The sequence below is a fragment of the Mercurialis annua genome, linkage group LG8 (genome assembly GCF_937616625.2).
Source record: "Mercurialis annua linkage group LG8, ddMerAnnu1.2, whole genome shotgun sequence".
Classification (NCBI taxonomy): Eukaryota; Viridiplantae; Streptophyta; class Magnoliopsida; order Malpighiales; family Euphorbiaceae; genus Mercurialis; species Mercurialis annua.
Genome location: NC_065577.1, coordinates 35,255,049 through 35,327,137, shown reverse-complemented (window position 1 = coordinate 35,327,137; position 72,089 = coordinate 35,255,049). Strand labels below are relative to the sequence as shown.

The 72,089-nt window shown below is 30.2% G+C and overlaps 2 protein-coding genes and 3 long non-coding RNA genes across 5 annotated transcripts; 3 read left to right on the top strand and 2 right to left on the bottom strand.

The window, feature by feature from the left end:
• Nucleotides 1–17,106: 17,106 nt before the first annotated feature.
• Nucleotides 17,107–19,700, top strand: LOC126659508 (uncharacterized). Its single transcript, XR_007634990.2, has 4 exons — nucleotides 17,107–17,293; nucleotides 17,399–17,485; nucleotides 18,350–18,434; nucleotides 19,298–19,700. It is a non-coding gene; the product is annotated as an uncharacterized LOC126659508 (long non-coding RNA).
• Nucleotides 19,701–30,753: 11,053 nt separating this feature from the next.
• LOC126659509 (uncharacterized) lies at nucleotides 30,754–33,353 on the top strand. The gene is made up of 4 exons (XR_007634991.2): nucleotides 30,754–30,946; nucleotides 31,052–31,138; nucleotides 32,003–32,087; nucleotides 32,951–33,353. It is a non-coding gene; the product is annotated as an uncharacterized LOC126659509 (long non-coding RNA).
• A 6,397-nt stretch (nucleotides 33,354–39,750) lies between these two features.
• On the top strand, nucleotides 39,751–40,570 carry LOC126662277 (amino acid transporter AVT6A-like). Its single transcript, XM_050356202.2, has 3 exons — nucleotides 39,751–40,112; nucleotides 40,215–40,367; nucleotides 40,484–40,570. Exons 1-3 carry the CDS (start codon nucleotides 40,085–40,087, stop codon nucleotides 40,561–40,563), a joined length of 261 nt encoding a protein of 86 aa, XP_050212159.1. The 5' UTR covers nucleotides 39,751–40,084; the 3' UTR covers nucleotides 40,564–40,570.
• Nucleotides 40,571–42,322: 1,752 nt separating this feature from the next.
• On the bottom strand, nucleotides 42,323–43,960 carry LOC126662335 (uncharacterized). Its single transcript, XR_007635743.1, has 3 exons — nucleotides 43,657–43,960; nucleotides 42,817–42,923; nucleotides 42,323–42,695 (listed from the first exon to the last, which is right to left on the bottom strand). It is a non-coding gene; the product is annotated as an uncharacterized LOC126662335 (long non-coding RNA).
• A 4,559-nt stretch (nucleotides 43,961–48,519) lies between these two features.
• On the bottom strand, nucleotides 48,520–57,222 carry LOC126659490 (protein ENHANCED DISEASE RESISTANCE 2-like). The gene is made up of 21 exons (XM_050352781.2): nucleotides 56,774–57,222; nucleotides 55,376–55,450; nucleotides 55,240–55,293; nucleotides 55,100–55,165; nucleotides 54,848–54,909; nucleotides 54,061–54,191; nucleotides 53,742–53,788; nucleotides 53,557–53,657; nucleotides 53,224–53,319; nucleotides 53,074–53,138; nucleotides 52,913–52,984; nucleotides 52,497–52,643; nucleotides 51,790–52,091; nucleotides 51,635–51,698; nucleotides 50,746–50,921; nucleotides 50,379–50,480; nucleotides 50,175–50,225; nucleotides 49,934–50,077; nucleotides 49,147–49,242; nucleotides 48,940–49,041; nucleotides 48,520–48,779 (listed from the first exon to the last, which is right to left on the bottom strand). The coding sequence occupies exons 1-21, from the start codon at nucleotides 56,924–56,926 to the stop codon at nucleotides 48,693–48,695; spliced, it is 2,193 nt and encodes a 730-aa protein (XP_050208738.1). The 5' UTR covers nucleotides 56,927–57,222; the 3' UTR covers nucleotides 48,520–48,692.
• Between the last annotated feature and the right edge of the window lie 14,867 nt (nucleotides 57,223–72,089).

Here is a 72,089-nt window from a genome sequence, read left to right as displayed (position 1 = left end):
AGAAATTCATAAAATTATCTATATCCAAAATGTGATTTGAAATATTTATTTTTTTATGAATAAGATTTTTTTTAGCTTTTTTATTTGTTAATCGAGCATAATTGATATAAAATATAAAATCATATCATTAATTTTTTTTATCTAGAATAATATATTTATCAATTTTATTATAATTATGAATAAATTAATTTATTTCGCGAAAAACATACATATTTCGCAATATGAGAACACCCTTAAACTTTGTAAACTAATTACATCTCAATAACCAAAACATTTTTTTCCTCCAACCCAAATTAATAAATAAGATGCATCATAAATAAATTAAATTAGTAGTATAAGTAAATTTACCCTTTTAGATTAATTTTATGTGGCCCAAGTACAATGCCATGTTACTACAATACTACTACATAATTTTGGTAATTGATGATTGGAAATTTATTTCTTCCCTTCAAAGAGAAGTGGGAAAAAGAGGTGTAGCTATGCCCATCAAATCTTCTTTATAGCTATCAAAAAATGTGGCTAGGATAAGTATGAACAAAATAAGTTAAGTAGTCACTATTTAAAGTAAGTAAAAACTATAGCTTAATTAATTTTTTCCAATCAAGTCCTCAATATATAAAAGGCTTAATCACCAAAAAAAACTCCACTTTTTAACCCCTTTTCAAATGCACCCTGACGTTACAATTTTGTCAGTTGCACCCTAATTCACACCTTTAGTTTTCAATTCCACCCTCAAGTACTAAATTGATCTCTTTTTCATTTGAAAAAAGTTAAAATAAGTCATATATTTTTAACTTTTTATGTGAAAAAGAGTTCAAACGAGTACTTTATAAGGGTTTTTATGAATTATTTCTGAGTGAAAAAAGTCTAATTTGATTTTGAGGGTGGAATTGAAACCCAAAGGTGCGAATTAGAGTGCAATTGACAAAATTGCAACGTCAGAGTGCAACTGAAAAGGGCTAAAAGGTGAGGGTTTTTTTGGTGATTAAGCCAATATAAAATAATACACTCAACAATGTAAGAAGTCTACACAAGATATTTATATAACATAAATTTGAAAAAAGAAGAAGTAAAAATCTCAAAATATTGAACTCTTTTTCTTAATAATTTACATAGATGCCACAATAAAGACACTATAAATCTATCAAAGTTCAAATTGGCACCGACGAACTACAAAGAACTAGTAATACAAGTAACGTTGACACTCAATTGTCTTTTTCTGGCATTTTCTTATGTAAAAATATATTTTCTTATTTATATTTTAAATGGTATTAAAATAAAATAAAAAGGAAAAAAAGCGAAGAAACAATTTTCCTTTATTTTAGTAGAGTTATATATATATATATATATTCAAAATTCATACATATTTTTAACAAATAAAAAAATTCATGTTTTTATATTATCCTTATTCAAAATCCGCTAATGAATTAGTATTTATTGTAATCGAATAAAATATATAAATATATAAGAACTAGTAACTATATATAACAAAGATATAATAAAAACTAAAAAAATTATTATAAAAATTTATAATATGAATTATGTTTTTTTAAATTCAGAGATAATGAAAAGTAGAGAATTCTATGAAATGGAAAATATATAATTTTTTGATGAAATAGACGAGAGGAATAGAAAACAATTGATGATAATGAGCGATAATCATCGGAGATGGCTCACCCACTGTAAATTTTGCCCCTAATTACATAATTTGTGTTGAATAAAAATAAAAAAAAATTATTTATTTGATAATATTACATTTTGTATTAATATATAAAATATTCAAAATAAGTATTATTCATCCTTCAATGATTGATGAAAAAAATACAAAATTAATAAAATAGAATTGCAATTGCAACCTGTACCCTTTATGAACCGTACATGCCCTATTGATCACATAAAATAGTAACATCTTGGCTTAATTACTTAAAAACCCTCACCTTTAATCTTTATTTCGTTTATACCCTGACCTGGGAAAACTGTCACATATACCCTTGACGTTGTTATTATGTTTCGCCTCTACCCCTGAGGTATTAAATTGACCTCTTTTCATTTGCAAAAGGGTTTAAAATAATCCTTCATTTTTTACATATATTCTAATTACACGTCAATGTTATTAATTATACAAAAACACCTTCTTCTTTAAAAAATTCAACTAATAATAATAATTTAATTTATATTAATTATTAATAATTTTTTAAAAATAAAAAACCGTAAAAAAATTTACATAAAACAAATAAAATATTCAAACTAATTAATTTCAACCTAATACCGTACTTTAATTTTGAAATCTATTTAATTTTTTTTTAAAAAAAATATTAAAAAAGAATTGCTCCTCCTCCATGGGAGGAGGAGCTTTTCTTCCTTCCATGGAGGAAGGAGCAGCTGCTCCTTCCTTCCATGGACGGAGGAGCAGCGAGCTCCTTCCTTCCATGGAAGGAGCTCGCTGCTCCTTTGCTCCTTCCTCCATGGATGGAGGAGTTCATGGAGGAAGGAACTTAGTTCCGTAAAAATAAAAAAAATAAAAAAAATAATATTAGCGGTTTTTAAATAAGAGTACAGTTATAAGTAGGATTTAATAAAAATATTTTATTTTATTTAATTATTTTATTTAAATTAAAAAAATTAATTTATTTTAGAATTTATTTGAACGTTTTTAAAGATGAAGTATCTGTTTGTATATTTTTTAATAGGAAAAAAGTATAAAATAACCCTTAAATTTAATTGTTTTTAATAAATCATCTTTTTTTTGAAATTTGGGGTAGAGGTGAAACATAATGACAACGTCAAGGGTATATATGACAGTTTTTCTAGGTCAGGGTATAAACGAAATAAAGATTAAAGGTGAGGGTTTTTTAAGTAATTAAGCCTAACATCTTTGAATAAGAAATGTATATGTCTCAAAATTGCACCATCAATCTTGTCCTTGTCGAAAATGTGTATATTTATCAATTTCAATTATAAATTTAATATCTATCACAATCTTAATAATATGAAAAAAAATTCTATAAATGTGTCGGTATGGCAATTTTATTATTTTAAAATTTACGAAAAAATTGTGGCTAAGTAGATACATGATACAAATGTATACTAGCACATGGGATTGTGCCCTCATGGGACAAGCATGCATTTATTGAAAATTGTAAGAATGATGTATCAAAAGAAAATTATAGTATAAGTTTTGTATAATTAATGTTTTTGAGGTTTATTAATTAATTGTGTTTAACGAAATTTAAATCATGATTGTGATTTTTGTTTCTTTGGTTAACAACAAATCCCTTTAGGCATGGATACTAGAACGCTTTGACTAATAAGTATATATCAAGAATTTTGAATATTGTGTGTAACGAAAATTTTGATTTTAATTATATGAAAAACAAAATAAAAACTATATAAGTCAAAAAAAAATAGATTAACTGATCATTCTAAAATTATATATCAAATGAAGTGTCTGATTCCTTAATTATGATTCTCTTTATATATATATTCTCTTTATATTTTACGCTCTTTGTAGATGTCCAGTAGTTACGAGATACACGACAAAAATAATAATTTATTTCAGGTATTTTCGATACGTACATAAATTTATTATTAAATAATTAAATATATTACATGAATGTCCATTTTTAAAAAATATTTTGAAGATTTTTATAAGGTAAGACTTGTAAATTATGGAAATATTAATATAAAGTATACATAGATCACTTGATTTTTTTAGGATTGGCTAATTGAATTGATTTTACACTTAATTGTTAAAAAAGTTACTCCACTTTATTGTATAAATATATAGTTGGACATTCATTGTCATAAAAATTTATTTTCTAATCTTGGTGCTAACATGTTGGGTGTCAAGTCCACATGGGGGTTTGATGCACGAAAGGATAGCACAACCTTCCTTAAAAATATTGTTACGACTAAATTACCCTCACTTAAATACGTCCTGGCATAGTAATTTCTTGGTTTTAGAAAAAATTAATAAAATTATTAATCAAAAGTTAATTGATCAGCAACTATGTATATTTAACATTTTTAAAGACATTATTTTATTAAGAGTTAATTGCAAATTAACTCACGAACTTTAACGTGATTTGCAATTATAATATAAATTTTAAAATTTGGCAATATCAGATACCAACTTTCATTTTTTGGCAAATTAAAACATCGGTCAGTTTGCAATACAAATCTGTTGAGTTGGAAGCCGATATTCACACGTAGGCTGATACGTTAGAAAATAAACGGTTTTTTCGATTTGCCAAAAAGTAAAAATTGATGCATACTTTTGCCAAATTTTTAAAGTTAATATTGTAATTGCAAATTACGCTAAAGTTCGTGATTTAATCTGCAACGTCTAAAATTATGTGGCAATATTGAAATACATTATGTTAGTATACATGACAATTCTGGCTTCCAACTCAATGAAAATGTTCCGGAAAAATATCGGTGTATTCATTTTGCCAAAATTTCAAAATTCGTTGATGACCAATTTACCCTTAAAAATATCGTTATGACCAATTTACCCTCACATAAATACGTCCTAGCATAGTAATTTTTTCTTTTTAGAAAAAAAATAAAAATTTATTAATTAAAAATTAACTAATCAGCAACTATATAATTTGACATTTTTAAGACATTATTTTATTAAACTAAATAAATTATAAGACCCCATAAATACATATTACGCTAAATTATAAACTATTATATAAATTTACTTATCAGCATTTTAAAAAAAGGCTTAATCACCAAAAAGTACCAAATCTATATGTTTTGTGTCAGTTATATCCAAGCTTTAAAAATCACTAGATTTAGCCAAATCTTATATGTTCCATTTTGTTTTCAGCCATTTTTGAATCGAACCGATTTTTTTGACATCATGTCGTCCATATCACTGCCAACTAAGCAATTGGCTGACATGACAACTGATATATTTAAATTAGGTTTGACTATAACTGACACAAGAGATATAGGTTTGGTATTTTTAAGTGAATAAACCCAATTTTAAAATCAAACCAATTTTTTAATTCAATAATTAGTAAATTAATTATATCATTTATAAACTTCATGTATATTTAAAAATAATTAATATTTTCTATTCAATACTAAATAAAATTAATCTAATATTTTACTAAATCTAATAAATTTATTTTATTATATATTATAATGAATATGTAATTAATTTGATTAATATTTAAAATTAAAGGATAGTTTTTAGCCATTTTAAATTTAAAAATAATGAATTGATGTATTACTTAAAAATTAATGTTAAATTAAGTTTGGTGAAAGTGTTTAATGTTCATGATGATTCCGAGCTAGATTTATTATTTTTAATGTTGTTGAGATCTTGTTATGACTGAGTCTAGGTAATTAAAAAGTGGTTATGTATAAATTAAGGTAAATTTTTGGCTATATAGAGTAAAATGACATATGCGCCAATGATTTTATAAACATCGTGATATATATATTGATTACGCCACAATGAGCTTCACTTTATAGAGAAAAAAATTAAACTTGTCCTTTAAATAATTATTTTTCCATTTATGTGTGTAGTTGAATTATGAACACTGTCGTATGTTTGTTGTGTATATTAATCGCAGGTTGTTCTTCGTAATACGAACAATTGGGTCTCAAACGGCAGCGGTGTCGACGGACCGGCGATTCAAATTTTAAAAACATAAATTTTATGATGAATATGATATTGTTTGTCTTAAATAAAATTTAAATTAATTATATATCCATCAAATTTTATAAAATAAATTTATTAGAATCAACTAAATTTAGTAAAAAAATTAGATTAATTTTAATTAGCGTTAAATAAAAAATATTATTTTATTAAATATGTATGAATTTTATTATAATAAAATTAATTTATTATTTATTAGGTTTAAAAATTAGTTTGATTTTAAAATTAGCACTAATCACCAAAAAATACCAAACTTGTGCATTTTGTGTCAGTTATAGCCAAACCTAATTTAAACATATCAACTGTCATGCCAGCCAATTGCTTAGTTGGCAGTGACGTAGACGACGGGGGTCAAAAAAAACTAGTTCGATTCAAAAATGGATAAAAAAGAAACATAACATATAAGGTTTGACTAAATATGGTGATTTATAAAGGTTTGGCTATAACTGACACAAGACATATATGTTTGGTATTTTTTGGTGATTAAGCCTTTAAAAAAAAGGGATAATGTTATAAAAATTCACCAATTGTACACGTTTTTTCAATTTAATAACTTTTTTTGAAATTTCTCATAAAAATACATCAATTTTCACTTTTTTTCCAAATTCATACACGGTACTGACGTGGCACAAATTAATTGGTGCAATTTGTTAATGTGTAAGTCATTTTTAACCAGTGAATGAGTGACACGTCAGTACTGTGTATGAATATTAAAAAATATAAAAGATGGTGTATTTTTATGAGAAGTTTTAAAAAACGTGATTAAATTGAGAAAACGTGTAAAGTTTGTGAATTTTTATGATGTTAACCTTAAAAATATTTACACATCTTTTCCAAAATAGTTTTGTACTACTATATAATACCCCAAAATATTTAATTAGCAAATTGGACCACGTGTCTAGTTTTGAGTCGCCAGAGTGGCGATATAGGAAAGATTTTAGAGAAATTAAAATAAATAAGTTTTAGTAGGTCGGTTTCGGAGAAAGATTATAACAAAGAATTTAATATTATAAATTTCAATTCTAAAATAGGAATTGGAAATAAAAGGAAAAATGTCAAGAAAAGCCCAAAATAAAGTACAGGGACCAAAGTGGTAATTTAGCCACTATGACTCAAAAATTGAAATTTTAGATTTTGACGGGAAGGCATTAATATCGAGTTTCGTATTATTTATTGGATATAAATAATACGGATAAGTTACGATTAAAGAATCAACTGATTTAGTTATGGACTAAATCGAACAAAAGAAAAGTTTCAAGGAAAGTTTGTAACAAATGAAGAGAATGATGACTTGAGTGGGATTTTAACCATGATATATATAATTTTCATTACGAATGATAGAATCAGAGAGAAGGAAGAGAGTCCAGAGAGTTCCATTTAACAGATCACGATCGTTTCGCCGCTGTTTTTCCGTCCGACGTCCGATTCAAGCGATTCAAGCGACGATCTCTTCAGAATCGAAAGCCCCATCGATCCCAAGCTTTGTTTTGAGGTAAAGCTTTATGAATTTTGTTGAAACTTCGAAGTCAAGGACTTTTTTGATGAAATAAATGTAATAACGTTTAATTCGATAGTTTGAGATCGTTTTAGCGTTTTAATACAAAGGAAGATATGGGTTTTGTGCGTTAGATCGTATTAAGCATGTCGGGATGTACGGAGAGCCCCGAAAATTGAATTCCGGGGGTTGCACATCGGTGTGCGGACGCACACCACAGTGTGCGGACGCACACTACACTGTGCGGACGCACAGTGGTCCGGAGGACCAAAATGGGCTTTTAGCCCTAGATGACCGGGATTTCGATATTATGATATTAGACCCTAAAAATGATTAAGGACTCCGATAATTCAAAAAGTAAAGTTTTAGCTTGACGTTTTCGATAATTAAAGATAACGAAAAACGTTAAGAAGTTATACGATTCTCGAATACGAGGAACGATATTCGATAAGTCGTAAGCACGACTAAAGATTATCAAATGCATGGATAACATTAAGAATGAAACTAAACTCTAGAGTTTGAAAGTATTAGACGTGTAACAACACGAGATTAATATCTAACTATTAAACGTTAATTAATATGTATCAGACGTACGAGCGGGCAGTGAGGGCACTGGAGGTGGACTAGTACAAGCATACCACCACATCGACTTCATTATAGAGTGGATAGCGGTCACTGTGAGTTGCACTTTACATTCGTGTATTATATATTAAAGTTATTTAATATTATATTTTATATATACGTGTATCGTTTATATGCATCGCATTTCATATGATTTGATTAAATGTTATATGTTCCTATCGAGTTTATATACGAGGAACTAGTATGCGATCCAAAGAAACTAGCAACCTATTGGGTGTCAATAGGCTGTGTGATCACCAGTATCGAGTCAGTCTAGTGTGTTTGCATATGATTAATGTTTTGATATACATGTACGATATGATATGAAATGACATGATATGAATATGAATTTTGAAGTTGGATAATGAATTCGATACGAGTGAGCACTCGGCTACGGTGTAGTCTGGAGTCCCCATATCTTGTGAGTTGGACTCACACTTTGTGACTAAGAGATAAGTCGCGATCGACGAGGTAGAGTGTGAACACTACCGTGTCGGACTATCTGGATCAGTATAATTTGATTATTCGAAAGTTGTGTCGCATGCTAGGATATTAGTTTTGAACGGATCAAATACCTGTTTATATATATTATTTTATATTATTGTTTTCTTGAAATGCGATGCTATGTTTTTATAATAATGTCATTAGTAAATTGCAAACTCACTCAGTATTTATCCAAATACTGACCCTTCACCTTTGATGTATTTCAGGTGCTTATTGTGTGGACTTAGCTAAAAGCCAGTTTTGAAGTCCAGAAGTCAGCTGTGTATGTTTAGTTTTCTGACTTCTGTGGGTGCTGCAGTAGTAGTCCAGCGTCGACAAAGTATTAGCCTAGACCAGGGGTGAGAAAAAACCGAACCAAACCATTAATCTGATCCAAACCAACCCGCAATTAATTTTGGTTTGGTTAAATTTGTTAAAATAGATTGGTTTGGTTTCAAATTATAAAAAAGTATGGTTTTTAGTTTTGGTTTGGTTTCAACTAGTGGTTAACCGAACCGACCGAAAAACCGAAGTTTATAATAATATTATTTTTATTAATATTTATATATGTATAAATAAATATAAAATTTATTTATTGAAATATTTATGTATAAATATAATATGTGTGTATAGATACATATATGAAAATAAAATATATAAACTAATACACGCATATAAGTAAAAATTATTATGTATAATTTTAATTTTTACGTATAATTATATATAATATTTATCTAAATTTATATTAACCAAACCGAACCCGAACTGAAACCGATACTAAAGTTTGGTTAACCGAACCGAAATTTTACGTAAATATTTAGCGTGGTTTGGTTTTTATATTTTTCCTTAAAATATGGTTTGGTTTTAGAGTTTACTAAACCAAACCGAACCATGCTCACCCCTAGCCTAGACAGCAGTACATTTTGATTGTACATATTACTTGCTGTCTTGTTTATATTTTGTAAGTTACGTGCTTTATACGTTATTCACGACGCCAGATGTCGGTAAAATGTTTGATATGCTACCTGGTGTATATAGTACCGCGAGGCCAGTTCAAACAGGGTACGGTAACTAGAGCCCGCGAGGTTTTAAACAGTTAGTGTAAATATTCGGTTACATGTTATATATATATATGTTTATTTTCTTCCGTTGTTTAATGTTACTTGTTTATTATTTGTGAAAAATTAATAGTGGTTTGAGGCTTGCTACGGGTTCCAGAGCTACCACTCCCGTTCTCTAGCGCCGGTTGCGACTCAATATTTTGGGGCGTGACATACTAAACTAATATTATGACAACATAAAAAAAATATTGTGAAGGAATCATTCCGACTTTCAAATAAAAAAATTAGATTATTTGTTATTATTATAATAATATCATCTTTGATCACACAACTGATACAGTTACCAGCTCTGCCTTTACTAGTTAAGTTGGAAAAAGAGTCATTCATACTTTTGCAATTCGCTTCAGGGTCAAATAAGCCTCTAATTTTCAAATAGATTTAGATATGCCCTTAACATTTTAAAAAATGAACAATTAAGATTTTGATGTATAAATGAGATGTTGGGAGTCTAGTTGTTAAAATCGATGGGCTAATTGTTCACTTTTTAAGATGTTGGGGAATATTTGGATCTTTCCGAATGTTGAGGGCTGACTTGATCGTAAAATCAACCTTAAGGGCATAAATAATTTTTATAAAAAAAGGGCATAAATAATCCTTTTCCTAGTTAAGTTACACTGTTTTTGTGTTATCAATCAATCAATTATCTCTTACATTAATGCCATAAACATTAACTAAAAATTAAAAAAAAAGCTTGTTAAAGCTATGAAGTATGAAAGAACATTCCTTTTTATTTTTCAGTTGATTTCAAGCGGTCTGAAAAAACTTTTCTTCATTTTATAGATGGATGGGAGATGCTTTTCAAAAGACGTTCACCCCTTACCACCGATAGGTAGTTTTAGCTACAAATACTGGGTGAGAAAGGAAAAACATTTTTTCTTATTTTTTCGTTGGTGGTCTGTTCATAGATTCCAAACCCTCCTCCCTCTCCTTAATTAAAAAAAGTTATATATATATAGATATACGGTCTAGGCATATCACTTACGAGAAAGAACCCAAAGTCAGTAAAATAATTAACTAAACAAATGTAAGTAGTTCGTTAGTACTTCCTCCGACGCTTCTCATTTATTCTTCTTCATTTCATTATAATTATTGTGTTTCGTTCATAGGTCTCAAGCCCTTTCAATCCTTTCTTTCATGGTCAATCTTTCGAACCAACGTTCGTGGTAAGCGCTCATTCTCTAAGCGTTTCTCAGTGCTATTCTCTTATAAATCTAATGATAGCAGATTCGGTCGAACATACCGACTTGCTCAGTTAAGAATAGGAGAATAGCTACACAGGTCGATGGAATGGAGCTCGATCAGAGGAAGAGAAACTGCGACCATTGTAAGATGGTGACTTTAATTGTCGTATTGATCCAACTTGCTTGCAAAACTCGACATACTTACTTAAAAGGATGAAAAATAAAATATTTTAAAATTAGATTACATTATATTTAATTAGAATAAAACAATATATTAGAAAAACTATAAATCTTAACTGAAATCGGTAGAGAGACAAATTTTATTCAAACTAAAAGCTAAAAAAATTTACATACGAGAAATGTTTTTTACCTAAATTTTTATACGAATCCATCGATAACTAAGGTAATTATAAAGACTAACGAATAATTTAAACGATCACAAACAATAAATAAAAATGAGTTGAAAATTCATTTGCAATAAATCATAAAATGACTTGAATGACAATTATAATATTTTAATGAAAGTCTAGTTGGTGATTATAATCAAAATGAAAATTTTAATTACCCAAATCTAAATTTATTTTTAGAAAGATTAAAATAATTCAAATTCAAAAGGACTAATCTGGTTTTTTTAATTATTAAAGTTTACTTTTTCAAATATCGAATCATTTTTTAAAGGGTTAATTACATATAAAATCATCACCTTTACACGAATTTTCAAAAATAACACGACCTTTAAAACGTGTCAATTCAGGGCATCACCTTTCATTTCTTTTCAAAAACAACATGACACGTTTTTAGATAAAATTTTGCTGACTTGGACACCCGATGAGAGTGCCACGTGTCATGCCACATCAGCAAAAATGCCATTAAAAATGTGTTCATGTTATTTTTGAAAAGAAATGAAAAGTGGTGCCCTGAATTGCCACGTTTTAAAGGCCGTGTTATTTTTGTAATTTTGTGTAAAGGTTGTGATTTTATATGTAATTAACCCTTTTTTAAATCCAAACCTTTATATATACTTCTTATCAATTACGACCAAAACTTTTAATTTTTTCAATTATGTCCAATTTAAAAACTTTTTTTGCAATTGTAATTAAAATTTTAAGTTTTATTTTTTTAAATCCAAACCTTTGCATCAATTACAACCAAGTTTTAAAAAATTGTCTAACTTCTAAAAAGAATTAGTATTAACTTTTGGTCGCAATTGATATAAACTGAAAGTTTTGGATTTAAAAAATAAATTTAAAATTTTAGCTATAATTGCAAAAGAAGTTTTCAAATTGGACATGATTGTAAAAATTAAAAAATTTAGTCGTAATTGATTAAATAAAACACAAAGGTTTAAATTTCAAAAATGGTTAGACCTTTTCAAATTCATATCTTTTTACATTTTTATTGTAAAAAGTGCATCAGGCGTTCTGGACGAATGTCAATTATAAAATAACACTTTTAAGTCTTCAACGTCAGATTAATTTTCACTCTGAGTCGAACAGTTTTTTACGAGAAGCATAACTCCAATCTCAATTTTAAATAACTGCACAGATAAATATGAGTCTGAACCTGCTATTTCACTTAAACCAGAAAAACCACCTTATAAACCTATTATCGTCTTGTGAATCATTTTATTCCATATTTTGAATCTAGCAATAGAATCGACTTCAAATAAAATTTTAGTTATTGTTATTAAAATAAGACCATATTAATTTATTTTTAAATGGTTGTCCAAAAGATATTAATTTTAAAAGATTTTAGTCGAAACAAAATTTGATTTGTGATAATATATGTGATAAACGACCAATAAATATTATATTAATTTTATTGATTAAAATATTATAAATTATTGTAATATCTGTGAATTGGTTATTATCAAGAATAGAATTTATATATTTTTTTTCGATTCGAGCTGATCTTCAATCAGTTGTGATTTTTTGGAGTCTGGATTTAACCTTCATTTATGCATGAGTTATTACAAATTTACCACTATTTTAAAAGTACCTTTATTTTTAAAAAATTTAATTTATGGGCGGGGTAAAGTCTACCCTAACCTAAGTCTTATTATTTCATGTATCACATGACGAATAAATAATTTATAATATAATGTGATAAATTAGGTTCATGTAATAATTTTGTTTTTTAAATTTGGGCATCAATATTTCTTTAAGAATAGGCAGCTGATATCCAACTCTATAATAGCATGCGACACAACATATAAAATAAATTAACTGTAATCCAACTACTCTATATAAAGTTCACTATAAAATTATTTTATTTTACAGTTATTATCAAATTATTCTACATAAGGTTTACTATTTATAGCTGTATAGGGATTAATTTGTATTTTTTTGATTTTATAAATTACTCGTTTAATTCAGTAACATTAATTTATACAATTATATTTTATAATAAAATAGTAAATTCAAATGTTACAATTTTGTACTTTATTGTTATATTTTTTATATACGACTTATAAATAAAAATTTAAAAACAAAATTAAAGGGAACCATTCCGAGACTAGTTGGCTAGAGGAAGAGTACAATTACCGCCTCAAATTGAAACGGTTACAACGGTAAAATCACTAAATAATGGAACGGTCAATGACGTGGCAATACCCGGCGAGATAAGCGGAGGGCAGAGTGTGGGCTGTGGGGTCCACTAAGGAGAGGCACATGCAACGTGCGTGCATACAACTGAAGGGGCATGTTCCCGTGGGACCCATTCTTTTGTTTGCACGTTGAAAAGAGTTTACGATAGAACGTGGTAGAATACTATTTATTCTAAAATAAAATTCTACCGTGTTACTGTGGATCCCACACACTGAATCATAACCTGCTCTAATCCAGCTGTGGTAGTGTATTAGTAGTGTTAATTGAATACTTAATCAACTGTTAACTACTCTTATGCTCACTGTCACGTGACAGTGGGTTGGGATTTGTGCCTAAAGGTTGTGTTTTCGAGTATGACTAATGATTGAGTGCCACGTTGTCATTGCTGACTTCTGAGCAACGCAAGTATCTTTGATGGAATTAATTATTACTAAAAGTTTATTAGTTTATCACAAGACTAATCAAATGCTTTCATAATTTATAACCAAAATATATACTTCGTGGATTATGAATTGATATAAAAAATCTATATTTATTATTATTTTATATTAATTTAATTTTTAATATGTTTAATATAATAAATTATGATTTATTGATAAAATATTTAAAAAGATTAAAAATTATTTATGATTCAAGACAAGAAATAAAACTATTTAAAAATTTACTTTTACATTGGTCTAAATATTCAAAAATATTTACATAATGGTGGGAGTAATAAAGTAGGTTAAAAATTGGGAAAATGTATCTTCAGGTCTTTGTACAATTATAATTTTTAAAATTAAATCTCTTTATTAGAATTTGTATAAATTGATTTCTTGCACTTTCAACTTTACGTCCCGAAAAATATTAATGAAATCAAATCATACAAAAATAATGAATGAAAATTTCTTTTCAATAAAATAAAATATAAAGATTTTATTCAAGTCGCACTGACAACGCATACAGTACATGCACATCATTTTCGTGACGGAGTTCTAATAATTAAAAATGTAGAAATATAATGTTAATAAATAAAAGTGTGGAATCCAATTAAAACATTGCAAAAATACAAGGATTCAAACGTATCTTTTTCCGCAATAATTAAGTGGGAAATATTAAGGTACAACACAAGACAGTGGGCAACAACATGCAAAATCGTACAAATTAGAAAAACAGAGTGGGGACAAATGAGATCTTAGGGTGTGGGAAGTGGGGCCAACATGGGGAAGCGTAGCACCAAAGATCGTAGTTGTTCAAAAATCAACCCGATTTAAATAATTAAATCAAATCGATAAATTCTAATCATCTTCAATTTGTTGATATTATATAATAAAAAAATATACGAATTTTAGTCGGTAAAGAATTTTAAAAATTTCAGCTAAATTGTCAATTCAAAGTTTTAAACTATTCTTAAAATTTTAATTCGCATCAATTTATATAAAATAAAATTAAAATAATTTGTTTCGGTTTGGTTTAGTAAAAACCGATAGTACATACCCTGCCAAAAGGACTATTATGATCGGAAGCAAAATAAGCAATCTAGTGAGAATTCTGTCGTCAAAAGCTTAACAAAAAGCAAAGTGAAGACCGTGATCTATTCATTAATTTTTGATTGGTATAAATCGGACGGTGATCACAGCTCGCAAGCAACCGTGTGATACCGTCAAATTCCGCGGTTTAGCATAATGGCATACACGTATTCTACGCTAACATTTTGTGCAAAAGTAAATGGCACAATTGCTTATTTTGTTGGTACTACTTCTAAAAAAAGAGCTGTCTACCTTTTTATAAATTGTTATTATCAGTTCAAGTGCTGATAAATTTGGATTTTATTAATAATTTTTTGAGATTTAAATTTATAAATAAAATATATTTTGAAAAGTTTATTTTTTTTGGTAATTCGGTCAGCTTGATTTTGATAAATTAATTAGTATATGTTCTCAAAATAATCAAATAGACTAAGATTTGTACATATAAAGGAATAATTTATAATGATTTACGTATTTAGATTATATTTACTAATTTATACAAATATTTTATAATTTATAATTTATTCATGACTTTTTTAATTATTTAGATGTTTCTCTCTTGCTTACATATTAACATTATCAAAAAATTAAATTTTAAAAAAATAAACTAATTTAGTCCATCAATTTATTTGTAGTATAAATTAATTTAAAATTAAAAAACTATATTATACAATTAGAGGCGAATATAAAAATTAATTCAAGTATACTATATTATAAAAACTATAAAAAATATACTCCCTCCGTCCCGTTTAAGAAGGGACATATCTCAATTTTTTTGTCCCACATAAAAAGGCCAAATCATGGTTTTTGTGCCATTTTACAAGGAATTCTCTCTTATACCCTCATTTTCTCTTTCTATAATTAAAGCTAATACTCTACACACAAACTACAAGACAATAATTAATAGGGGTAAAATAAGAAAAATCAAGAGTAATTATTATTTTCTTAATTTATGTATAAAAGGGATATGTCCCTTCTTAAGTGGGACGGAGGGAGTATTATACAATATTCCTTCTCATTGATGAAAAGGCACGATGAAAAAAATTTCATTTAGTCTTTCAATTATTATTAAAAATTTGTTTATATTTTAGAGATTAATTTTATTAAAATTTAAAGTAAATAAATATTGAATTTTTTTATTAAAAAAGTTTAAATATTATAAATATCATTAGTTATATACTTTTATAAAATAAAAATGAATTTTAATAAAACACATATACATTTTTGAAAATATTAAAAAGTCGCTCTCTAAATAAAATTTATAGCTCTGAAACTGTATATAATAACAATAATTTTTGGTAATTAAGTCTTTAGATTTGATTATCGGAACTTGTAAACATGTTCTTATACAATCTAAAAATTATTTGACTTAATTAGACAATCTTCTTTTTAATAAATTGATTAAATTATTAAATATGAGTTAGTTAGTTTTGATGCGTAAATTTAAGAATTGGCGTGATCGGAAACAGACCTAAAAAGAACATATGGTGGACAATTATTCACCTTATAATTTTGAATTTTTTAATAAATATTTAACATATAATTGAATAATATGATTTTGCCACCTTAAAATTTATAGTATTCCCTCTTAAATTAAACATTTTGCTAATTTTATGCACCTTATAAATTGTTTGTACAGTCTTATCTATCTTACAAAAATTTTATGGGACTCCGACCGGATATGACCATTTTGCTCAAAACTTATATTTTCAAGTGTCATGATTATGGGTGTCGAAATGGGCTGACGGATCGTGTTTGTGTCGTGTCGATCCACTTTGTTAACATGATTAGTGTAATACCCCGTACGTCTGGCGTTGCCAAAGTAGGCAACGTGCCCGATTCAAAATAAGTAAAGCGGCCAGAAAGAAAATAAACAGAAGAATTAAATAAGGACAGATGCGAGTAGGTCGATATTGATATTTTAACAAGAAAATTTCAATATCAATAATTCCATAAAGGGAATGGAATTAGACTTTAAAAGAAAAATATGAAAGAGTGGATAAAGTGCACTTAGACTCGAAAATTGGAAAATAAGGATTTAATTCCCGGAAAATGGAAATTTAATAGATTATTGATGGATATTAATACTTATAATATAATATCGAATAATTGGATATCGATATTTGTTAAAGCAAAATTTGAAAGGAAAAAGTGAGAAAAAGTGCATTTTAGCTCAAATTGGAATTTGAGCGTTTTTAGCCAAAACTTGCAAAAATAAATTATCGGATATGGAATTATGAGGTATTAAGGTGATATTATTTATGTGGATATAAATAATACATTACTTATCGAGTCTAAGTAATTAAGCGATCGACGAGCTAATTTGGACGAAAGAAAAGTTACAAATCAAAGTTTAAGGAGGTGGCAATGTTATGGACCAAATGAGAACTTTACCATAATTATATAAGGCCAATAATTTTATTTTCAAATCATAATCTCAGATATCAAATTTCAGCTCTCAACTCCATCATCTTCTTCCTTAAGGTTTTAAGGCACAAAAATTTCAAAACACCATAACTCCCTCATCTTAGCTCGGTTTTGGTTGATTCTCGCGGCCACGGAACGAGGGAGAGATCCTCTACTGTTATAGCTCATCAATTTAAGGTAAAAATCTCAATTTTGGATTAGGGTTTTCGGTTTATGAGGCTGTTTTCGAGTTATGCTTTTAAAGAATGGAGTTTTGATGTCAAGATCTTTAAAACCTTGTAGATTCTTCGTTTGATATCGGAATTAAGCGATTCTTGCGGCAACGGAAAGAGGAAACCAATAGCTACTGACCTGGACTAATATATCAAGGTAAAGAGCTCAGTTTAATTTAAGGGTTTTGGAACTTTATTTCGGTTTTGGTAAGAAAAATGGTGATGATTGATTTAAATGCTAAAATTGGTATTCAAGAGATAAATTGGTGAGTTGTGATAGGTTGTTTGTGAGTTGTGAGAGTTGTGTATGTGTTAGCGTTCGGTAGCAAGAAGAAGGGGCTGAACCGCTTTCCACGAAACTAGAACGTGTTTGATTTGAGTTTAAACGTAACACTACGAAGCTAAAATCAATGTTAACGTAAAATGAGTTTGAAACTAATCATTAGATTAAGGATCATAAGTGTTCATAGTTATTTTTGAGGGCTGAATTATAATGATATAAGAAAATGATTTCGTTAAGTTCTTAGTATCGACATGTTATGGCTGCGAAATAAGTTTACGTAAACTAGTTTTACGTTTTGCAGAAAATTGTTCTGCAAAACAGCCATATTGAGAGGAATATATCTCGAGCTATATAGCTCCAAATTAAGTTCCGTTTATTGGTACGGAAACTTAAGGATGTCGTCTATAAATGTCTAAGTTTAAGATTTTACTAGTTTGGCCTCGAAATGGCTCAAATAATTCAGAACATTATGTTGCGTATAGCAGCTCTGAAATTTGGACAGCCCCAAGTTATTAACTTTAGAGCTAAATTCCGACACCTTCGGGTACTTATCTCAGTCCGAGACCTAAATGAAAGTTGTAGGCGACGTTCTGAACATTAAGAATGTCAACTTTATTTAGTGGTCGGACTGTTTTAAGTAAACGGTTTCAATAGCCGAAGTTGGCTAGAAACCTAGTTTTGGATTAATTAATTATAGATAGATTGTAATTAATTCGAGTTATTATCGAAATTGTGTAGACTTGACGAGACGACTACCAATGGAACCCGAAACTTACGGAACGCGAGATTGCTAGGTATTATCGAAGATTATGGATAGCAAGCGGTGAGTATATTTTACTCACTCTTATTATCATATTAAAAACTATTTTATATATACTATATATATTATTATTATTATTAAATGCATCGCATAAATTATATAGCTTGATTTTATTGGGTTGTTCTTATTGGATTGATTTATATTTGAATTGTTTGTTTATGGAGTGAACTACATTGTATTGGTTTGACTTGTTTGATATATGAATTGTATTACTTTGCTTATGACTTGTTGATTATTTGCCAATGTGAGTTTGTATATGATCCGAAGAAACGAGCTACCTATTGGGCGTCAATAGGCCGTGTGATCACCGGAGTTTATGAAAGTCTAGATATTCGTACATAGATACGTTTGATATGAGCTCATTAAATGTTGATCAAATTTATAATTATGAAATGGAATATGTTTGGGTATCGGAAAGGAGGATTATAATTTTGGCAGATACGAGGTAACTCGGTCGAACTATCTCGGGACCCGTATCTGGTGGGTAACTCGGTCGAACTATCTCGGGACCCACAACTTGGGATTAAGTAGTGGCATGATGTAACTCGGTTGAATTATCTCGGGACTATGCCACGTGGTAGCGGGTAACTCGGTCGAACTATCTCGGGACCCGGCCACTCGGACGATATGATTCGAATATGATACAGATTAGGAGAGGTTAAGGAGTTTAAGATTAAGGTTTCGATCGGATCAAATACTTGTCTTAAGTGAATTGTTTGCAATCGTTGTGATTGTATATGTTGGTATTGTTTGAAAATGTGATTGTATATATATATTAAAAAAAAATGTTTTAAATGCGATGCTTATTTTGATAATATGGTAAGTAAAGTATAACTCACTCAGCTTAATAGCTGACCCCCAAATAGTGTGTTTTTCAGGTACCTAGATTCTAGACGTAGCTAGAAGTTCGTCTTTAACCGGAAGTTCCTTTGGCTATGTACAGTCCCGACTTCCGTAGATGCTGCAGTAGTATGATGTCTGACCAGTGTCGTGGCCTATTACAGCAGTGAAATTTTATATGGTTTGTAATTAATGTCTGTTGTGTACATGAGGCTAGCTACAATAGTTATCACGGAGGTAAATTCCCGTGATGTAATTTCGACATAGTGGTTTATGTCGGGCTAATACGTTCATGATACAGAAACGTTAAGTCTGAGCACGTTGTATGGCTTTACCACTGTATATAAATGTATCTTTGTTTAAATGCTGCATTTGTAAAGTCATTGTATGATTGTTTAATTGCGAAAAAGTTTTAGTGAATTTCAGGCTTGCTACGGGTTTCGGAACTACAATTCCCATTCCCTAGCGCCGGTCGCGGCCCTCAATTTTGGGTCGTGACAAAGTTGGTATCAGAGCAGTTGGTCCAGTTACCACTGCCAGTCTTTGAAAAGTGTCTGTTTGACCCTAAGTACCTAGGAACTACTGCAGCGTATAGAGTCGAGCCTTATTGACTATATGTGTTTGATTGAATTTGTTTAATGTTATAAGCTGTCTATTGCCGAGTAGAACGCGTGTGCGTGAGATTGCTTAAGTGTTTAAGTGAATGTGATATGCTTAGATAGTTAGTCAAGCTTTAAGTTAGATAGTGCATATCATATAGTAAATTATTGGATATTGTGGAAAGTGGTTTGGATAGTATCACATGATTAAGTATTATTCTTGTTCAGTATATCTGAGCAAAATGAAGCTCAGCTACATATTGTATCAGAAGAGGAGGAAGCGCCTCCTATTTATCAAATGGATGTCATGTAGATACTGACAGACTATCGGAGATATGTCAGAATGAGTCCATATCAAATATTCAAACTCGAGGTGGGACCATTGTCCCGGAGATGAAAATTTGTGAGGAGATCGAGCATCTGAAGAGGAAGCATCAGAAGAGGTTAACTGTTGGTACATTGGGAGTTTAGGACTCGACTTTGTTGAGCTATACAATGATGCACTTGAGTATTTTGGAATGTTATTCGCTAGAGCTTGTCAGATAGCCAGCGATCATGAGTGGAATGACGATTCCATCCTACCTTTCTTCTTTTGACGTGTGATAGGAGTATTTTACTCCTGTATTTAGGGTCGATTATAGTCGGTTTTTATCATGTGTAGTATTGTTTTTATACATTATTTGGCGTTTTTACGTTTAATAGTGTTTGTTAGTGTTTCAGTGGAAATTAGGTGAAAACCGACTATTTGGGGCAAAAATTATGATGGATTGCATGTACGAGTAAAAAGCGTAGCTTGCGGACGAAGGAATTGAAGTTCACGAACGAGATTGAGAAAAAAAGGATTGTTCCGTTCGAAAAAGATGAGTCCCGAACGGAAAACATGCAGAGTGAGCATGAGTCCCGAACGGAAAAGCCTTGTCCCGTTCGGGACTCAAGAAGGAATCTGATATCAAAAGCTTTCGGCCAACAAGTTTTTCGAACGTGAATGGTTTGTTCCGTTCGGGAAAGAAGAAAATTAGGCATGTCACGAACGGAACCAAGGGTTTCCCGAACGGGACAAGAGTAAAACACGCATGCTTCAGGATTTGATTTGGAGTGAAATTCCTTCTCCAAATACAATTACAATTCCTATTACAAATTGATTTGTAATACGAATTAGAAGACTCCGGAACTTCTCCTACTATATAAAGACCTTGTACTAGACTCAATTTAAAGACGTAGAATAATGTAGAATAATTTAGAATACATTAGTTTTAATTATTTTCTCTTAGATTAGCGTTTTAGTTTTCTGTTTCTCAGCAGTTTATAAGTAGTTTATAATTAGTTTCTGCAAGACGGTTGTTGAAGATTTCAAGTTTAATCAAGACGATTCTTTCCGAAATTGACAACTCCGGTATTTATTGTTTAATTATGCTTTCTTCTTCATCATCCTTCTTGTTTTGTTTCAGTTTTAATATGAGTAACTAAAACCCTTGTTCAAGGGTTGATATGAACTTATAAATTGGTAATTATTTGGATTGGATGGATTAGTGTTAATTCGTGTCTTAATTATTAATCTTATTGCTTGGATTAAAGTAGCTACTTAGTTCATGAGTTTGTGTTTAATTAACTAATTGAGAGATTGTTAATTAAATAGACATAGATAATTAAGAACTTAGAGAAAAACGCCGTGAGAGCGGGTTGGAATTTAGGTAGTCATTGAGTTTGCTTCATAATTATAATTTGATTATTTAATTCAGTTTTAATATCGTGAGAGCGAGTTAATAATTGGTTATTTAATTAGGTTGTGATTTTATTCGGATCTTTGAGGCTTGAGAGGGCGGGATTCGGTGCTTTAGAATAGCTCGATTCACGATAAAATCAATAAGAAATCCTATTCCATAATTTTACTTATTTATTTGGGATTATCAATTCTTGAGCTTTTTAATCTTATTGTTTTAAATCATATTTTATTATTTGTTTTCAGTTTATATTAGTTTAATTAAATTACAAATCCTATTGATTTTTCTAGCTAGCCGATTAAAGAATATTTAAAATTAGTGATTAAGTCCATTGTCTCTGTGGGATCGATACTTGGTCTTTCAAGTTATATTACTTGAGCGATATCGTACACTTGCGATTATTTGCCAACAAGTTTTTGGCGCCGTTGCCGGGGACAATTGCGTATTTAATAAATTAAGAGTATTATATTCTTGATTGTGTTAGCTTTTATTTTCTGTTTTTTATTTTTATTTTTTTTTGTGTTTATTGGATTTTACGTGGGGTGTTCTTGTTTTTGGGTGTGCAGGAAATTTGATATTTGTTGGTTTATCCTCAATTTGTTTTTGGTGTACCTATTTTGGAAAGAGTAATGGCATGGAATCAAAATTATATGCAGTACCAAAATTTTCAGTATAACTGTGAAATTTGTGGGGATTTTGGTCATACTCGAGCTGACTGTCATGTACTCTATCCAGATTGGAATGGACATGCCAACTATATGGGTGATCAATGGCAAGCTAGTGAAACTTATGGTTGGAACGATACTTGGGAGAACTTCAATGAAAATTTGAACTTTAATTCAAGTTATCACCCACATCAAAACGAATGGGATTTCAATTCCAACTTTGATAATGAACCACAACAATCACCGGATTTTCAGCAAAATTGGAATGTGGATGAAGGAAGCAAGATTGACGAATTCATTGAGGAGATGAGAACCGGTTTCCAAAATCAAGCCGCGGTCAACCACCGTCTTGAGACGCAAATTTCTCAATTGGCTATTTTGATTCAAAATATAGCTCAAGATGGTCTACCATCTACAAAAGAATCAAATCTAAAAGAGCAAGTAAAAGTAATTGAGCTTCGAAGCGGAAAATCACTTGACAATCCATATGTTACGAAGGTGGTTCAAGTTGACGATGTACCGATCAATAGTGAGGATGAGATGGCTGCAATTCCATATGTCAATGCTTTAGTTGGACATCATCCAACAAAGGTACATGTAGAGGTCGAAAAAGAACAGTGTGCGGATGGCGAACTTGATACTCCGATTTTCCACCCAGTTACAACATCCATGAGCTTAAATAATGAAAGTGGAGAGCAATTTGGTATTACGGTACTCTACGAGGAATTTAATAAAACCTTTGATTTCAAAGATCCTTTCTTAGAAGGATTTGATTCCGAGTATGATGGAAATAATACTAAATATATGAATATGATTCATACTCCTCATGTTCCCTACTATAATGTACACGCATACTCTATATCATCCAAGTTTTATTCGAAGGAGCCAACAAGAAAAAAAAGGGAGAAGATGCTACCAAGACGGCTTCCTCATGTTAGGTTTTATTTTTAGCAACCTTACGCGAAGAGTCAAGCTTTAGACTCTAACTAAAGCGCACTTGGGAGGCAATCCCAAGAGGTATTATTTTCCTTTCATCTTACACTCATGTTTTTCAATTTTTTTTATTTCATTACACTGAGGACATTGCATGAAATAGTGTGAGGATGGGGGAAAAACATATCGTTTAGTTAGGATTTTTTATTTATTTTATTATTATTATATTTTCTTAGGGTTAGTATGTGTTTGTTTTTTATTATTATTTTATTTTTCTTGTGTTTTTATGCTTTAATAGATTGTATTAGGGTGTTTTAGGATATTCGTAGTTTAATTCAATGCCTTGTATCGCTTTAATCTTTGTCTTGAAAGTATGAAAAAAAGTGTTAGTTGATTTGGTGTTATCTTTGATTTGTCAATTTTAGATTTCCCCGAATCGATGAATGTATGAACACGACTTCTTAATTCGACAATTTATAAGTGATGCTTGCTTAATGACTTAATAATTCGTTGACATAATCCGATGAAATAAGGGTGAATTCAAAATTTAGACTTGTTCAAATCGTTGAAACATAATTGAATAACTTGATGCGGATTCATGACATGTTGATTATTTATTTTTATAGTCGTTTTTAACTTTTGGCATAAGTAGCATAATTTTTGTAGAAATTGAGTTTATGGCATAACACTACACACTTTTGAGAGTTTTGAGCTTAATTTCCTTGTTGTGAGTGTTGATTTCATGTTTTATTCCTAGAACTTGCTCGGTGTCCGTTTAAAGTTACACGATTGAGTTTTCAACAATTAGATGATTATGGCAATTAGGTATACCCTTTCTTTTAGACCACTTAAATAGACTACCCTTTATCCCTTAGATTACACCAATTTGAGCCTTAAACCTTTTTATTGTTTTTACCGTATTTTACCCTTTACCGTTCTATGCTTTACCTCTTTTGTTTACCTTATCGACTTTATATATTATTTGTTATGATTATGTAGGTGATTAATAACTCAAGATTAATGAAAAGAGAAAGTGAACTACATTGTGCTTAAAAGATAAAGTTACGCCTTATAAAAGATTGAAAGAAAATAAAAAGAGATAGAAATTTGCAAGCAAAAGCTTCAAAAAGAAGAAAAAAATTCTGAGATTGCAAAAAGCAATGAGTAGAGCGTAATTCAAAAAAAGAAAAGAAAGTTATAAGTTCACATAAACGAAAAAGCGGAGTTAGATCAACCTAGAAGTTAATAGTAGTAATAAATAGTATATTAAGTTGATAATTAGCCTTTGTTTAAACCTTTTTACCTACCCTTTACCTTAGCCACATTACAACCCAATAAAAGACCATATGATTTTTGTTGATTACCGAATCAAGTAGCGGAGTCCGGGACTATGAGCAAGCGTATGGTGAGTATTCATGTTTTTCAATTGTGAGCTTTCTTTGTTATATACCCTACTTGTTGAAATATTGATGCCATTAGCTTAGTTTTTATTGAATTGTGCTATGATTTGCCTAAGTGAGAAATTGATTATTTTCCATGTCCCGCAAGTGATAGTGAAGCTTGAAGTGTGATTCAATTTGACCTTGTACTAATGAGTTAGTAACCGTTGTTATGTTGAATTATGTCATAAAATTATTATTGTTATTTGATTGCATCATTATTTAGTTGTCGGTTTTAGAAGGTTGTTTTTCATATTATTCATAGGGTCGGGGATTTCTTTGATTGATTTATTGTTAAGTTATATGCTAATGATTTCTAACATATTTTGTAGAGTAAGATTTATTTCTTGCTTGAGGACAAGCAAAGGTTAAGTGTGAGGAGGTTTGATAGGAGTATTTTACTCCTGTATTTAGGGTCGATTATAGTCGGTTTTTATCATGTGTAGTATTGTTTTTATACATTATTTGGCGTTTTTACGTTTAATAGTGTTTGTTAGTGTTTCAGTGGAAATTAGGTGAAAACCGACTATTTGGGGCAAAAATTATGATGGATTGCATGTACGAGTAAAAAGCGTAGCTTGCGGACGAAGGAATTGAAGTTCACGAACGAGATTGAGAAAAAAAGGATTGTTCCGTTCGAAAAAGATGAGTCCCGAACGGAAAACATGCAGAGTGAGCATGAGTCCCGAACGGAAAAGCCTTGTCCCGTTCGGGACTCAAGAAGGAATCTGATATCAAAAGCTTTCGGCCAACAAGTTTTTCGAACGTGAATGGTTTGTTCCGTTCGGGAAAGAAGAAAATTAGGCATGTCACGAACGGAACCAAGGGTTTCCCGAACGGGACAAGAGTAAAACACGCATGCTTCAGGATTTGATTTGGAGTGAAATTCCTTCTCCAAATACAATTACAATTCCTATTACAAATTGATTTGTAATACGAATTAGAAGACTCCGGAACTTCTCCTACTATATAAAGACCTTGTACTAGACTCAATTTAAAGACGTAGAATAATGTAGAATAATTTAGAATACATTAGTTTTAATTATTTTCTCTTAGATTAGCGTTTTAGTTTTCTGTTTCTCAGCAGTTTATAAGTAGTTTATAATTAGTTTCTGCAAGACGGTTGTTGAAGATTTCAAGTTTAATCAAGACGATTCTTTCCGAAATTGACAACTCCGGTATTTATTGTTTAATTATGCTTTCTTCTTCATCATCCTTCTTGTTTTGTTTCAGTTTTAATATGAGTAACTAAAACCCTTGTTCAAGGGTTGATATGAACTTATAAATTGGTAATTATTTGGATTGGATGGATTAGTGTTAATTCGTGTCTTAATTATTAATCTTATTGCTTGGATTAAAGTAGCTACTTAGTTCATGAGTTTGTGTTTAATTAACTAATTGAGAGATTGTTAATTAAATAGACATAGATAATTAAGAACTTAGAGAAAAACGCCGTGAGAGCGGGTTGGAATTTAGGTAGTCATTGAGTTTGCTTCATAATTATAATTTGATTATTTAATTCAGTTTTAATATCGTGAGAGCGAGTTAATAATTGGTTATTTAATTAGGTTGTGATTTTATTCGGATCTTTGAGGCTTGAGAGGGCGGGATTCGGTGCTTTAGAATAGCTCGATTCACGATAAAATCAATAAGAAATCCTATTCCATAATTTTACTTATTTATTTGGGATTATCAATTCTTGAGCTTTTTAATCTTATTGTTTTAAATCATATTTTATTATTTGTTTTCAGTTTATATTAGTTTAATTAAATTACAAATCCTATTGATTTTTCTAGCTAGCCGATTAAAGAATATTTAAAATTAGTGATTAAGTCCATTGTCTCTGTGGGATCGATACTTGGTCTTTCAAGTTATATTACTTGAGCGATATCGTACACTTGCGATTATTTGCCAACAACGTGAGAGACCAACATTCCCTTTTCATAGGAGTAATGTTCCTAGTATTTGGCATAACCCCGCAATTTTGCACAGAGGTAGAGGCAATGCTAGATGCGCTAGAGGACACGGATATGGCATTGTGACCCGAGAAAGGGGTGAGTCCAGTCAGACACCCCCAAATACGAAATGATTTGTATGCTTATGTGCCAAATGTGTTTATGTGATTAAAATGTCTGTATTATTTTGTTTATTATGTGATCGTTTGATTTGGCATGCATTAATAGAATTGTGTATTGTTAGGATAATGCCTATAGAGATAGATTGAGAAACCCGCGCGTATAGGCTTTATCCTACACATAGTTGCTAGTATAGAAAGTGAACAAAGAATGCATAAAATACATAACATACATAATATATATAGCGTGAAACGTAATCCCCTATATTACGTTTCCATTACCACAAGGATGGTAAACGATATTAAAGAGAGTATGCTATGAAAGATTGACACGTGAGCCTAAGGGCTATGTGAGATAAGAATATGATCGAGGTGGTGAAGTATAAAGTTGGGTGAGTATTGAAGACAGGAAAACGAAATATTTGTTTAGCAATGCTAGAAGAGGATGGCATTGACTATAAAACACCTAAATGAGTGTTAAAGGATGACGAAAATTCCAATATTGAAATCATAATAAACCCCAATAAATTATAATGAAAAGCCATTAATGTCGCAAGGTGTGTAATCTGAAGGGACTTACGATTTTTTTTTCAAGGAAAGAAAATCTTGTGATTTTAAATGGTGCAATTGTGCTCAGACCTTGCATATGATACATTATGATCACGTTAGCAATGCATACAAAAATGATTTTCAAAAATATAGATCATGCATCATATTTGTATAAACATCGAAAAGAACATGATTTTTATCCAGCAACTCTTTGGTGATGAGAGGTGTCATCACTCTGAGCTACAGTTGTACCAATGTTTTCAAACGATTTAAAGTAAAAGAATTTGAGTCGAAAGAAGAGCTTGAAAGACTGGTGCACCAGCAATGTTTGAAATGTATTTGTTTTGTAAGAAACTCAGATGTAAAGTCTTGCGACAATGATAATAAAAGATTCTTGATAAACAAGACTGAATATATATGATAAAATACACCCCAATATAAGCGTTGAGCCTTATTAATAATAAAATACAATCGAGATAACTGATGCGAGGCACAAGAGGTGTCGGTAAGATACCTACGATTGGTACTTACCTAAGTATGAGGTGGGCGTATAAAAAGGGAAAGTATGAGGAGTAACGAAGTAAGTTAGGAGGATATAGATTCAGAGTAGCCGTAGGCAACAAGAACCAAACGTAAGAGTTTGACATAAGCCTAAGATCGACCTTATTGATAGATCAAACGTCAGTAAGAGTCTAAGATAAAGATATACGCACGATCATAGATGTAAAACGTTGACAAATGCGAACAAGGAGTAGGTTTACCTCCTATCGATAGACGATATTGGAAATATCGAAACAAGAAGTACAAGAAGATTGAAAAATACTATAAGACTAAGACAATAACTTCAACGGACGATGATAAGGGAATCAATAGTTATATGTTTGTAAGAACCAAAACGTATCATGTACAACATGTACATTGGAATGAAATGGATAAAGTGATCGAAAAGTATTATAATAAGAATGATGAAACGATCAAGGAACATATCAAGAAAAGAAAAAGAATGACATCGGACGATAGTATAGATGCTATCAATGTGATATGGACAAGTAAATTTAGTAGATCGAGAGATAAGAGTTGCGCCATGAAAGATGGACGCGGCACATGTTAAGGATGTATAGAGAGCATTCAACTTCATGAGATTCAACACTAGAGGACAATGAAGTGTACTATTGGTATAAAAAGGAAAGATTCCTATATACCATCAAACTTTGACAAGGATATCAAACGAACGATCGTATAAATCTAACTGTTGACTAAGTTATGAAGTAAATGGTTAATTGGAGTGTCGCATCAAAAACGTGAAAGGAAAAGATAAGTATAGACATGATCAGATACGGGAAAGACGAGAAACGTCAAGAAAAATGACATCAGATTCTAACAAACTCTAAAAGGCTATACGATACAAGACAGAGGTAAAGACTACCAAGGATAGTATAACCTAACAAGAAAAAGTCAGGGTTAGAATTAAGATTTGAGAAACGATCGAAAGAAAACCAATAGAGTTATTATGGAATATTAATTCATTGTGAATATTGAAGGATGCAAAACTCAAGGACAAAGACATCCATTAATTTGGGATAAGAAGTACATGATGGTCATGACATATCGAGAAATAGATCGAGACTAAGAAGGAAGAGTAAAGGAATGATGTTAACCGGGTATAAGGTAATACGTTACGCGTTGTTTGGTTCAGACAAACATGGTAACCCGAATATCAAGGAATAAGGTGCGAGATAAGATAAAGGATCAACCTTGTACTTAATATGAAAAGTATAAATGCACGTTAAGTGGAGATATTAAAAGGAATTTCCAAGGCAAGGTAAACTAGAATTGGCGACGATAGAGCGGGGTTCAAAATTAGCCCATGAGGCTATGTTTCGGGCGAAGTTCGGATCCCGAAACCCGATGATATGTAATCAGAATCAATGGATATAAGTAAAGGATATTGCATAGAATAAATTTGGATAATTTAATCATGGTATCATTTGATTGAATTGATTGTTTTTCAAGTTCAAAAGTGAGCGAAAAACATAAGTTAATCGAAGGGTAAAAGTGTGACTAGAAGCCAGCTTTGAGGACGATTTCGAAGGTCAGGGAGATGTCGAAACAAGTTCGACTCTCAACAAAAGTTGTAGATTGGATATCAAAATATAAGAATGCTGAATTTAATTCAGATTAAAACGTTTTTAAACGCTTGGATTATAGGCTTTAGCAATAGCCTCTAAGAACTGTTAAGTGCAGCCCCCAAAACTAAATCAGGGAAGCGACTTAAGCGCTAGTTTTAGACATCATTGGGAATTATTTTGAACCTGATGTTCAAACAAAAGTTGGAGATAACGTTATGGACTATAAGTCTGTCAACTTTATTTGACAAACGAACTATTCATCATAAATGATTTTAAAGACCAAAGTTGACTAGAAGGGAAATTTTGGATAAGTTCAAAATAACTTAAAATATTAAGTTATTCAATTAAATTGTTTTAAATTAATCAAATAAGATTTTGATTAATAACTAAAAGTATTTAAAAGGACGTTTTAAGTTTTTATCAAGTGTGATACGATATGAGTACGACATTTATAGTATTAGAGAAAGAACGACAAATAGAAATTGAGGAATATTAACGCCAAGTTAACAGACGACGGGATTAATCCTCAATGTAATAACAAGTTGAGATCCTGCCATAATGGCGATCGTGTATGAAGTAGCTATGTGAAAATGAAGAAGTTGGGTAAGAATTGAAACAACAAATCTAAGCACTACCCAGAATGGTGAAGCAAATGAAGTACGACAATATAAGGAAATGGTAAAAAAATTTACCAAAATAAAATGATTAAGTTATAAGAAAATTCGAGGACGAATTTTTATAAGGGGGGAAGAATGTAATACCCCGTACGTCTGGCGTTGCCAAAGTAGGCAACGTGCCCGATTCAAAATAAGTAAAGCGGCCAGAAAGAAAATAAACAGAAGAATTAAATAAGGACAGATGCGAGTAGGTCGATATTGATATTTTAACAAGAAAATTTCAATATCAATAATTCCATAAAGGGAATGGAATTAGACTTAAAAAGAAAAATATGAAAGAGTGGATAAAGTGCACTTAGACTCGAAAATTGGAAAATAAGGATTTAATTCCCGGAAAATGGAAATTTAATAGATTATTGATGGATATTAATACTTATAATATAATATCGAATAATTGGATATCGATATTTGTTAAAGCAAAATTTGAAAGGAAAAAGTGAGAAAAAGTGCATTTTAGCTCAAATTGGAATTTGAGCGTTTTTAGCCAAAACTTGCAAAAATAAATTATCGGATATGGAATTATGAGGTATTAAGGTGATATTATTTATGTGGATATAAATAATACATTACTTATCGAGTCTAAGTAATTAAGCGATCGACGAGCTAATTTGGACGAAAGAAAAGTTACAAATCAAAGTTTAAGGAGGTGGCAATGTTATGGACCAAATGAGAACTTTACCATAATTATATAAGGCCAATAATTTTATTTTCAAATCATAATCTCAGATATCAAATTTCAGCTCTCAACTCCATCATCTTCTTCCTTAAGGTTTTAAGGCACAAAAATTTCAAAACACCATAACTCCCTCATCTTAGCTCGGTTTTGGTTGATTCTCGCGGCCACGGAACGAGGGAGAGATCCTCTACTGTTATAGCTCATCAATTTAAGGTAAAAATCTCAATTTTGGATTAGGGTTTTCGGTTTATGAGGCTGTTTTCGAGTTATGCTTTTAAAGAATGGAGTTTTGATGTCAAGATCTTTAAAACCTTGTAGATTCTTCGTTTGATATCGGAATTAAGCGATTCTTGCGGCAACGGAAAGAGGAAACCAATAGCTACTGACCTGGACTAATATATCAAGGTAAAGAGCTCAGTTTAATTTAAGGGTTTTGGAACTTTATTTCGGTTTTGGTAAGAAAAATGGTGATGATTGATTTAAATGCTAAAATTGGTATTCAAGAGATAAATTGGTGAGTTGTGATAGGTTGTTTGTGAGTTGTGAGAGTTGTGTATGTGTTAGCGTTCGGTAGCAAGAAGAAGGGGCTGAACCGCTTTCCACGAAACTAGAACGTGTTTGATTTGAGTTTAAACGTAACACTACGAAGCTAAAATCAATGTTAACGTAAAATGAGTTTGAAACTAATCATTAGATTAAGGATCATAAGTGTTCATAGTTATTTTTGAGGGCTGAATTATACTGATATAAGAAAATGATTTCGTTAAGTTCTTAGTATCGACATGTTATGGCTGCGAAATAAGTTTACGTAAACTAGTTTTACGTTTTGCAGAAAATTGTTCTGCAAAACAGCCATATTGAGAGGAATATATCTCGAGCTATATAGCTCCAAATTAAGTTCCGTTTATTGGTACGGAAACTTAAGGATGTCGTCTATAAATGTCTAAGTTTAAGATTTTACTAGTTTGGCCTCGAAATGGCTCAAATAATTCAGAACATTATGTTGCGTATAGCAGCTCTGAAATTTGGACAGCCCCAAGTTATTAACTTTAGAGCTAAATTCCGACACCTTCGGGTACTTATCTCAGTCCGAGACCTAAATGAAAGTTGTAGGCGACGTTCTGAACATTAAGAATGTCAACTTTATTTAGTGGTCGGACTGTTTTAAGTAAACGGTTTCAATAGCCGAAGTTGGCTAGAAACCTAGTTTTGGATTAATTAATTATAGATAGATTGTAATTAATTCGAGTTATTATCGAAATTGTGTAGACTTGACGAGACGACTACCAATGGAACCCGAAACTTACGGAACGCGAGATTGCTAGGTATTATCGAAGATTATGGATAGCAAGCGGTGAGTATATTTTACTCACTCTTATTATCGTATTAAAAACTATTTTATATATACTATATATATTATTATTATTATTAAATGCATCGCATAAATTATATAGCTTGATTTTATTGGGTTGTTCTTATTGGATTGATTTATATTTGAATTGTTTGTTTATGGAGTGAACTACATTGTATTGGTTTGACTTGTTTGATATATGAATTGTATTACTTTGCTTATGACTTGTTGATTATTTGCCAATGTGAGTTTGTATATGATCCGAAGAAACGAGCTACCTATTGGGCGTCAATAGGCCGTGTGATCACCGGAGTTTATGAAAGTCTAGATATTCGTACATAGATACGTTTGATATGAGCTCATTAAATGTTGATCAAATTTATAATTATGAAATGGAATATGTTTGGGTATCGGAAAGGAGGATTATAATTTTGGCAGATACGAGGTAACTCGGTCGAACTATCTCGGGACCCGTATCTGGTGGGTAACTCGGTCGAACTATCTCGGGACCCACAACTTGGGATTAAGTAGTGGCATGATGTAACTCGGTTGAATTATCTCGGGACTATGCCACGTGGTAGCGGGTAACTCGGTCGAACTATCTCGGGACCCGGCCACTCGGACGATATGATTCGAATATGATACGGATTAGGAGAGGTTAAGGAGTTTAAGATTAAGGTTTCGATCGGATCAAATACTTGTCTTAAGTGAATTGTTTGCAATCGCTGTGATTGTATATGTTGGTATTGTTTGAAAATGTGATTGTATATATATATTAAAAAAAAATGTTTTAAATGCGATGCTTATTTTGATAATATGGTAAGTAAAGTATAACTCACTCAGCTTAATAGCTGACCCCCAAATAGTGTGTTTTTCAGGTACCTAGATTCTAGACGTAGCTAGAAGTTCGTCTTTAACCGGAAGTTCCTTTGGCTATGTACAGTCCTGACTTCCGTAGATGCTGCAGTAGTATGATGTCTGACCAGTGTCGTGGCCTATTACAGCAGTGAAATTTTATATGGTTTGTAATTAATGTCTGTTGTGTACATGAGGCTAGCTACAATAGTTATCACGGAGGTAAATTCCCGTGATGTAATTTCGACATAGTGGTTTATGTCGGGCTAATACGTTCATGATACAGAAACGTTAAGTCTGAGCACGTTGTATGGCTTTACCACTGTATATAAATGTATCTTTGTTTAAATGCTGCATTTGTAAAGTCATTGTATGATTGTTTAATTGCGAAAAAGTTTTAGTGAATTTCAGGCTTGCTACGGGTTTCGGAACTACAATTCCCATTCCCTAGCGCCGGTCGCGGCCCTCAATTTTGGGTCGTGACAATTAGAGTCAACACGAACACAATCCATTTAAGTAATTATGTCAAAAATTTCAACCCTAACATGACCCAAATTTTAAAAGTGTAACATGATACGACACGATTAACAAGTTCAAATAAACGGATAATATAACTAACACATTTAACATGACTAACACGAATAACACGACATAATTAACACAACCCATTTAACCTATAAAAACATTTAAAATATATAAAATATGATTTTAACCTCATATTTATCAACCCATAGTATTTAAATTATAAAATTTTAACAATATTAGTTTATTTATATATTAATTTAATTCAATTTAATTTAATTTATTAAATATAAATATTATTGTTTATATATTATCATAAGTAGTATATTACGTAAACAGATTCACAAATTAATCCATGACTCAATTCATTTATTCTGTACCGTAAATGAGTTGATACATACAATTTTTTTAATTTTATGTGTTTTGCAAATCGAATTAAGCAATCAGGAGCCAATTTGATAGTCCTTGTCATGATATAGTTTTTCAAAAGTTGCAGTGTTCTACATTTCAAACAGGCTAAGCTACCTTCAACTATTCAAGCAAATCACATGCAAACTTGATTAAAAATTTAAGTAGCAACATGCTCCTTCAATTTACAAATAATGACCAATTAATACATAAATTAATTTTACAAACAAATTAGTACATAAACTTGTTAATTATGAGCATTTAGTTTCATTTTGACATTTTACCTCCTCAATTTATAAGCTAATTGTCCTTGACAATTTTCCTTCTTAACTTGTAGCTAATTTAATAAAATAGGGCTAATTGTTTGTAATCACCAAATTCGTATGCTGGTTATATATTAATTGCTTATTGTTTATAAGTTAAAAAAACAAATTACTATTTAAGTCCTTGACCAAAGTACCTTCCAAATATCTCAAACACGAAATAAAGAAAAATACCCGGTCCCACATCATACACATTTACGATGAACAAATTTTGTAATTTATTAGTGTTGTACTAAAGATCGTACCCGGTTCGAATGATTTAATCATCAGTTGAATAATTTAAACAAAAGAGTTTCATATAAATTTAATAAAATCAGTCATTAATTTATATTTTTGACAAATTAAAACATTAATCTACTTTCTAATGAAAATATCGATGAACACATTCAAGAAATACTAAGTCGAAACATCAATCTCATAAATTAATGTTCTAATTTATTAAAAAAATAAAGTTGACATTATATTTTTCCAAATTTTAAAATTTTCGTAATAATTATCAAACATGCAAAAATTTATAATTATTTTATACAATTAACCCGAATAAAAATTAATATGTTTATAATCTATTTTATAATAATTTTTTTGTAAATTTACAACTGAATTATAAAATAGTAAAGTTTTGATAATTTAATCAATTCATTTGTTTACCAGTCATTTTAAAAGACTAACATAAAAATAAAAAATAAAATGAATAAAACCGTACAGTTATTATTCCTAAAACCTCAGACACCTCATTATTCCTTTCTCCCAAAATAACAGTGAAAAATCTGACAAAAATTCAAAAATGAAATTAAAAAAAATGAAAGTTACCGGGAATTAATCTGGCGTGTCGGTGCCGACACCAAGGCTCACCGACACATTAACTGGCTGTAAGCGGTAACCGTGCCTGACATTAGAAATACTTACCGGTTACGTAAGGTCACATCTGTACAAAAATATTAATTACTGTTAAAGAAATTAAAAATAATTAAACGCGTCGGTGGCGTTAATTTTTGACTCTTGTGATTTGTGAAGCTCCGTTTCTCCAACGGTTTTCCGTTTTTTTTCCCGGGATTTCCAATTCCACCGTTGACATTTATGATTTCATTTTCTGTTACTAATTTACTACTGGGTTACTTAGTGATGCTAAAATGAAAAATCATAATGGAAAAGAGCCAAATATATCCTTCAAATTTAACCCATTAATCAAGTTGATGCTTCATATTTGGAAAGGTTCAGGATCACACTTGATGTTTTAGAAACAGTTTAAATAAAGAATAAATTATTTTGGAACCCCTCACATTTATTATAATTCACACTTTGAATCTTCTTATTTGAAAATTAAACAATTTGGTCACTCACTTATGATTCTGTCAATAGTATAATCCCTCCGTCTATTTTTGGTGTTAGTCAACCAAGTCAAAAAATTTATGGGTAAATGATTTCAAATTTGAGGGGCGAAATTGTAGATAAAAATAAAAAAGGGTGATCACATCGTTTTTTTAAAATTATTTTTTGATTTAATCGTTTGACTCGGTTGATTAACAAAAAAATTATACAGAAGGACTAAATTGTTGACGAAAATAAAAATCAGGGATCAAATTATTTGATTTTTAAATAAAAGTGATCAAAATATGAATTATGACAATGTGGAGGATTTCAGAATAATTTGCTCTTAAATAAAGTCTTTTTTTCTAACACCCTTACAAAAATCTTCAATTTTTTACTTACGTGAAATTTGACATGGCACCTTAAACTCAAATTGCTTTAAATATTCTCTTCATATTTTGTGTGGTCTAAATATGTCCCTCATAAATAAAAAATTCAAATATAATTTTTATATATACAAATATTTAAATACATTTTTTTATATTTTAAAAAATTTAAATACACCTTCATATATAAAAATGTACAACTATCACCACGAACACCATAAAAATTACTCCACAAAAGCTTATAAATATCTATTGTATATATAATGAAAAGGGTAATGCATTTCTAAGACACAAATGTTCATTTACGTTATCACATAATCCTACTAACTTGAGCATCAGAGCGGTTATCAAACAAACTAAACCTGATGGCTTTGAGCTTACTTGTGTAAGAGATAGTCTACTGAAGTCTTGAAGATTTAATCATATATCAAGAGGTATTAATGTCACTTGCAATCAGCAATGTAATCGAGTATAGTCGAAATGAAACACAAATACACAATCATGTTTGAAGTCGAATCTATTCTAAAATAAAATTAATAACTCAATGCGAACTCGATTAAATTTCATTTTAGAAGCTCGAATTTAAACTCGATAGGATATTTGAAATTCAAGTTCGACTTCATTCCGTATGAATATATAAAACTTAAATTTTATAAAAAAATAAAGAAATTATAGTACATATATATTAATTATAAGGAATAAAGCATGAATTACTAAAACTCGATTAGACTCTCGTATTTATCGAACTGGATAATTTAATATTTAAGATTTAATGCGCTAGAATAGAGTTTTCAAGTGATAGGATAAGGGGTAAAAATATTAATATTTTTATTATTTCGGTATTTTTATAAAAATCCTTAAAAAAACATAAAGTATACATGTATTATATACTCTTCGCCTATATAACCTAATAGTAAAAGTATTATAATTGGATCTAATACTTTTAAATTTGATTCTTATTTTTTTAATCGTTGACAATCTATATTATATACATTTCACAATACAATTAACTATTAATATTACAATAAAAAAAATAATGATATAGTATTATCAGAACTAAAATAGTGTAAAATTGAGAATATCGTACACCTTCAAATCATCTTAATATTTGTAAGTTATTCCGAAGATTGCTCCATTTTATCACAAGTCATATTGGTGCAACACAATTATAAGCTATATAAACTCCTGAAATATATAATGCAAAATGATAGAGATGTATCTATTATGAATTATATCTACTATTATATTTGAATGACTTTATGGAGACATGAAGCTCCAATTAAATTAAATAGTATATAGTATCTTTTTGTCCTAAATATTACTAGTATTATAGAATGTTATCAAAATCCATAGTCGTTACAAACTTAATTGGACATTTATGCTGTCATGCAATGGATGTGCTGGATCACAGATGAAAATAAAGAACAACATGTGATTCTGCCACGTGATTCTCTCTTATTTTCAACTTATAATAATAACAATGACAATAATATAAATATTTTCTTCATCTAATTGTGTTTATTGATTGAATATATTTTTCAAAAATAATTAATATAGTTATAATAATAGTAGTATTTATTAAATAACTTCTTTGATGAATTTAAATTTATCAAGTACCACATTTAGTAATATGAACTAGCATGATTTTTTATTTTGTTTGTAAAATATTGTTCAATAGTATGTTTCGAAGAGTTGAGTTGTAAGATTAAGGAACTACTAAGATACAAGTATGATGAAAAAGTTAGTTTCACCCTCTATCTTTGAGCTCGTCTAAATATAAATATATCTTAAATAAATATCTTTCGTATATATTCTTATTTTTAGGGATTTATGTGTATAGATTAGAAAATATATTTTATTTTAGTCATTAATTTTTTTTACGATATATACTTAGAACTATTACTTATAAAAATACAGTATTATTTATAAACTGGTTAAGTGAGATTTTTAAAATTTGAAATTTTAAAAATAAGCCATTAACCATAAAAAAATCAAAATTAAAACATATTGAACTCTTAAACCGATTAACCATAATTTTCAATTCAGTTATCCGATTTAAGTTCCGTTAATCAGTTTGATCAATTTTTTTGTCTATTCCTAAATATTTATACGGCGTACGGGTTTTAAACTTTCACAAAACCACATATATGTTGGTGATGATTTATTTTATTTACTACAATTTTCTTTCCATCGTTTAATTTTATTTACTTGTATCTTTAAATTTATAATTATTAAATAATAGTCTAATTGATATTATTACCTTTTTAGAATTTATGTAGTTTTCACATTTAAGTTTTTTATTTGTGACTATAAATATTTATTTAGGTGAATATTTATTATTTACATAGTTGTTTCTTTTTTTATGACGAGGGAATTCCAGGCGAAGCCCGACCACTCTATATAATTTATTGTCCATTAAAGTAGTAGATAATTTCTTAATTTATTTGAAATATAATGATATGTTAATGCAAATAAAATTATAAACTAGTTATTTATTGACTTATTAGAGTAACTACCCGTTATAAGCGCCGGAAACAGGGACAATGAAAGCGATCGTTACATGTGAGATACTTTATTTTTCCTTAATTTTTTTAGTTCTAATCGAAAAAGACATAAAAGCATGATTGATTAAATTAATAATTATAATATTAGAAAAAAAAGTTTGGAAAACATTTTAATTTTACAAAAAAGAAAAAACTAGTAGTCTGTTACAGTGTAAAGCCACGTGCCACATGGGTGCCACAAATCTGGTGATCCAACATGGGGACAACACTTATTAATTTTGATTTTTGCCAATTTTGGAAGGTTCATCGGATTATTAATTAAAAATTAATCACTTAAACACAAAAGAAAAACTAATACGGTTACTAAATATATTAAATTATTAAGTTATATGGTAACAACCACTTTGTATATCCATGTTAATTATGATTAATTTGCATATAATTTTAGAAAATATAATTCATTATTTTATTAATTACGAATTTTTAATAATTAATAATAATTTCACTACCTCTAACTAATAATTTTTTTATTATCTTTTAGTAGAGTATTGAAATTTTAATTTTTTAAGTTCTATTTTATTAATTAGAAGAAAACAAAAATAAAAGAAAATATAATTATAACAATATGATACAAGGCTTTTATTATTAATAAAATAAAATAGAAGATAATACAAATTATGATCATATACATATATTTATAATATTTGTTGCTTTGAAATTATCTTTTAAATTGCATTTAATGGGTTTTTTTTTCGAAGGCTAAAATTTCCATTAAAAATAATAAAAATTATAAAGATGAACGATTCCTCAACACATTGACTGAATTATTCTAAAAGAGACGATAAGAGTTGTAATGTACAGTTATCAACTAGAGCTTTTAACCACCAAGCGGATTATTCAAATAATATTAGACTTGATTTTATTGACATGCTCGCATAACTTTGAACCTTCTAAACAAAGGTGATCATTCATCTCGGTGGACCTACATCGCAAGATCCACCGTCGATAAACTATTCAAAGAAACACCTTCCTTAACTGTCCACTCCAAAGATCGAATTGCAGAAGAATATTCATTTTGAATTTTCTTCTCAATTCTCCGTTGAATTTCTCTCAAAATCTCCAATCTGTTATGGCTAACATCTGTTAACGACATCGTTTTGCTATGACTTCTTTTGATTTTGCAAATTGGGATAAATTAAAGAGATTTTTAGACAAATACCCTCTAATCACCTAAATATTCTCAAACATACCACTCGATTAAAATTAGTTGAAATATACGATCTAACTGTTTTCAAGTACACAAATATCTTTCAGTTTTCAAAATATACGATTTTCACATCTTCCGAGCTACAATGGCGGAGTCCTCGTAATCCTTTCTTACCACAAAAACACGACGATTACGATTCTCTGGAGGTCGGCTTTGATGGCGCTTCCTATTTCGGCGCTGTTTTCAATCTCTGTACCACCATCGTCGGCGCCGGAATCATGGCGCTACCGGCCACCGTGAAACAATTAGGTCTAATTCCAGGCCTAATGATGATAATTTTTGGAGCAATGTTAACGGAGTCCTCAATTGACATGATTTTAAGATTCAGTAAAGCTTCTAAATCCATCACGTATTCCGGTGTCGTTTCAGATGCGTTTGGTGGAGCTGGACGAACTCTTCTTTTGGGATTATTGTTAACAACCTTGGCATGCTCATTGTCTATATGATCATAATTGGTACCAACATTAGCTGATCAATTAATTTTTCTAAGCCGTTTGATTATCATCAACATTTCACTTTTTCTAATTAAATTCGATGATTTTTCTTTTTCGTGATAGGTGATGTGTTAGCGGGAACATGGTCCGATGGGGTCTATCATTCCGGTGTTATGCAGGAATGGTGTGGTCTGCATTGGTGGACTTCACGGTCCTTCTTGCTACTTCTTACAACTCTTTTTGTTTTTAGCCCTCTCATTTCATTCAAGCGTGTTGGTATATTCAAACATTTCTAACTAGTTTTCCTTGTTTTTCATATTAATTAAGCATGTCAGTTTTTTAGGATGTTCAGTAACTTATTATCTGCTGTTATATGTTGTTGGTCATTTTAGATTCATTGAGATATACATCAGCTTTGTTAGTGGGCTTGCAATTGTGTTTGTGGCTATTACTGCTGGAGTGGCAATTGTAAAATTAATGGAAGGCTATCAATATCAAGAAGGCTATCAAATCTCTCCGGTATGGGAAGTTAACTGTGATCAAAACATGATGATGTGTGGTTGACTATCAAGTGCAAATTATACAAAAGACATAAGCTTGATATGATATGATGGTGCCATTTATTTTGGTAAAATTAGTGTGTTTATTTTGTGTTAATAGTAAATTAGTTTTGTTAATGTTGTTTTTGCCGTTGTCAAGCATAAAAAGTGGCTACTTGAAACTATCCCTTTTATTGAATTGTTAAATGACTCTAATTAAAGAAATATTACCGATTAAAGAAATAAAAGGGGGTGCAATTTGTCAATCTGTGATTGCTAATTTGTTATTTGTGAATGTATCACCAACCAAGGTTCAATTTACCACCTAAATTTAGCACAAAAGATCAATTATCGGTTTACCAATAGACAATTGTCGGTTTACTATCAATATAGAAAAAGTCTAATATTAGTTTATAATCGGTTTACTAATAGCTAACTACCAGTTTATTAATAGTCAACTACAGGTTTGATATCGATATATAAAAAAAAATTATTAATTTACAATAGGTTTACTAACAGTTTAATGATAGTCAACCATCGGTTTACTATCAGTGTACAAAAAAAATTCATTATTAGTTTACTAGTACTTTATTATCCATTTACTAACAATTTACTATCGGTTTATTAAAAAATAAGTTAGTTTACTAACAGTTCAATAAAAAATATAAGTTATTTTACTAATAGTTTAGTATCAGTTTGCTAAAAAGATAACTTAGTTTACTAACGGTTTGCTATTAGTTTACTAGTAAAAAGATAACTTAGTTTACTAACGGTTTGCTATTAGTTTACTAGTAGTATTATAAAATATTTACTAAATAAGTTTAAACTTTATTACTTTTATTTTATAATAAAAATAACTTTACTATCAGTTTATTTTAAAAACAAAATTACTATCATTTTACTATCGGTTTACCTAATTAACTATCGATATTATATTCATATACGAAATAAGTTTCAATTTGTTCTAATATTTTACTAATAGCTTACTATCAGTTTACTAACAGTCAACTATCAGTTTACTATCGATATATAAAAAAAAAGTTCATTATTAGTTTACAATCGGTTTACTATTGATATACAAAAAAGTTCATTATTAATTTACAATTGCTTTACTAATAGTTAATTATCATTTTACTATCGATATACAAAAAATGTTCATTATTAATTTACAATCGGTTCACTTTCAGATAATTAGCTTACAGTATTATAAACATGTACATAATTAGTTAATATTATTTTACTTTTGAAATTATAAAGCTACAGTAAATATCAACAAACTTACTAACATTTTATAATCGGTTTACCTAATTAACTATAGTTACTATCGATTTACTTAAAAATAAATTTATTAAGGTTTACTAAAAAAATTAAGTTGGTTTACTAACAGTTTACTAACTATCAGTTTGCCAAAAAAAATCAGTTTACTTTAATTTAAATTTTTCCTTGTCCAAAAACTGTAAAATTAAACTAAATTAGAAAAAAATACATACTACACCAAAAGTTGATTCATTTTCAGAATTTATCACACACAAATTGGTTAGAGAACGGACATTATAGGTAAATATAATTCAAAAAAAAAAGATAAATGGTTTACTCACGGTTCACTAATGGTATTCTAAAAACAAAATTGTAAAAAATATAAAAAGGCCAATAGATTTTTTTACACAAAATACTACAACTTATAACCATATATTCAAAATTAAAATTATTACATTTACCAACGGTTAACCCAACGTCTACTAACAGTGTAATAAAAATAAGGTTATTGGTGTACCATTAGTACACCATTGGTTAACTAGCAACAAAAATAAAATTTTGCAACAGTACCCAACACCCATTTATTTTCAATTACTAAAAAAATTACTAACCGTTTACTAAAAGATAAGTTAATTTACTAACTGTTTACTAACAATTTACTATCGTTTTACTAAGAAGACAACAGTTTTAGAATTATAGAGACAAGCATAAATCGTAGCAGTTTTTCTTCGCCGGCGAACTGAAGTGTTTCACGAATTGAATTGGAGAGTTAAATGGCCCAGGAGGGAAGATCTCCAAATCTCATAGCCTGATTGATTGTAAAAAAAAAAACAACGTATTCAGTTCCTATATCAACCAAATAGAAACTAGAAGCTAAATAATTAATAAAGCATCATAAAAGGTGGAAAATAATAAGACAGAATAATTACACATCAAGCTTGTGAAAGATATTTACAACTCTGATGCAACGTCCTCCACAATTATATTATATTTAAGCCTTTAGAATGACAGAAACCGGATAGTTACATTGTGAATCCTGTCACACAAACAGATGAAAGAAAACACAGCTTCAATGTTAGTATCTATTATAAGACTGATAGCAAATAGCTAGATGCAAACTTATTCTACAATGTTCAGTTCAGTTCTAGTTTTGAGTTCATTTCACTTCGAAATGAAATTCATTTTACAATTAATGGTCATTCATAAATGATTTTCACAAAATGGTTCGCCTTTAGTAGTATTTGCTGATTGTTCTGCGTTTGTGCACGAGCAGCTCTGCCTGCAGCAGATTTTTCGAAAGCCTCTTGCATGCAGAACACAAAATAACAAGGTAGACTATAGAAGTTCATCCAAAAGCCTTTTGAATTGCTTTAATCCATAGTTAGGATTTTCAATTCCAAACATAAATTGATAGATAATCACCAGAAACTACTAATTTGGACATAAAAATTAAACCCCTAGGACTAAATATTTTAAAAGCTATAAGTGTAGATGGGACAAATTTGCATCCTAGTTTCTATCAAAATGGAGGAGATGGACAGTTTATTGGGACTATAATTTGAATTTTCAAGTTCAACTTCATCGACGCCATACCAAAACTCTCTCAATATGAAAAAAATTTAAAAGCATTAAAATTAATATCCTTAAAAAACTCTCTCAACAAGAGAAATAAAGTACAATAAAATGAAAATGAGTCAAAGCTCAGATTTTTGAAGCTCAGAAAAATTTAATTTTAACTTTTCAAAAATCAAAAGAGGAAATAAAAGTACTTGTTCTTCCTTCAATTTTCTGCCTATCTTCTTCAAGAACATCTTGTTGTTGTTGGGATCTCTCTGAATCGGAGCTCCGGTTGCCGGATTTGTTATGCAGTGGCGTTTGAGGCGGCACTGGCGGAACAGACGGTGGACGATTGAAATCACTAGGTTAGTGATGGGTAAAAAATCGGGAAAAAAAAGAATGATGGGAGAGAATTTAGGAGTCAAAAGAAGATTGATCTTCTTAATGAATAAATCGTGTGTTTCAAATTTTAAGATCGTAAAAAAAAATCAAACAGAATCGTAAAAAAGAAGATAATATAAAATGGAATGTATTTTGGCAAACAGAATAGCGGCATCGTATGATTGAGATTATTTTGCCTTTCCATAGTAATGAGCCTAATTTCCTCTAAATTAAATTAGGCGTTTTAGGCCTTTTCATTTTGCTTATGGGCCTACCTTTACTTGGCCCAATTGTTTCAATTTTTGAATTTGAATTGCTATCTGATAGCGCTATCAGCTCCTGTCCTTTTAATTCAGTAACCTTATCAATTTCAACTTCGACCAAATACGAGATATTTTTTTGCCAAATCTTCTCCTGATATAACGTGACCAGACTTGATAGTTGTATGGTCAACAATACTTAAGGGAAGAATCTTAGATTTTCCCTTATCAATCGCTGATTTATCTCCTCCTTCCTTAGCACTTGAAACATAATTCTTGTCTCCTGCCGTTACCGGAATCTCATGAAAATCATCACGATCTTCAAAACCTGTGTTCTTCTCCGTTGCCAGCCTGCCTCTTTTCCTTTGCTGTTCAAAATTTTCGTCGGTCCTGCTCTTATCAGGTCATTGTATTTGTACTCTTTAATCTCGGAAGTAATTACTGGACATTCTAGTATTGGATGCCCTATAACATCGCGACCTGTAACAGAATTTCAACATCATTTCATATCTTAATACTGCAGTGACCATTGTTCCTAAATTAACAATTTTGATTCTCAATCCTCTTTTCAGAAGTTTTGACACATCTACTTTTACTCCAAGGCAATCCCCTGAAGCTCCAGGGTCAACCTCTTCAACATCTCCAATCTGTTTACCTAAAGAAAGCCCAACCTCTTTTTTAAGACACATGAGGGGCAAGTTATGAATTTTTACACAAAAAGAGACATACTAATTCCATTATTGAGTGATCCCTAATTCCAATAGGAATGTCAAAACCAATGATACATTCTAGATACTTTCATGGCCCTCCCGCCATTACTCTATGTATATCTGTCTCTGAACCAAAATAAAAAACAAAAATATTATTGTCTACCGTCTCTTCTACCATCAGCTCTTTTGTCTTTCAAATAAAATTAATTGTTGAAATAAATCTCCCTCTATTGATATTTTAGTAGTTAAAACTTTACCAATTAGAGAATTAGCAATCTTCTGCTCACCCACCGTTCTTGCCTTGTCCCTCAAGTCACACACCACCACGTCATCGTCGTCATCAGAGAGTGACAGCGTTCGACATAAACCTATGAGATCCATAGCAAAAGGCTGAGACTTGTGTCGAAAACTGAGATGTGTGCATAAGATTCTGCAAAGCTATAAAATAACACAAAGAGTTTAAATAAATAAAACTAAAACTTCTCCTTAATGAACTCAATTTCATTTAGCGATTTGGTTCAGTTGGAGACCCTCCATATGAACCCAAAACTTCTCCTTAATGAACTCAATTTCATTTAGCGGTGCTCCCGGGTCCCAATCTTGTAGAATCAGAAGGTTGAACTGGACATTCAATGGAACTCCTGCCATGATTTTATGTTTGTCTTCTTCACTCTGAAACTTGAAGATGAAAACATTTTTGATTCTGATGGGCTGTATCTCAAAGTGATGGGAGATATGCCAAAAACTAGACAGAATATAGTGGAGCAAGGTATGACTATAGAAATTAGTTCCCAAAATTTTCCCAAGGATGCTGAGCTTGGAGAATTGAAGGGCGCTTTCATTGTCTTCGGAGAGCTGTAAGGTACAGACCGAGGTCTGAAGGTTTTCTAAGTCTGAGTTGGTGGCCATAAATGAGGAAGTGGGAGCAAGAAATGGAAAGGATCTGAAAAGAGAGAGTTAAGAAGGTAGGTGAAGGGATGAGAGTTAAGAAGATAGGTGATGAATTTAACACACTAAAGGAAGATTAACTGAGAACTGATGAATTAATTCTACTCAATGTGAGAGAACACTAGAAGATATTTCTGACATCGTTGCACTTAGCTTTAGGGTTTATGTGTGTAACGGTTAGATTGGTACATTACGTTGAATTCGATTTTTTAAAGTTTGTATATGTCTATTTAGTTCTGCGCGGTTAAACACTATTTATCTAAAACTATTATACTATAATTATTAATTTCCTCTTAATTTAAAAAAGATCAATTAAAATTATATTTTCTTATAAGTGTATAAAACTACTGTGAAGCACTATAAAATTAAAAGAACAAATTTATTAAAAAGTCAAATTTCATAATTTTGAAAAACAATTCAAGTTCACGGGTTCAAAATAGTATGATCCCCATTGTAAAATTTGATCGAATCTGACTATTGCAACTATTTGCTTTCACAATTCATTTTCATGATTCGTGATCGGTGCTGTGAATAAGAGTGATGATTCTGAAATTCGTAACAAGTGTGTCAAATAAATATTCGACACCAATTATCTCTATACATGAATGACATTCCAGCCCGTCATGTTTCATTCGATTACGACTTCCTATTACTCTATTGGTCACTGTTACATAAGCATGTAATCGTCTTTTATTTGAACATACTTCCACATTTCACTAGCATATAGTTATCATTTTCAAACATTTACCATGTTCACGGCAATACTTCATATAGAATGTATCCATATTTTATAAACCACTTTTCTTAATTAAGTTTAATCATATTGTACATCATCATACAATGTAACATCAGTTACAAACCATTATACCAATCGTTTCATTATACACATATGACAATCAAAATAATAAGTACATATTTTTGACAAAAGACTTTCAGAATAAAGAAAACGGAAGTCAATTTCAAAATTACACGCTTCCTGAAAAATTGGAAAAGCAATTGGTTATATAAATCAAAGTGAGTTCATATTATTACACATATACACACACACACACACACACACACACACACACACACACACACACACACACACACACACACACACACACACATATATATATATATATATATATATATATATATATATATATTATTGAAACCCGATACTTAAAAAGTAAAGCACATATATAAATAAATATAACCGAACATGGAACCGACAAACTCTAATCTTCAAATCCCATGTGCTTTCTATATCACATCTTATGTAACCAATAGTCTTGGTTGTGAGTAGAGCTTGCAACATTCACCAACAATCGTCACTTAACCTAAATCACATTACTAAAGGTCCAGGCTGCAACAAGAGCTACCAACAATCATAGAGACCGTCATTTAATCCACAATTTGGTGAGTCTCGAGAGTCGTAGCGTAAACCTGAAAAGCCCCACCCGATATGAGTTCTGAGAGCTATGGCATCAACCTGATAAGTCGCATACCTATATTTCTTAAACTGATAATCACATCTCATTCTTTATACCTGAACTCGATCAATACTGGTGCACACACTATTTTTATGGAGTATGGCTTTTCAACGGTGGTTGATCAGCAAAATAAGATAGATGACTGATCGGACGATGGTTGACAAATTTGCTCTCTGATGCTTAAGTCAGTAATGAGTTTAAGGGAGTATTGTTCGTAAATTGTAATTAGTCTGTGTGTAGACATACCTCCAGTCCTTTAATAGTGAACATGGAGGAATACCTTGTACAGTTAGAATAAGAAAGAGATTTATATTCAACAGATGAACCCAAATAGAAAACCAATTTCTATTTAGCAAGAGTCCCACTTAGGAATGACTCCTGAATTGGAACGTGATCCCAATTAGAAAAGCATCTTCGAGATTCAGGAGATTTGGATTTTCTAGAATTTTTAGACTGTTTACTTATATATGTGATCTCAAATTTTTGGCAAACCGCGTTTGTTCTGAGATCTGAGACCTACCGAATCCTCGTGGATTGGCTCATCATTGAAGTTGGACGAATCCTCTCGGATTGCCTATGTCAGGCGAGCTCGTTCATGACTTATTTAGGCAAGTCCATAAATTCTCCTTGACATGGGGATCCAATACGACTTGATTCATTATATGCAAAAACCGGATCAAAATCACTCCTCCATTCACCGAAAACTGCTCTATCCCGACCACTGACCGCCGTGCACTCACCAGAAACCGCCGTACTTCACCAGAAATCGCCGTATTTCACCAGAAACCGTCGACATTTTTTTTAAAATTTCGGAGGAGGAGCACTGCTCTTCCTCTTCCGAGGAACAGGTCAGCTCCTCAGACAAGGAGCAACAGCTCCTCCTCTGGAAATTAAAAAAAAAATCATTTTTTCCATATTTAGGTGCTAATTTGGAAATTTTAAAAATAGTAAAGAGTATTTTAGATTTTTTTATCAGGAGAGTGTGTTTCACATGCGGTGCGAGAGTGGGTGAGGGTGCATGAGGAGTGTGTTTGACCCGGCTTGCCATAAGTGTGAGTTTTTTGATCCGATTTTATGACCTTAGACGTATTTAATTTTTCGTGTCAAGTTCAAAGGTTTTTTTGTTAGTTCATTTTTATTTTCCATAATTTAAAAAAACTGTTTTTCCGTTTCCGCGCAACATAAGCCATTGCAATAAAGTAAATATTTGAAATGAAAACTATTTTTGTTAGACTAGGATGGATTACTTGTACATTATGTATTCATAGAAAATATAATGTACACTATAGCAACCAAAAAAGTACTGTAATGTGAATATTAGGCCATAATTTTGAGATATTGGTAATTTTACAATTAGGAAAAAAGAAATTTTACAATTAGGAAAAAGAAATTTTACAAAATTACAAAATTAGAAAGATTAGTAATTCATTATGATCTGAATTAATTAAGCTTCACATTGAATTAGAATTTAGTGTCAAACCAACACTGATTTGGATGCGTCCAGATGATTAAGTCTACACGTTCCAAGTAGTACTTCTGGTAGCTCATCTTCAGTTTCACCCTACAAACATTTGTTTTTTCACCAATTAATCATGTTAAATTATTTTCTAATTTAAGAGAGTGCAAAACCTAACTAAAATCGAATAATTAAATCGAACCGATTAATATTTTAGTTTAATTTGATTTTGTAGTAAATAATAATTAATTATAATATTTGTTACCTGTATCAAAAAAGCCATTTCTATGACCAAATTGTTGAGATAGCCAAGAACAAGACTGACCACTCCTCTTGCAATTGTAGATGATCCAGCATCTATTTGAAGCTGCAATTTAAACATATATTAAAATATAAATTTTATATTTAATTTATTATTTAATATGGTTAATAGATTATAATAATACGTTTCATATTTAATTTTGTGATGTACCTCCAAGTAATTCTTCCCACGAAAATAATTAACTTCTAGGGCTTGACCCACCAAGCAAGCTTTCTTACCAACACTCTGCTTCACTATCCAAGATCCCTGCAAATACACATCATCATACACTATGTTAATGTACTATGTTGCACAGAAACTCGTCGAGTTCTATGTTTCGGTGTTTCATTTCCATTTCCGAAAACTTTTCCAAAACTCTAAAATAATAATATTATAATATATTTATGTAAAAATAAAATACTATTCCGTCGTTTCTTATTTCAACATTTCATTTCATGCAACATAATTTACGTATTATATGAAGAGTATAAAACTTTAAGAGTCACTAAACTTTCATACTATTTATTTTGTTTATAAAACTTTAATTTATTTCAATTTAAACAATGAACGCCAAAATTACAAAAAATGAAATTTTCTCAGAGATTTTAAGTCAAACTTAACAGAGTCAATATGACAACCGGATTTTAAAACATCACATAGAGTAACACACTTTATTTTTACAAAAAAATAAAATTAAATGAAAATTTAATATTTATTATTGATGAAAGAGAAAATATAATATGGCAAGATTTAGTTACCACGCATATTCAATTTGGCCTCAATTACTTAAAAACTTTCCGTTGCTTGTAATTTTCAAATTTCGCGTCTAAAATTGAAACAAATTAAAGTTTTGTAATTTAAATAAAATAAAACGAAAGTTTAGAGATCCTAAAAATTTAATACCAATTATACGATAATCAATGATTTTTAGATTTTAAAAAAATGAGTAGTTACTAACTTTAGATATATAAGGTATGAGCTTAAATCTTGAATTTCTGAAGGCATTATCTCCATTGACGAATTTATGAAGCAATGGAGTCTCTTCTAGAGGAGTCGTTAGCATGTAATACAATGCCAAGGTATGTGTAGTTGAGCCTGGAACCTGTGTCAGGATTTAATTTAATATTTAATTTCATATATTGACTATGATTAATCATAATTTATGACATATTCAATCAATTTGCTTCAGGAAAATTCACCTGTATGTTCACAATAAAGAAGAATTCCGGTCCACATTGCGCGGCGTACTTCTGCATTAATCCGATTATATGATTTAAGACGTAAGTTAATTTCATTTCGCGAGAAGAGTTAAACTTGTATTGCATAATTAAATGTATCTAAATTAATCAATTAAATTTATCTCATTCGATTTCAATCTTCAATTCAATTATCACAGCTCAAACCTGAACAATGCTGTCAGGACGGCTTCCGAGATTATCCTCTCGTTGGCTAGATCTTAGCCAATCTGCTCCAACGATTTGCGTCAAAGTACCCTTTGCCTTGCTCTGCAAGAAAATGGAGATAATGATTCAAGTAAAATAAATCAGATAAAATAATATCAAGCAGGGAAAATACATTTTCCCGGAAACTTGACGGGAAAAGTTAACTTCAACTTTGCATAGAAACTTGTCAAATCCTACGTTTCAGCATATGCTTTCTATTTCAGAAAACACTCGTGACATTACGGAACTTTTTATAAATATATCCGTGTTTTCAGTTTCAACATTTTCATTTCCGTACAACATAGCTTACATGAGATGGATTGAATACCTTTTTCTGATCCCGTAAATAATTTTCGCCGCGTATTAAAAATGCGGAAGGATCAGCAGCAGACCAACTGCAAGGTGAAGCAAAAGTTGGGTCCTTTTGAAGAGTAGATCCATATGAGCATAATGTGCTATCTTCCCCACTCAAATCTAGTAATTCCACATAGCCCTTCTTTTGAACTGCAAATCCATAGATTATTATATTCTTATCACTTATATATCAATTTCGACCGATAATTAATTCCAAAATTAATTTCTTTTATTAATAAGTTCCTTGAGCTTATTAAATTTTATCAGTTAGCCAAAGTTTTTGTCAATTAGTCCCTTGATACATTTGAGGATAATAAACTCTCTGGGTCACTAAGGTTACCTTAAATTACAAAATAATCACTAAACTTCATTTTGTTACAAAACAGTCACTGAACTATACCATTTGTTACAAATGGGTGTCACTCATATAAAACGCAATGTTTTTGCTTACGTGACAAACCAAAATTACAAAAAGGGACATAGTTCAGTGACCTTTTTGTAATAAAAAGTATAATTCAATGACTTTTGTGTAATTCACGAAAAGTTTAGTGTTCTTTTTGTAACAATATTAGCTTGAAACTGTGCGTTTTATATAAGTGACACCCCTTTGTAACAAAAGGTATAGTTTAGTGACCATTTTGTAACAAAATGAAGTTCAGTGATCATTTTGTAATTTGAGATAACTCTAGTGACCTAGGGAGTTTAATATCCATACATTTGATCTAATAGATAAAAAATGATGAATTTAAGGGACTAATTGACAAAAAAGTTAATTTCGATATTAATTGCCCATTATGTGCAAGTTCAGGGGGTGAATTGATACTTAATTCTGAAAGAACTGTTGCTACTAAAAGAGGACTAACCTGCAAGGTCATGCAATTTCTTCACCAAGCCAGCGGCCGATGATAATCGCGGCGGAACCATATTCTGCTCAATCAATGCCACAATTGCAATAAGGAACATTGTTTAATCATTCAAGTTCATCTAATTTTTGTAAACGATAGTAAGGGATTAGTACCGGTGTGAGCGTTCCTGAGCTCATTTCAGTAGTCCATTCATTCTCGAAATCACCATCCATTTCGTTGGCGTTGGGGACGTCAAGGAACTCGTCAGAGACAGCGCTCAGGCCAGTTATACTTCTGCGGAATTTTCCTGCGCCGTCTTCTATTAACTTGTAGTCCTCTATGATCTTTTCTGAGTTTATATGTTCGACAATCATGTCGGAATTTTGACCCTCGGGCAGCATAAGTTGTCTTGAAAAATTTCCAGATGAAAAGTCAGAGTAATTTCCTGCTTTGGCTCGGAACAGCTCTCGTAACGCTGCAAATTCAACAAGACAATAGCTATTTTAGCGAGGTTGCTCGGAAATGGAAATGTTGTGCACGGAAAAGGAAACAGAACAGAAACTCGGAATGTAATATTGAAAGTTTCGAACTTCTAAAAGATGTTTCATTTCCGAAACACTTCTAAAATGTGGAGACAATAAGGTCGAGAAGGCCCCTTATAATTGCGTCTCTTAGTTACACGAATAGTTCAATGTGCTTATCAATGCTTGATCCTGAGATGTGATCATCCAAGGTACATTAATACGGTATAGGTAAGATCCAATGTAGATTCAGTTTTCTATTTACTCGTGGTGGTTCCTCAGACAGCTCATGGGGCGAGATGGATGACGTGTATGTGAAAATAACCAATAAATGTAAATCTTGACAAGAAACATCATACCTGCAACTCTTTCAATCATTCGGATTGTTATCGCTCTTTCAGACGATGGACGCACATATAATTTCCAAGACTTCCAATCCACGGCGAGCATGTGTTTTACAAGTGACCGTGTTCCTTGATTTATCGGATTTATTACATATCCTCCACCTGAAATTTTTGCACATCATGTTGGTAAATCATGACTACTATAGTGCATAACCAAGAGCTTAGTCTGTTTGTTTCCACAAACATAGTTCAGTTTGATTTTTGCTCAGCTCGACACTAGGCTAGAACATAGTGTACCACCATTACGCTAAAATTTATAAACATAAAAGTTACGGAATTTCAGAACTTCTCGGCGAAATGCAGCATTCAATAAGTTTCCGTGCAACACGGGCGTATGAGAACTAAAATTTCAAGAGCAAAGCATACATTACTTTTAAAGCAAGCTCGAATATAACCCTTTTGCGGAGGACATTTCTTGTGAATCACGGATTGGTATAGAATTACTGTCATACAATCAAATTAAGCAGATCAGAAAAAAGAACTGCAAAATTTCATTTATTTGTACTCAATTTGCTATAAAAAACATTACTACCATATGTGCCATCATCTTCTCTTCTCCAATACCGACGTAATAATAAATCTCTTCGTTTCATCGATCTGAAAAAACTTTTACAAGTTACTGCAGAGTGTATGTACATTAGAACTGAGAAATGCTTTTTTCAGAAATGTCTAAAAACCTGACCTGGGAAACCAATCATTGTACAATTGCTTATGAATGATGTCTGTGTGACCATCTAGATGCTCGACCAGGCTACCGCGGTAAAAACAATAGTCCCATCTGCAATATATTCAGATAAGTCAATCTGATGCGGAGCAGTAATCTTTAACGACCTGAAGCTTTTGATTGGAATGGAATTACAGGATCCATAATATGTCAAATCGAAACTAATTCTGAGATTTATGATAAACAGAGTTTCAGCCCCCGAATCTATATTTGAAGGCACTTTTCGGACCTTTAAATATTAGTGTCATTAATCAGATTTTTCGATGTTAAAATAATATTAAATGAACTTACTCGGATCGTAATGGCCCGAGGGACATAAGAGTCTGAAAAATGGCCTCTGAAGTCCCATCAACCACACCCACTGCCATAACTGCAGGATTATCCTCCCAATGCTGAAATCAAGTAAAATAATTATCTAGCGGAACACGGGATTTGCGTAAATAACCAGCAAGTTAACAGAAGGAAATGAAACTTACCCCTCCGCGAGAATCCCAATCTTTCGCTTCTTTAAAGAGACGCAGTCCTGAAAAGAATCATATAATTTTTGTAACTGTAAGCAAACATGTATTGCAATTAACCTTGAAATATAAATCTAAGTAGTACCAACACTTCATTCAATCAATGTTTCACATTTCGAAAATCTGCCGAAAACTTGGCGTTTTAGACATGAAACTTCATTTTTGGCATAGAAAATCTTAAAATAACATCATTTTGCCGTGTGCATATCCAAGTGTCCCGTCTTGTGTATGTGTGTTCGTGCTACATAGATATAAATCAAACAAGTCAGGCTCTTACCATTCTGACAGCCAAATATTTTCCATGGGGAGGGTGCAATTACATCTAATGTCATTGTCATTGCTTCAGTCTGCAAAGCTGAGTAGGAATCTATTGATGTCTTGCACTCCACCCTTTTTGTAACACTGAATCTGTCGAAACGAGAGAGCGTATCGAAATGGATAGAATTCGTCAGAAAATTAATAAACAACTATCAAATGCATTATATCTAACAGAGGAACATGATTTAATGCTATGTAACACGGAAATGGAAATGCCAAAATAGAAAACGCCGAAATGTAAATGGTCGAAACAATATTTTTTTTCAACAACATTATAAGTATCGAGTTTTTGAGCTTTAGAAGTTCTTCGGAAAATGAGAATAAAACCCCGAAATGTAAGACTCGAGAAGTTTCCATGTAATATAGATTAAATGAGTTCATGTTCCTTGAAGCGTAAAGATTAAACGAAAGCTGTGCAATTTATGAACTCTCTTGTATAAGTAACGGAAAAGAAACTCAGAAGCATAAGCACAAGCATACATTTTAATTTTTTTTCTATAAACACATATATACCAGTAGCGGAACCAGAAAATGAAATGTCGTGGGCAAGAAAGAATAAAAAAGCGTCCTAAAAAATGAAGCCTGGTGTAAAATGATTAAAAGGAAAAATAATATCGGAAGAGACATATCGAAAAACATCCTATAATTGACGGGCAGGGTGCGCCTTGTTTCGCCCTTGCTTAGTAAACTTTAAAATGCATTAAAAACATAAACAAAAGTGACAAAAATGGTAGTAAGGGACATACCTTAATGGTGGCCATTTCCTCTTAGATGAACCCACAAAGTCTTTTGATGTAATCGGGCATTCCTATAATATATAGAAAAGTCCAATTTAACAGAAAGAAATCTATTACCATATAATAGCACGGACATTTCATTCAATCAATGTCTTCTGTTTCGTAAATGTTAAAAGAACACCGTTTAGCAGTGTCCATATCCAATTGTCCCGTTTTTTCGTATCCGTGTCCGTGCTACATAAATGATAAGTCAATTAGTACCTTTGTCAAGGCGTTCATCAAACTTTGCATCCACTCTGCTGCTTCTTCTGAACTTGTTGCTCCTAACTAATATAATAAAATTTATTGTCATAGCAAAATTCATCCATAAATTGTAATTAATGGAAATGAAATTACCATACCTTAAGTTGATCATAGTGATTTAAAGTACTATAAAGTGTGAAAATGAAGAAGACCTACAAGTTTAAAACAATTAAATGTTAAAAAAAACCTATGATTATCTTCATTGAATTTATTTATTATTATCAGAATTTATACTTTTCTATTGATACTTTCTCTTCCATTATCCGTCACGCGAATGCACGAGTCGACCATTGCACTTCTAACCGGCTCCTGAAATGAAAAACGGAAAAACGATATTTTTTATAAGAATGTATCATAAATAAAAGGTTTCGGAGTTTGGGAAGCATTTTCATAAATGAAAATGAAACATGGGACTCGATAAGTTTCCGTACAACATAGTTAGTAGCAGAACTAGTATAGAACTCAAAAGACAAAAAATAGTGATTTAAAGTACTGTATAGTTCGTTAGTAAATTCGGATCCATTTCCGCAAACACCTTACATACAATTTTCTTATGGATTCACATAGTGACCATCAAAACCTGAAATGTTTATAATTTTTTGGTGTCATAAAAGCTCTAGTTTTAATTGACAAAAAATCCCACATCGGTAGATGAAGTGAGGTTTGCTTTAAATATAATTGGCATTCCAAGCGCTCAGCTGCACATGTGATGGGTGGGGGATGGGAATTGGCATGTGCTAATTTAAACCCTAAACCAAACTCTGTATAAGTCAGAGGGGCCGTGGCCGGGGGGTGTTTTCCCGGGGTTTCCCTCCCGTTAAAAGCAAAGAAACTCCGATGCCCTGTCGTGTGCGGTTCCCCAGTGAAGTCTCGCTGGAGAGTTGAGGTGGTACTGCTTCTTCTGTCAAGATGTTTAGCGGCTACTCGTACTTGTTTGTCCTCCTCTCCAGACCATCCATTTTTTCTATTTCTTTTTTTATTTTAAACTACTAACTCCTAAGTAATGTGAAGATTTAAATAAAAAAATTTGATGAGCACATTGAACTACTCGAACCAACTATAGAGTATAAAAATATTAGGTTCGATGAACTTGTAAATCTAATCAAATTCTAAAAAAAAACATTTCATGACGATCAATAATATATTTATAGCTGGCCAATGAAAATAAAAAGCGGAATGAAACAATTTGAAGAAACATTATAAGGAGTAAACGACAACTATTTACGGCCAAGGAGCTGGCCGCTCCCTCCGCCTCCCCTTGCCTCCGCCTCTACATATGCTATATAATTTGAAGTCTAAAATAATTCTAATTACTACTCAAATTATATCGAGATTGTGGAGGCTCAAGTTTGAGTCTAGTTAGACATGATTTATAAAAAAAAAAATCATCAAATTCAAATATATCAAATTCATCTTTTTCATTCAAATATAATTTACTTTCATGCCAAAAACAAACAAAAGAAAACTAAGCAAAAAAAACAAAACATAAACAAAACCACAATAATAAAACAAATGTGCATTGTCAATCAATCAAAAATAAGAAAAATTTCATAATTCAACAAGACAATATAAAAATAACAATATTGCATGAAACCATAACAATAAAATAAAAAAAAATGAGAAAAAATATACCTCATCATGAGAAATGGGTATGGATTTGAAGCTTTTGAGACAATTATCTTGAAGAACAAAATACCTCTTCCTAGAAAATTGCATGCCAAATCTATTAGACCTTATTGTATACAACCAACCTTCCATTCTTCCAACATTTTGTGTCATACTCATTTCAATTTTTTATCTCAAATTTCGTTTCTTTATACCAGAAACGTTTTTTATCAAGAAAAAGAAACTGCCAAATCAATGATTCTGCATGTTCTTGATTCTTGATTCTTAAATAATAATGTTTTTTATGAAAATTTTGTTGTGTTTGATCCTCTGATTCCCCTTTGTCTAAAGGGAACCAGAGATCACAAAGAAAAAAAGGGAAGAAAAATGAAAAATTTCCAGTTACTTATATGGTTTTAATTCAAAGAATTTTTTTTCTTTTTGATTTTTCAATTTTTTTCTTGTTTTGTTTCTTGTTTGTTTGTTTCTGTTCCTGTTTTTAAGTAACTAATTCTTTTGTGGACAGACTATTGCACCATTAAATTACCATTTTAACCTTCATTTAATTTTTGGACCCTCATAAAATCATAATTATATACTCCTGTTTTTAAGTATTTATTCTAATTCTATTGGTATACATAAGAGAGAGGCTATCCGTATTTCACATTTTTACATAACTTTAGAGATTTTTAGATGAGAAAATGATTAACTTTTTACTAGTATTTTGCAATTCAATAGATTTTAGTGCAAGTAATTCTAGGCTTTTAGTTCAGCTCTTATTATTGTGCTGTTGTGGTGAGCTGGGTTAAAAATAACGAAGGTTAACTTTGACCTTATTTCAGAAAAAGTATTCGAAATTGATTTTTTTTTTAATTAAGCTCTAATTTGTTGATCATTGATTGATATTTTTATAAAATCTGACAAAAAATTAATTTGACGTAGTAAATAAATTTTTCGTATCTTGATTCCACATCAATTTTTTTGGTCAGATTTCATTAAAACTGCTAACTAGTGATCAACAAATTAAAATTCAGTTGTCTTAAATAAATATAAAAATTTCGAATATCTTTCATAAAATTAGGTTAAAATTTAGTAATCCCTAATTTTTTTACCCGTCGTAAGCCATTGGAAATGTTAAATGATATTCAACACGACACCAATCTTTTAACGTTTCTATTATTATATACTACTTTTTAATTTAACCGTTTTATCAATTATCAACTTCTAAACTGTAGTCATGATTTTAATTTTTTGAGGGGTTGAATTGGTTTTTTTTTATTGGGATGATATTGAAGTGGCTAACTTTTTGAGGCATGCAAGAATTAGCTCCTATTTATGTTGATTGATATGGTTACTGGTAGAGATGGAGAAAAAAATTACATGCATTTATTTATAGAAATGATTTTTGGCTAGGAAGCCTGCAAATTTCACTATCATTCTTTGTTGCTATAGCAAATGATAGTGTTGCCATATTCAATGTTCTTTAGTTATCATTCTCATCAAATATTTTTTTTGGACAAAGGATCAATTTACTCCTTTAATTTGGCTAACAAGATCAAAAATAATAATTTTAATAAAAACAGATAAAAAAACTGCAACTTGTATATTATAGCCATTCTCACCCAGCAATTGTTGTTTCATGGAGTGTAAATAAAATAAAATATACAACTTGCAGCTTTTTTTAGGGATAATGTCAATACAACTTTTTTTTTTCCTTGGAAACACAAACTACAATTTGTCTCATTATTTAGCATAATTTTTCCGAACTTTTCATTCTATAATCCGGTATGTATGTTTTATGTTCTGTAAAAATGACGTCGTTTAATTGGCCGTGTGGATGACCAAAACAATGCCGTTTTAAACATTTATACTATATATGCCACATGATGAAAGGTTGTATTATTATGTGAGAAATTTTGTAGTTTATACTTAAATAAAAAAACGCAAAAGGTTGTGCTATATGGTAACACTAATCCCTTTTTTTCAGTGAAATACCCTCTTCTTTCTATTTGAGAAGTATTATTTGATTGCACATAAAAATAAAATAATATTTATTACTATTATGTTTTTTCCTACATGGTGTTTCTTATAGAATTTATTTTAAGCTGGAAAAAAAAGAATAAGGATGAATTTTAATATAAAATTACTCTAAAAATAAAAGCTTAATGCCTAAAAAAAACCCGACCTTTTAGCCCCTTTTCAATTCTACCCTAACGTTGAAAACTGGCCAATTTTATCCTATTTTGCATTTTGTGTTTCAATTGTACCTTGAAATATTAAATTGATATTTTTTTCGTTTGAAAAAATTAAAAAACGTTCTCCATGTCTAGCATATATTAATTGTATATGTTGAAAATTTATTTAGATTTAATTAAATTAATTAAAATTTTAAATTAATTTATTTGATTATGGTTTTTAGTTAGTTTTTAAAAATAAAAAACTTATTTTTACTTTTTTGAATGGAAATAAATTTAATTTTATCTTTAAACTTAGTTAATTAAATGATTTCATCATTTAAATAAAATAATTATGAAAAATTAAAAAAATTAGGGTACAATTAAAACGAGAAAATGCAAAATATGATAAAATTGATCAGTTTTCAACGTCAGGGTAAAATTGAAAAGGGACTAAAAGGGCAGGGTTTTTAGATATTAGGCCAAAAATAAACATAAATTTTTTAAAATGAGATATTCTAAAATGAAAAATGAAATTTTTAATTTGGGCTAGAGAGGGACATTTTTGATCTTGTGTGTCAAGTTGAGGGGGTTAAATGACATTTTGTTCTATTGCCTTTACTGCATGTTCTTCAACTTTGATGAAACTATTTGCCTTTTTACCAAAAATTTAACTTTAGACTGTAGCTCCCAAATTAGCAAAAAGAATAACAACTTATAATGGCTCATGCATGTGATTTTATTTTTCAATTAGTTGGATGTTAAGTAAAAATGTATAAATTGCTATTATTTTGACAGTTTTATGCCAAACCCATCAAATTTCTCTTTATACTTCCATAATATTTTAAAAGAAAATGAAGTTTGAACTGAAAACTCCTACATTAATTACAAAATGAATATGTGATTAGAGAATTATTAGTAAAACTATTAAAGTCATAAAAATGTCAAAAATTTGTGATGTCACATACAAAAACTAAGTTGAATAATGGAATGCTGATAATTCTACTAATCAATTGTTAATAATTAAGTATATTTATATATGTTTGATGGTTTTAATTAAAAGATTTTTTTTTTGTCATAGGCTAAATTTTTATTAATAAAAATAAAAATACAATAAATGAACGGTTCTTCAACAGATTGAAAGAACTATTCTACAATAATGATGAGAGCTGTAAATACAGTCATCGATTAGGGCTTTTCAGACCACCAAATGGATCACCCAATACATTTATGGTTCAAACGTTAAAAATACGAACTTGAAGCCGCTCTATCCTTGGAACTTCAAGTCTTATCTTCAACATGAATCCACAAATTAGATCTAATAAAACACAAACATAACACTAAAGAGCATATTAGAAAAAAGCAACTATAAAGACTTTATTTTTCAAGTTAAGGATTTAGATCCGATTAAAAAAGCTTTTTATGATTCGAGTAAAGATCCGTCAAACCGACTAAAAAAAAAAGAGAAGAAAATCTTCATTAATAGATTTTTAAAGAAAACCACTAGTCAAAATGAGAAGGTGGTTTTCCGGCCATCAAAACCACCTTCAACTATGGCTCTTCATCCATCTATAATAAAAGGATCTTTTTTATTCAACAATAACTAAAGATCACTAAAAATAGAGATTAAAAGGATGGAGGAGGTGGTTTTCCGGCCAAAGGCCAAAACCACCTCCTCAAAACTATGGTTTTTGATTTGAGTTTTTTAAGATTTTTTTGTTTATGTTGGGTATGCTTTTGGTTTAAAATAGAAATTTGGTAGTGTAATCCTCTAACCATGGATGGTATAGCTAATTTTTTGATTAATTGTAATACTCTTTCTCTTCTATTATCGACATTTTACCAAGTCAATTTCTATCATATTATATTTTCCTATTTTAGGTAGAAATTAATTTACTTAAGGGAAAAGATGTTTAAAGTATAATTTTCTTAAAATTGGTAAATTAATACTCAATAAATTAATAATTTTAATAATTAATTAAATTTCAAGAACCAATTTCAATATTACGTCTTATAAAATATTCAATAAAGTAATAATTCTAATAATTAATAAATTTTTAATCCACCATGTATATTTATTATTAGAGAGTTGACTATAATAGAAAAACTTTTATTATTTGAATTGTTCTTCAAATGCAACAAAATTCATCTCAATGGACTTCTTCGATACATAGATTATGTTTTTATTCGCTCATATCAATTTTGCTTAAACCTTTTAGATACTTAATTTGTGCATTTATACTTTTTTTTCAGAAGAAATATTTACTGATAATTTTACAAAGTAAATATTTATACATGATTATTATTGATATAGTACCATAATTTATAAGATTTAAAATGTCCACATGAATTTGAGATATACTTAAATAATTTAAATAATACAATCGTATTAATTCAATTTAATTTTTTCTATCTGAGTTTCCTTTCTATTATTATAATAAAATATTTTAATCATGTAACAATATTTCATTTTTTAAATTTTTTTTGTTTATGGCCTCGTATTTTAAATTTTTAAATTTTATTTTATTTTTCATTTTTCATTTTCAATTGTGGCTATTTACTCAAATTAAAGTGTTATATTACTTTATATTGTATTAATTTACATTTAGATCATATTATTTTTAAAAAAATGAAGAAACGTGAAGAGTATATTTCCACTTCAATTTAAACAAATTGCTACAATTGAAAACTGAAAAATAAATTAAAAGAGAGAGCTTTAAAAAATAAGGCAATAAATAAAAAAAATAAAAAAATATATTTTTAAATGATTAAGTCTAATAAAAATCATTAATGTGATATTTATTTGGTTTGCATGTAGATAACAGTTAACTATGTAGTTGCATTAAGTATAATTGTACTATTTATGATGAAAATATTATTTCAATGATAAATAGTACTCCCTCCGTTCTTTTTTAGTTGTCCATTTAGCCAATTTTATTTGTCTATAAATAGTTGTCCATTTAGTAATTCCATGTGATATTAGCTACTTATCTTCCAAGTTTACCCATCCCTAATAAATGACCCTATGTTTTAATTTAAAAGGCATTTATTAACTAATAGGGTTATATTAGTATTTTTCTTTATAAATTGAGACAAAAGAAGCACTATCTTGATATGTGTAATAGTGGCTAAATGGACAACTAAAAAAGAACGGAGGTAGTATAAATTATCTATCACTGCGTGTAGTTGGGGGATGTGTATTAAATGATCTAGACAATTTAGGTTCTTTCTACTAATGTTTTTGTACACAATTGAATTCGTTCCAGTGATCTACAATGTTCATTTAAATAAAAGTATATGCATCAAACATATTAGAGAAGTAAGAACAATAAATTTTAATAAAATTAGAATATAAAAAATAAATAAATAATTACCTCAGTCATACTAGCAACGCTTGAAATACACGTGCTTAGTTTGTAAATCTAATATTACTAAAAATAAATTTTCTAATTCTTTATAAATATATTCAAACTTTTTAAAAATTGTACATCTATTCCAATTGGATAAATAATTTGATAAATTTACTAAAATTTTATCCAATTTCTCATAATTGATTTGATATTTTTTAAATTAGTATATTCAAATTATGTGACATTTCAATCGGTGACTCTTTTTTTTTCCAATTCTAAATAAACTCTACACATTCGATTGGTTTTATAAGTATAATTAAATCAATTTGAAAAAATAGATGAACTTCTAGCGAATTTGTCAAATTGAAATAAGTTTTTTAAAATTTAAATAAATTTCTAAGAAGTTAAAAAGATTTGTCTTTTTCATAGCATTGACCTAATTTATGTGGTAGAAGTATCCAATTTTAATAAAATTGAAATATATTGAAATTTAATAAAAACAATGAACTGATTTAATATTTTTAAAGCCTAATTGCACTAAAAATCACCAACTTTCGCGTATTTTTGGTAATTAATATAATTTTTTTTCTTGGCATGTGTAACATAATCCTTTTTTTGCATCTATTCGGCTCTGTTTATGATTCAGAGTCGAACTAAATGGATTCATAAAGAGGTATAAAAGATAATTTTCAAATGTAATACAAAGAATCTAATGAGTTTACAATGGTCAGAAATTTCAATTTATGTAAATCAGTTACATGAAGAAAAATAAAAAAATACTTAAAAAATACAAAACTACATATCAATTACCCCGACCAGAAAAAAAAATAACATTTTACTTTGTAAGGTGGCATTTGATAAAACTAAAAAATAAGTGCTGAAAATTAAGTACTAAATTATAAGTGCTGAAAATAATAATATTTAATTTTTGTTTAGTGCTGAATTAAATAAGTCTGTTTGATAACTATAGTTACTGGAAATTATTATATTGACATATTAAACCTCTAAATATTGATTATTTTTAAAAATAAATTATTAAATATATATTATATGTTATTTAAATTTTTAAAATAAATAATATTTAAAAAATATTACGAATATTACATATATCATAAATAATATCATAGACTTTATTTGTATATGTTGATACTTAGTCCTTTAAGATTATAATAATGTCCTTTTTTTATTTTTAAAATGAGTTTTTAAAATAAAAGATTAATTTTTTAAACTTTGAAAAACCGTTTAAATATTATAATATATTGTGCGTTGTAAAAGGAAGTCTAACTGATATTTAAAAGAAAAAATATTAAATAAATGTCATGTAGATTTTAAAATAAAAATAAAGATAGAGAATAAAATATTTATAATAAAAAAATAAAATAATTTATAATTTTAAGTATTGATATACACCACTCATTATGATATTCAAGAAAATAAAAAAAATTTATATATATATATATATATATATATATATATATATATATATATATATATATATATATATATATGAGATAAAATATTTTTATTGGTAGATAATAATTAAAAATAATAAAATATAAAATTTATTCAATAATAAAATTTATAATTTAATATGTTCAAAAAAAAAATTCAAAAGCTTTAACTTATTATTTAAGTGGTTGTTGACTTAACAGAATAAGTTAAATTGAACATTTTTGAATTATAAAACTAACTTAGAATAATTAAGTGCTTAATATATTAATTTAAACAATAAGTTGGATTATCAAACATTTTTAGAAAGGCATCAATTTAGTTTCACATATTATAAAATATTAAAAATATATTTAAATCTATTGAAATTATATCAAACATATTGAAATTACATTTAAATCTACCGAAACCATAGTTAAAATATATTAAATAAAATGAAAATATAAGATTATACGGAATTAAAAAATCAAACCGGAACCAGACCACTACCGGATCTCGGTCCGACTAGCCGGTCGATCCGGTCCATAAGTTAAAACCATGTTAAAGCTGTATTGAAACTGTTGCATGGCAATATGAAACTTCGTGAAAATTATACGAGACTCCATTAAATTGTCACGACCCAATTTCATGAATCGTGACCGGCGCTAGGGTATAGGTATGGTCGTATCAAAACCCGTAGCAAGCCTTGCAGAAATCAATGAAACACATTAACCTGCAGAAACTGCTAGGGGGCAACCGAGACTCCAACCTAAATCTAGCAATTTATATTACAGTTCTAATATAAATAATTTAAATATCCAAAATGCTCAACAACATGCTTTAAATATAATATCAAAATAATCCAGAGTAAACATGCCAATAATAATTAATCGATCAAATCGACAATCCCAAAGTGCAATAACAAATGTAATATATAAACTAGTTATACTGCGGTCTAAGAGTTCGAAAACAGTAACTAGTTTAAATAACATAACGAGGAATCAAAAGAATCGGAGTGGACCAGCTTTCAAATCATAAACCTGGAAAATTTGGGAAAAACAACGGGGTCAGATATACAAAGATGAGTTCGCAATACTATTTACATTTATTAAGTTTAAAACTCTTAAATCAAAACATTTTATACTAATATAATATTGATTATGGAAAACAGTATTGAAATGATCCCAGCGTAAGTATGACATAACATACTGATAAACCCAGAGTGGACGGGAACAAATCCTCGTCATATATATACCAGCGTAAGCAAGACTTTAATCTGCCGTTTCCCAGAGTACTTACCGGTGCACACAGTCTCGATACAAGCCTATCGAGCAGCTCGTTTCAATCCAGATCCATAATCCGTAAAAACAGTTCAAAAGCATTTATAATATTAAAATACGATGCGGTACTTAATAAAGCGCTAAATAGCACTACAAACTCACTGCTTGCTTATCCACGTGATCTTGGCAAACAGCTAACCATGATTCGACTCCTGAGCGCGAACAGTCGAAGAGTATAAAAATAAATTATACGTTAAAATTATTCAAACCCCTAAGTCTAGGAATGCTAGACACCACGTAGGACTAGCTCAATTATTCAGACAAATAAAATCACACAGAGAACACAATTCCTAATAAGTCATAATGCCGAAAATAAATCAAGTCTATTGAGTTCATATTTAAAATTCATCCGAAAATATTAATTAACTAATATTTAATTAATAAATAAAATCTTTTCCTCAAATAGTGGGGTAGCCGAATTTTTTTTAAAAAAAACTACCAAGCTAATCCCATATGTCGGGCGATCCAAGTCTAACCCGACCCAACCATAAAACCAGAATTATAAACCACATTTTATAATTTAATATTTAATAAAAATATTAATCAAATGTCAAAATGGAACTCAATAGCTTGAAACCCAAGAAATCAATAATTACTGGCAAAAACTTCAAATAATACATTAATAAATAAATAAAAGACTAAATTATAAATTTAGCCAAATTGACATGCTAAGCCAAATCACAAACTAATAATTAGATTAAATACCAATTTCCTCTTTGTAGTAAATCAAATAAATGATTTAAATTCAAATCGTTTAAATTATAATAAGTTTAATATACTTTTCAAATTTAAAATAATGACGCTCAAGTGATTTAAAATCATAATTACCAATTAAATTTCCGAAGTAATAGTCGAAACTAAATTCGTAAATTAAAATCTAAATCAATTATAAAACAGTTAATAAATAAATTAAGGAATCAATATGTTCTAAGCATAATAAATCAATGACTTAAAAGCACCTTTAGCCAACAACTAATCAATTTGGCCAAGCCACACCTGCCACGTCCTCCATCTTCCTCAACAATACAAACCCAACATTAAGCAAGTTTCAGAAACAGAATTCGTAAGTCATGCTTCCCCAAATTCATTAATTTCTTAAGCAAGATTACTTGAGTCAAGCTAACATAAAAGAACCCGAATTCAACGAAGCCATTTTTTTAAAATCTTGAATCGAGAAAATAAAAACGAAAAATCATAAAACCGAATCATAAACACTAGTTGAGAGTTCAATGATTATAACACCCAAGTTTACAATCATAATATGGCATAATCATTACCCAAAAGGAACCAAAATCATAGCTAAGGTACTTAAAGAATTCGGCAGAAGCTATTTGAAAACATCACAGTTTATAATCTTATAAAGCGATGAAACGGCGACGATTGATACGGGTTCGTTTACATACCGTTTGGCGAGAAAAAAGCAGTGTTTTAAAAACCGGCCACCGGTTTCCGGTTCAACTGGTTTAACCGGTTCAATGACCGGTTTAATAAATTTAAAAAATTTGAAAAAAAATTCTGTTTGACCGGTTTTTTACCGGTCCAATCCGGTTCAACACCCGGTTTTTTACCGGTTCATACCGGTCCAATCCGGTTTAACCCGGTCCAATCCGGTCCAACCAAAAGATCCGGTTTTTTCCTTTTCAGATCGGACCACTGACCGGTTCGCGGTTCAGCCGGTCCGACCGGCCGGTCCGGTTTTTAAAACACTGGAAAAAGGTATAGAATCGTAGAGGCGTGAGTCTAATCTCACTAGAAGGAAACAGATCTCCAAACGATTGCGAAACGGATCGAAAAATGAAGGTGTCGTTTAGAAATCAAAACAGAATATTATACCAAACGGTGAGACGGCGTCAGCTAATACGAAGAGAATAACGTACCAAATCTGAATCTGAAACTGTGGAATTGTAGAGGATCGAGTCTACTACGATTGAGACGAAACGAACTGGAAATAACACGATAACGAGAGAGAATGAATCAATTTACGGAAATACCATTTTCAGCTAAAATAGGAAACTCAAGTAATGAAACTTACCGAAGAATTCTAATCCTTGGTTGATGATTAGCAACAGAATTTCAGCAATATGAAGCAGGAGGAACGGCTGGAGCTTGAAGAATGAGTAAAGGAGATTTAGGTTTAGAAGAAAACAATTAAATAGGGAGATAAATTAGGTTAAAAAAAGAGGTAGCGTGGCACGTTTGTTGCTCAACTCCACAGCTGATATGCTGCTGGTCTCAAAGGAGAATGTTAAGAAATGGGACCAAAAAATCAAAACACCCCCAGACTTAACCAACAACATATAAATGATCCTCCATTCATACCAAACTTCGAATTAACCCACAAAACGAATTTCAAATACGTAAACGGCTCAATTAATTTCTGAAACTCGCAAATTAAATTTTAAATTTTTTTACGGGATATTATAAAAATTTACGGAAACCATATTAAAACTTTTTAAAAATCTAATGAAGCTATACAGAGACTGTGTGATATTATATCAGGATTACTGTGAAATGTTTGAGGCATGTCTATAGAATACGTAATGAAACAACATTCAAATCAGTTGAACATTTAGATCCACTGGAACCATATTGAAACCTATTGAAACCAAGCTTAGACATATTATTAGTATACACTCTAAAATATATTTTTATCTTATTTATAATAAACCAAATTTACATTAAATTTTATTAATATTACACTACTAATTTATTAAAAGCACAGTAAAATTAGACTAACAAAATACATAGAATACACACACCAAATCATGGTAAACTTATAGTAAACTCACTTGAATGATGAAAATTAAAATTAATAATGAATAATGGTAAATATCATTCTAATATATAGTTTACTAAAAGCTTATAATAACATGAGTACCCTACATATGAACATCGATTTTTGTATTGTTGAGATTTTAGTTGAATTTAAAAAGAATTTGAAAAGTGTTTTGTGTGTGTGGGTAGAAACAACATTCGTAGTGTGTGATGGCCTAGTTTAACTTGGTTGGTTTAGTTCGATTCAAACACTAATTTTTTTTTTAATTTTTGGTTATTTAATCTTTTCATATTCTATGACTTTTCAATTCTGTAACTCTTGTGAAAATTATCACTTTTTTTTTGTAAATAAATTTCATATTTATTATTAATTAAATCTTTGTATCCTTTCTGTTTTTCTATAAATAAGCCTTTATGTTCATTTATAGAACACATCGATAACAAGAACATTCTTTAAATTAAAAGTAAACACGGAGTTTTTCTGAGTTAAAAGAATTCTTGAGCAATATTGGGGGTGCATTTTGAACGGTGGTACACAGTACAATATTCATCATATTAATATTTGAGTGGCTGTTTTATCTTGGGGACGGCGTGGTTGATAGGCTATTTTGCACCTCTAGACAGACGTAAAACTTCTTAAAATGAGCGGCCTAATCCGCGAGTCAGCTAGATTTACCATTGGTAGTTCGTTCCAATTTTTCATATTGTTTGAACAAATTATCTAATAATTTTTTTTATTTGTATGAATAGTTCGAACATATATTAATTTACTAAATATTTATTATTTTGAAATAAACGTATATACCTAGACGTATAATTTACTATACCAAAAGTAAATTAAAAAACAAGTTTTAGAATTATAAACTTTATTTTACATAGGAGGCAAAGCTTTTCCTTGAGGGGGTCAAATTTTATTATAAAATACAAAAATCTGTGGTGAATTTAGGGATAGAAAGAGGTTAAATCTTGAAGGAAAAAGGTACAAAAATGACTCTAATGTACAATATATGTCTCATGTTAGCATCTCATGTATTTTGGATTTTAAAAATGATCCTAACGTCTTGAAAAGTATCAAAAATGACCTTTCCGTTAACATTTCCATTTAATGTTGTACACATTTCTGTTTAAGGCCGTTCATTTTTGTATGTTTTTTTATACTTTTTTATAACGTAAGGGTCATATTTGAAATACGAAATATATGAGGTGCCAACAAGAGACATAAGATATACATAGAGGTCATTTTTGAACCTTTTCTAAATCTTGAATGTAGAAAAGTTAAAAGTGAACTAAACTTTAAGTTCATACCGGAAAAAAAATTCTGAATCTGCCACTATATTTCATCACGTTTTGCACTATAATGGTAATGAATGTGCTATGTTCGTGGTTAAGTACAAAAAAGAATCTTCACTTCATCATGTTTTGCAAAACGTATTTTATAATTTTTTATTTAACTTTATATTATATATAAAAAAGGTTAATATTTTCAAAAATTTCATTAGTTTATAGAAAACCCCTATTTTACTACCCATTTGTACCATATGAATGTTACTCCTTCGCCAGAGTTATTTTCAGGTAATCCATGAGCCCGAAACTTTCCAGGAAAAGAAAATTAGCGACACTCTCTATCGTTATAGGCGACAGCATTTATTATGCAACATAGGCCTCTTAAATTTGCAATATAGGCCGGCTCATTAGAACAAGTTGGTCAGCAATTATCATACTTTGTGGCACTTTTTATTAGGGCTGGCAATTTCCTACACGACTCGTTAAGACGACATGACACGATACGAAGTTAAGCGGGTTCGGGTTTATTTTATATGGATTTGGATTATAAACGGATCAACCCGTTTATGACACGGTTAAATAGCGGGTTAAACAGGTTAAACCCGCCTAATCCGTTTAAGATACGTTAAAACACGTTTAAATATATTATTAATTTTAATAATTAATTAAATTATTATATGTGATCAAATATACTCATATAATATATATTATTTATTGTTGTATTGAGATTTATGATAATTTTGGAGTTTTGTTATTTAATTATACTCATTTAATTAAAAAAAATGCGTTAAATGGGTCATTAGTAAACGTGTTAAACATGCTAAACATGTGATTTGTTATGGCCTGTTTTTATAAACGGGTTAAACAGTTCAACACGTGTTAACCCGTTTAATAAGCGGGTCGGATTTGGGTTGGCATTTTGACACGATTAGTTATACGGGTCGGGGTCGGATTGAGAAAAATTACCTATTTTTAAATGGATACACGACACGTTTATAGCACGGTGACACGAATTGCTGGCCCTACTTTTTTATTGACGGTTGACATTTCCCACCTTCTTTATTAGATGGAAAAATGAATTATAAAATCCACTAAAAAAAATTGACAAATATAGCACAGTATGAACAAAACAATTTAACAATTTATTGCAGTTTACTTCAATAATTGGCAAAATCCATGCTAAGGCCATCGTACTAATTGGCAAAAATTTAACAGTTTTACCCATGCTTACTGAATTTGGAGATAGTAATTTCTCCTTACTTATTGATGGACACAGCACATGTACAACATATCAAACCCACACAAGGAGAGTTGGTCACTAACTCACAAAAAGACCTAATAGGTCCCTGACTTATCCCATAAAATCAGAAATAAGAATGAGCTTGACTCAATCTCAACAAGAAGATAAATTTGAATCGATGATAAGACTCACACTACAACACACTGACCAACGATTATATAACGAAGTTCCTCAGTCATGTAAAGATATATTATATTTCTTCATTCTACTTTCTACAACGATTATTAGATCCAACCATTTGACTTAGGCATCGGAAGGTGTTCGAGCCAACACCGGCTCAAATCCTTCTAACCCGTTTATCTCTGTAGATTGGAGATCAATTCAGACCGGCCACGTCATGAACCATCACTTATTAATGAGGCTCTAGATAAGTCAATAAAAGAACAACTAGTTATAATTTTGAGGTTTGTAAATAAGAAGGGTGAAGTAATTTGAATATTTCATTGAGCATGTTAATAACAATTCTTCCAATTTTTTGAAATCGGGTTTGAATATACTATTTGTTTGCCACGGTTTATCTATTTCAATATTGTGAGGTCAAACATACGATGAAGTATCTAATATGAAGGAAAGTTTAATGAGTTGAAGATACTTATTTTAAAAAAAATCCTTTTACATTTTATGTTCATTGTTTTGCGCATCAACTATAGTTGGTAGTTATTAATATTCCAACTGTTTGTAACTTTTTTACTTCCACAAGTAAGATTGTCAACATAGTTGGTGCTTCTTGCAAAAGGAAGGATGCATTGCATATTAGAAGTCGGCGAGATTTTTACTAAGAGAATTATGTCAGATCATGTGATACATGTTGGGGTTCACATTATGTCACATTGATTGTAATGATGTATATGTGGGATGGGTTTTTGACGGATTAGTGCCTACGAAAATTATAAAATTCCATTCTTATGTCTGTGAAAAAATTAATTCCAATGTGTGAGGCGAAGAAAGTTTAGGGATTAAACTGAATCTTCTTTTTATTTTTTTATTATATATATATATATCCTAACTTATATACTTCCATATTACGTCGAAACTTTCAAATTTCAACATTTTAATTTCGAGGTTTTATCCAAAACTTTTGACTCTACATTTAGAGGTGTACATTAATATATTAGTTTTGATATATTTACCTTCTAAATTTAATTTGTTCCGTTCAAAACCGATTATTAAAATTTAAATTCCTAAATTTAAATTTTATATTCCTACAGTTACGACTTACTTCCTGGGCACCTATATATTAATTTTACACTTAAATAATACGTAAATAATCGAGTTTAATCGAGTATTTGATCGTTAAGTTAAAAGAAAAGTTTAAAAGAAATATTGTATAAGTTAAAGAAATGAAGGATTGAGGCGATAATTAACCATATTTCCTATTGATAATGGAGACAAAAATAAGAAGGAATAAATAAGTTATTGGTTTAAATTAAGCATCAAATAGCAATATTAACCATAATTTGAGAATGCAATCCACATTCATGAATTGCGGATTGCCCCTAATTAATAATTAAGGGCAATCCGCAATTCTAGATCGCGGATTGAGTGGATCCAGGCACTAAATTGGAATTAATTTTTTCACAGACACGAGAATGGAATTTTATAATTTTCGTGGCACTAATCCGTCAAAAACCCTATGTGGGATTTAGTCTTATTGGTTCCCGAAAAAGTCCACGGTAGTTCAGTGTTAGAACA

Bases quoted from the DNA above. Each gene is read 5' to 3' on its own strand.
- LOC126662277 (XM_050356202.2), top strand. From the start codon at position 40,085: ATGCTCATTGTCTATATGATCATAATTG. The intron at 40,113-40,214 runs GTACCAACATTA...TTTTCGTGATAG, and splicing joins TGTCTATATGATCATAATTG to GTGATGTGTTAGCGGGAACA. The intron at 40,368-40,483 runs GTATATTCAAAC...TGGTCATTTTAG, and splicing joins CATTTCATTCAAGCGTGTTG to ATTCATTGAGATATACATCA.
- LOC126659490 (XM_050352781.2), bottom strand. From the start codon at position 56,926: ATGAGTATGACACAAAATGTTGGAAGAATGGAAGGTTGGTTGTATACA. The intron at 55,294-55,375 runs GTATAAATTCTG...TTAAACTTGTAG, and splicing joins GAGAAAGTATCAATAGAAAA to GTCTTCTTCATTTTCACACT. The intron at 50,078-50,174 runs GTGAATTTTCCT...ATCCTGACACAG, and splicing joins TCTTTATTGTGAACATACAG to GTTCCAGGCTCAACTACACA.